The sequence below is a fragment of the Nicotiana tomentosiformis genome, chromosome 7 (assembly GCF_000390325.3).
Source record: "Nicotiana tomentosiformis chromosome 7, ASM39032v3, whole genome shotgun sequence".
NCBI lineage: Eukaryota > Viridiplantae > Streptophyta > Magnoliopsida > Solanales > Solanaceae > Nicotiana > Nicotiana tomentosiformis.
In genome coordinates this window covers 94,735,831-94,807,919 of record NC_090818.1, presented here as the reverse complement: position 1 = coordinate 94,807,919, position 72,089 = coordinate 94,735,831, and the positions used below count along the sequence as shown (strand labels likewise).

At 38.6% G+C, this 72,089-nt stretch overlaps 4 protein-coding genes across 6 annotated transcripts; 2 read left to right on the top strand and 2 right to left on the bottom strand.

The window, feature by feature from the left end:
- The first annotated feature begins 43,912 nt into the window (after positions 1-43,912).
- Positions 43,913-44,482, top strand: LOC138896041 (uncharacterized). The gene has a single exon (XM_070180816.1). It carries the CDS (start codon positions 43,913-43,915, stop codon positions 44,480-44,482), a length of 570 nt encoding a protein of 189 aa, XP_070036917.1.
- Positions 44,483-45,224: 742 nt separating this feature from the next.
- Positions 45,225-52,177, top strand: LOC104104961 (protein FATTY ACID EXPORT 3, chloroplastic). 3 transcript variants are annotated; one of them, XM_009613179.4, is made up of 7 exons: positions 45,225-45,806; positions 48,313-48,706; positions 48,867-49,034; positions 50,175-50,221; positions 50,335-50,372; positions 51,248-51,350; positions 51,667-52,177. In XM_009613179.4, exons 1-6 carry the CDS (start codon positions 45,552-45,554, stop codon positions 51,336-51,338), a joined length of 993 nt encoding a protein of 330 aa, XP_009611474.1. In that variant the 5' UTR covers positions 45,225-45,551; the 3' UTR covers positions 51,339-51,350; positions 51,667-52,177. The 3 variants fall into 3 exon arrangements, with proteins under 3 accessions (XP_009611474.1, XP_009611475.1, XP_033514259.1); XM_009613180.4 differs by having other exon boundaries at positions 45,423-45,806; positions 48,316-48,706; XM_033658368.2 differs by lacking the exon at positions 51,667-52,177 and having other exon boundaries at positions 45,424-45,806; positions 51,248-51,354.
- Positions 52,178-62,743: 10,566 nt separating this feature from the next.
- On the bottom strand, positions 62,744-63,412 carry LOC104104962 (uncharacterized). Its single transcript, XM_070180815.1, has one exon. It carries the CDS (start codon positions 63,410-63,412, stop codon positions 62,744-62,746), a length of 669 nt encoding a protein of 222 aa, XP_070036916.1.
- A 101-nt stretch (positions 63,413-63,513) lies between these two features.
- LOC138896040 (uncharacterized) lies at positions 63,514-64,641 on the bottom strand. Its single transcript, XM_070180812.1, has one exon. The coding sequence runs from the start codon at positions 64,639-64,641 to the stop codon at positions 63,514-63,516; it is 1,128 nt and encodes a 375-aa protein (XP_070036913.1).
- Between the last annotated feature and the right edge of the window lie 7,448 nt (positions 64,642-72,089).

Below are 72,089 nucleotides of genomic sequence, written 5' to 3'. Positions count from 1 at the left end.
TCCGAAGGTAACTCTGAGGCCTGCGAACGTCAAGTAGGTATACCTTAAAGTCTCCAGCCGCACAACACAACACTTAATAACCAACACGATCAGAAGTACCTAAAACTGCACAAAAATGTGCAGCGTAGCATGAGTACACCACAACAGTACCCAGTAAGTATCAAGACTAACCTTGTGGAGTAGTGACGAGGTAAGTCGAGACACTCACTAGATATAAAACTTGTGCAAGATATTAACATAAATCTAGCAATATAAAGAACGTTAATGTAAGGCTAACAACGTAAATATTATTAATATAAAACCAACAAAGGAATAATAGAAATACAGTTGGCAACAAGAAGTAAACGGGTAATAAACCAGTAACATAATCAGAACACATATGAAATATGAATGAACTCAAATTAGGAAAACATATGACAATTCAAGTAATCAAATTATTCCAAACGCATGACTTACAACAAAAATCACCCCGAGGCACCACGCCTTGTAAACACAAATCATAAACCACAATTTCAAATCTTACACGCATGGCACCTCGTGCCCACATTATCAATCACCTTCGCACGGCCAAGTCCACGTGCTACCATGTACATTGTATCCGTGTCAAATGCCAAATAAAATATTCGAGAGGTTTATTTAAATACAATAAGGCATAATAACAATCTTGAATAAAGTAAGGCGTCAAATGAGATAATGAGTTTATTTTAGAAAATAAATAAAATAAATAAAGTAAAGTACAATTTATACAAAATAGAGTATCAAATGAGTTTAGTTTAGAAATCAATAAGGTAAAGTAAAATAGTGTTTTTAAATTAAGAAAACATCATAATGTTAACAAATTAAATATAAAATTTGTTAAAGTAAGGCGTGATAATAATTTCACATAAAGTAAAACATCAAATAGGGTAATGAGTTTAATTTGAGAACCCTATTAAAGTAAAATATAATAATTATTTTAAAATAGCAAAGCACCGAGTGAGATAACGAGTTCTATCTTAAGAGTCACACAAAATAAAGCATGTTAATAATTCGTTTATTTAAAACTGTTATGTTACCAACAACTCAACAGAGATGAGATAATGACTCCACATAAGTAAATTCATCTTAAAACTCAAATCACCAAGTAACATGGAGGCACAACTTGGCACATTAAAGCAACACAGCAAATCACGTAGAATGCATGACTCACATAAGAAGTCACAATCGTTCCCACACAAAAATAACAACAAATAACCAAATACATTCAAAATACAAGTGATATGATTTTAAAAATAATAACCGTTCAAATCAACAAGCCTTTCAAATATAGAATGTACAACACTGAGGTACCACGCCTCATATCTACATTTCACAATTCAAAATCATAACCTTTCCTTATACCGCCGCGTGAGCTTTATATTTAGATATTTTTGAAAATAATTTTCCCAAAATAGCTACACGCACTTTAGCCCTCTTATGTCGTCGCGTGGCTTCAAGTAATTCCCTTACTAGCAACTCGCGCATAAATCTCACCTTGTATTGCCGCATGCACATTAACCCCTATTCTTATACCGTCGCATGCGCATCAATATCGCAATACAATAATCAACTCGCACCACATGCGCCCATATGCCACAACATTACCAAATCAACAATAACAAGGTTACCACAACACATAGCCCACGGCTAAACCACAATGTGTACAAGAATCTCAATAATAACAAAATGAATGAGAAACAACTCAACAAGATAAGATATACCAACAACCAACAATTTCAACCACAACCGTGTTAATAGCTTTCAACAACTACAACTTCAATAACTTAACAATGAAGGTATTTCCATAAAATATCAACTTCAAATCAAATGCATAACTTAGGCTTGACAAGGAAAGAGATAGCACGAACTAGCAACTACAAATAAATGCATGAGAATAACTCAACAATGGGTTTAATGGCATGTAATAACAACTACCACTAAATGCATATAAGAGTAACCTCGACAAATGAAATATAGAGCATATAATAGCAACTTTAGCTAAGTCATGTAAGAATAAACTTGACAACGAAAGATAGGACAAATAATAGCAACTTCAATTAAATGCCTATAAGTGACCTAAGAGTCTAAACCGGTAAATTGTTCACATATAAGCCCGTGTACACACTCCTCACCTCGTATACACGTCTTTCACATAATTCAAATAGTACAATTAAACTCAAATACTAAGAGGTAGTTCCCCCACACAAAGTTAGACAAAATACTTACCTCAAAAATCACCCAAAATCGAGATCTAAAATCTTGTGAGAAAAAGTAACTAAATTTTGAAACAAGAAAAATAATACAATAGTTGTCCCAGCTCGAATCAGGTCCTATATTATCCTGAAACTCACGTTTGACAAGCCCATCTTGAGTCTTGCGAGATTACACCCAAGATAGCCTCTTGAATCACCCAATTTTAGCCTTAAAATAAGGAAGATATGATCTTTTGAAGTTTTAAAAGCAATCTGAAAATTTCAGGGATCTAAATGGCATTTTCGTAATTACTTACACACAAAAAAAAAACCAGCAATATAAAAATCTTCGTTTTAGCACCCAAAACTCATTCGGAACCTCTCGGACACAAACGATATATACATTTCAATCATAAAATACGCTACGAACCTGCTGGCGTACTCAAAACACCGAAAGAGGTCATCTTGACCCGATATTGATCATGGTCAAACTTCAAATCTTTAACATAACTAGTTTGTCAAACAATGATCCGAAACACACTCGAACCCCTCGGGACCCCATCCAATCATACCAATAATAACAAATATATCATACAAACTTATCCAAAGCCTCAAAACACCTAGGGGAATATTACAACAAAGAATCGAGGCTCAAACCGAATAGAATTTCTCTTAAGTTGTTAAACGTTCATTCTTTCAAAAGAGTGCCCGAATCATACTTAAACACTTCGGATTACTTTCAAACTATGCACACAAGTTCAATTCAACTATATAGACCGATCCAAAGTCTCGGAATACCAATTGAAGTCCAATAACATCAAAGTCAACTCTTGGTCAAACTTATGAACTCTTAAGTTCTTCAAATTGCCAACTTTTGACAAATAGTATCGAATTCTTCTAGGAACCTCCGAAACTAAATCCGAACATACGTACAACTCTAAAATCATCTACAAACCTATCGAAACAATCAAAACTCGATTCCGAGTCCGTTTACCCAAAAGTCAAAGCTTGGTCAATTCTTCCAACTTAAACCTTCTAAAACGAGAAACATTCTTCCAAATCAATCCTAAACCGCTCAAAAATCGAAAGCAACTATACACGCAAGTCATAATACATAATATGAAGCTACTCACAGTCTCAAACCACCGAATGGAACGCTATAGCTCAAAACGACCGGTCGGGTCGTTACATTCTCCCCCACTTAAACATATGTTCGTCCTCGAACGTGCCAAGAGTCGTTCCAAAGCCATCAAATCATTGTATAAACTTGTCATACACATACTCATGAGTTATCCCACATCACCGCAACCTATATAAGTCCGAAAACACAATCTAACCGAAGATCTTTACCTCGACCTTAGCTCACAACCCTTAGAACCCAATCTCTAACTTCCGAAATTCATTATAATACCCGATTCTCGCATCTATATGTTGTATAAGTCCGAATCAAGCTGCATCAAGCCATTACCATATCCCAAGTATAATCACATGATATTCCACATAACCCAGATACATATAGCAATAGCTCCCGACCACAATAGCTGCTCAAATAGCAAACCCAGCACCAGTATCTAACCTCTTATCAATAAAAACCTTGTTCCAAATCTTTGTACAATGTCAATGATGAAAGAAAACTCAAAAACTCATAACCAGCCATCAAATCAACAAGTAATGGAGCCCTCTTGCCCATCCATAACATCACAAACTGTCGGTGCATGGCTGATACCGAGTGCACAATATCGTATATGAGTGGATGCAAGGGAATGTAAGATATGTGCTTCAAGCTGAATCCATGAAGCACAATAAAGACAGAAAGAAGTGGAGTTTCCTAATAGTTCTGTAGCCTCTCGAAGATAAGTATAGATGTCTATGTGCCAATCCGCAAGACTCTACTAAACTTTCTTATACTCGCAGTACCTATGAACCTAGAGCTCTGATACCAACTTGTCACGACCCAAAATCCCACCTTAGGAATTGTGATGTACCTAGTCTTTAAGACTAGGTAAACCTAACACATGAGGAGATCAAACAGAGATAACCATCTTAATTATATAAAACTTAAACTGATAAATGGGATAACGAAACCAAAACTGCACAAATGTTATATAATCCCCATAACCGATAGTACAGAGTCATAATCTCTACCGATATACACTAGAATTTCTAAATACAATATTGTTCTGAAATGAAGATAAACAACAGTAAAGATAATATTTTAAGGTTACACCGAAGCCTGCGAAAGCCAAGCAAGTATACCTTGAAGTCTCCAGCCGCGCAAACACAACTCTCAAGAACCAACATGATCAGAAGTACCTGCAACTGCACAAAAATATACAGAAGCGTAGCATGAGTACACCACAACGATATCCAGTAAGTATCAAGACTAACCTCAGTTGAGTAGTGACGAGGTAAGTAGAGACACCCACTAGAGATAAAACATATGCAAGATATTAACATAAAGCTAGCAATGGAAAGAACATTAATGTAAGGCTAACATCGTAAAGATTATTAATATAAAACCAACAAATGAATAATAGAAATACAATTGGAGACAACAAGTAAACGGGTAATAAACCAGCAACATAATCAGAACACAGATGAAATATGAATGAACTCAAATTAGAAAAACAGATGACAATTCAAGTAAACGCATGACTTACAAAAAGAATTACTTCGAGGCACCACGCCTCGTAACCACAAAAATCTTACACGCATGGCACTTCGTGCCCACAATATCAATCACCTTCGCACGGCAAAGTCCATGTGCTTCCATGTACATTGCATCCGTGTCAAATGCCAAATAAAATGTTCAAAAAGTTTATTTAAATAAAATAAGGCATAATAACAATCTTGAATAAAGTAAGGCGTCAAATGAGATAATGAGTTTATTTTAGAAAATAAATAAAGTAAAGTAAAGTACAATTTATACAAAATAGAGTATCAAATGAGCTTAGTTTATAAATCAATAAGGTAAAGTAAAATAGCATTTTTAAATTAAGAGAAACATCATATAAGTTAACGAATTAGATATAGAATTTGTTAAAGTAAGCCTCGATAACAATTTCACGTAAAGTAAAACATCAAATAGGGTAATTAGTTTAATCTGAGAACATTGAAAAATAGCAAAGCACTGAGTGAGATAACGAGTTCTATCTTAAGAGTCACAAAAAATAAAGCTTGTTAATAATTTTTTTATTTAAAACCATTATGTTACCAACAACTTAACAGAGTATGAGATAATGACTCAACGCAAGTAAATTCATCTTAAAACTCAATTCACCAAATAACATGGAGGTACAGGTTGGCACATTAAAGCAACACAGCAAATTACGTAGAACGCATGACTCGCATAAGAAGTTACAATCGTTCCCACACAAAAATTATAACAAATAACCAAATACAATAAAAATACAAGTGAGATAATTTAAGAAAAAAATAATAATCGTTCAAATCAACAAGCCTTTCAAATATAGAATGTACAACACTGAGGTACCACGCCTCATATCTACATTTCACAATTCAAAATCATAACCTTTCCTTATACCGCCGCGTGAGCTTTATATTTAGATATTTTTGAAAATAATTTTCCCAAAATAGCTACACGCACTTTAGCCCTCTTATGTCATCGCGTGGCTTCAAGTAATTCCCTTACTAGCAACTCGCGCATAAATCTCATCTTGTATTGCCGCATGCACATTAACCCCTATTCTTATACCGTCGCATGCGCATCAATATCGCAATACAATAATCAACTCGCACCACATGCGCCCATATGCCACAACATTACCAAATCAACAATAACAAGGTTACCACAACACATAGCCCACGGCTAAACCACAATGTGTACAAGAATCTCAATAATAACAAAATGAATGAGAAACAACTCAACAAGATAAGATATACCAACAACCAACAATTTCAACCACAACCGTGTTAATAGCTTTCAACAACTACAACTTCAATAACTTAACAATGAAGGTATTTCCATAAAATATCAACTTCAAATCAAATGCATAACTTAGGCTTGACAAGGAAAGAGATAGCACGAACTAGCAACTACAAATAAATGCATGAGAATAACTCAACAATGGGTTTAATGGCATGTAATAACAACTACCACTAAATGCATATAAGAGTAACCTCGACAAATGAAATATAGAGCATATAATAGCAACTTTAGCTAAGTCATGTAAGAATAAACTTGACAACGAAAGATAGGACAAATAATAGAAACTTCAATTAAATGCCTATAAGTGACCTAAGAGTCTAAACCGGTAAATTGTTCACATATAAGCCCGTGTACACACTCGTCACCTCGTATATACGTCTTTCACATAATTCAAATAGTACAATTAAACTCAAATACTAAGGGGTAGTTCCCCCACACAAAGTTAGACAAAATACTTACCTCGAAAATCACCCAAAATCGAGATCTAAAATCTTGTGAGAAAAAGTAACTAAATTTCGAAACAAGAAAAATAATACAATAGTTGTCCCAGCTCGAATCAGGTCCTATATTATCCTGAAACTCACGTTTGACAAGCCCATCTTGAGTCTTGCGAGATTACACCCAAGATAGCCTCTTGAATCACCCAATTTGGCCTTAAAATAAGGGAGATATGATCTTTTGAAATTTTAAAAGCAATCTGAAAATTTCGGGGATCTAAATGGCAGTTTCGTAATTACTTACACACACAAAAACCAGCAATATGAAAATATTCGTTTTAGCACCCAAAACTCATTCGGAACCTCTCAGACACAAACAATATATGCATTTCAATCATAAAATACGCTACGAACCTGCTGGCGCACTCAAAACACCGAAAAGAGATTATCTTTACCCGATATTGACCATGGTCAAACTTCAAATCTTTAACATAACTAGTTTCGCAACCAATGATCTGAAACACACTCGAGCCCCTCGTGACCCCATCCAATCATACCAAAGAGTACAAATACATCGTCCAAACTTATCCAAAGCCTCAAAACACCTACGGGAATATTACAACAAAGAATCGAGGCTCAAACCGAATAGAATTTCTTTTAAGTTGTTAAATCTTCATTATTTCAAAAGAGTGCCCGAATCTCACTTAAACACTTCGGATTACTTTCATACTTTGCATACAAGTTCAATTCAACTATATAGGCCTATCCAAAGTCTCAGAATACCAATTGGATTCCAATAACATCAAAGTCAACTCTTGGTCAAACTTATGAACTCTTAAGTTCTTCAAATTGCCAACTTTCGACAAATAGTGTCGAATTCTTCTAGGAACCTCCGAAACTATATCCAAAAATACGTAGACGTCCAAAATCATCATACGAACCTATCGGAATAATCAAAACTCGATTTCGAGTCCGTTTTACCCAAAAGTCAAACCTTGGTCAACTCTTCCAACTTAAAGCTTCTAAAACGAGAATCATTCTTCCAAATCAATCCCGAACCGCTCAAAAATCGAAACCAACCATACACGCAAGTCATAATTCATAATATGAAGCTACTCACAGTCTCAAACCACCGAATGGAACGCTATAGCTCAAAACGATCGGTCGGGTTGCTACATTCTCCCCCACTTAAACATACGTTCGTCCTCGAACGTTCCAAGAGTCGTTCCAAAGCCATCAAACCGTTGTATAAACTTGCCATACATATACCCATGAGTTATCCCACATCACCTCAACCTATATAAGTCCAACGCAATCTAATCGAAGATCTTTACCTCAACCTTAGCTCACAACCCTTAGAACCCAATCTCCAACTTCCGAAATTCATTATAATACCCGATTCTCGCATTTATATGATGTATAAGTCTGAATCAAGCTGCATCAAGCCGTAATCATATCCCAAGTATAATCACATGATATTCCACAAAACCCAGATACACATAGCAATATCTTCCGACCACAATAGCTGCTCAAATAGCAAATCCAGCACAGGTATCTAACCTCTTATCAATAAAAACTTTGTTCCAAATCTTCGTACACTGTCAATGATGAAAGAAACACTCAGAAACTCATAACCACCCATCACATCAACAAGTCATGGAGTTCTCTTACCCGACAAGAACTATAGCCAAAAATCTAAGTTGGCTAGTGTTACGGCCAAACACACTCACGCAAGTATACGTGGTCGTCAAGTAATAAAGTAGTGAATAAAGTATCGTTCCCACGAAGACTTATGATTAACTTTGACTAATTCAAACTCGAATAGCTTATTGATTCAAGATATTTCTAACAAAATATATAATTTTCTAACTTACTACCTACGGACGATCAAATAATGAATCGCTAAGAATTCAACACAACACTTAAATAGTTTTGTTCAACAATCAATAGGATATAATATTCCAGGGTCACGGGTCATCTAACATTCATGTTGCATTCGTATTTTAAAATAGCTAATTGATTTATCTGAATTGTTGATTCACAGGGTTAATTTCACTCGTAAGAATCTGTCGAGTTCTTACTCGCATGCTCAAGTTAACTTAATACCTATATGTCTATGGAATTAAGTTTAACAAGAACTCATTTACAATTCCTGTATTTTAACCGAGTAAGGCAATTAGGTATATGTCTATCCTAATCGCGAATCCTTTCCCCGATGCCCGGGTTTTGAAAACTTACTCTATTTACTTCTATATGCAATCTAGGGTTCCCACTTTCGAGTTCAACTCTAGATTCGTAGATAGTATTTCACTGTTAATTACTCAGCAAAATAATTAGAAACAGAATTAAATAAACAACCCAATATGATAAACCCAACGTCGTCAAATTAAACTTCAAACATCAACATTCATGTATACCCATGACCCTAGAATAATAGGGTTCTTAGCCACTCATATTCAGGCAATCATCCCAAATTTCATAAGATTGCATAAAAATCAATAAAAGAAAGAAAGGATAAAACTCCAGACGAATTCCGTGGTCTTTGAACTTGGTTATAGCCTTTTTTCTTCTCTTCCCCCGACTCTCTCCTCTACAAGAGGCGTTTTAAAGCTTATATATTGCGTCCAAAAGTTGTAATCTAGAGTTCTCCTAACTCTAGTCCAAATCGGCTTCAGGGGTTGATGCTAAGGCGGATGCGACGCATCCACCTCGTCCTCCATTTCTTAACTTTGCATGTGAGGGTAGACGCGACGCATCCAGCCTTCTCTTCTACTTCCCAGTTTCGCACGCGATGGCGAACGCTATGGCCCAACTTCACTGCTAAGGTTGCACGCAGGATGATGTTTTCCTAGGTTGGATGCGACGCATCCAACCCTTCTTCCTCTGGCTAAACCACCTTTTCTTCATATTTTGCACTCCGAACACCTTAAATCGTCACACATAACTTAATTAGTCATCAAACCAATAATTACACCATGTTGGGAGTTTTAAAGATTAAATAACATCAAGAAGTGGTTAAAACATGGGTAAAGTAACATCAACACATATCGAAATATGCCAAACATCACTACCCCACACTTAAACCTTTGTTCGTCCTCGAACAAACCATCACTATAGTAAACAAAATAAAATTAAGCTCTTATCATTCAAAGCACACTACATCTATGACCATGGTTATTTGCTACAATTAGGCTCTAGACTATGCATCAACACACTTCCCTTTTCTTATGCCCTTCTTTAAACATATTCGAACAAAGACAACATGCTCACAACAATCCTAACCTCAAAAACCGACTCAATGTCACAATGCACTCATGGCTTGAACAACCAACATCATAGAGAAGTCTAATAACGTTACCTATCCCTCGTGAAACCATGTGCCCTCACAACAAAAGCAGAGAGAGTAAAATCAATCCACACATTCGAATCTCATGCTCACAAAGAAAATTGCTCACTCTCACAAAAGAAGTCACATGCATGTAATTGGTACCATAGGCTTGCCCTTAATGTAAATCTCTACTAATGTAAGCTCGCTCGATCTAAAATCAATTAGGACTTTTTCATGGTTGTAATGTGGGCTAAGGGACGGGTAGGATATATTTAAGGAATAGTGACTCACCCTCCTAAGCACTTTAACACATCATCAAATAACTTAAGCGCGAATTCTTCAACACCCTTTCAATTTCACCAATAATATCACTCCAAACAATATTTCCTCTTTCTTTAAGCACTACTTTAATTCATACCCACTAGCAAGAACAAGACAACAATTTATTCATTTATATTTTTCTTTTTTTTTTTTCTTTTTTTTCTTTTTTTTTTTCTTTTTTTTTCGCTAGTGGCGTATTATTTTACAAAATAAGTGCACCCTTTTTTCTTTCATTGGTTCCACTCAAAAGTCACCCCACACTTAGTCCCTTCTTACTTCTTTTAGCGCTCATCTAACAATTAAAGTGCTTTAAGAGGTAAAAGGATCAAAACAATGTCAATTAAGAATAAAAAGGGTGTAGGCTTGTAATGCGGGTACCAAACAAAGTCAATAGGCTCAAAAGGGTTAACTAAGGATCAATTTTATTTGGGATAAGCAATTAAGCTCAAAAAAAAAAAAAATTCAAAGAAAGCCTAAAATCATTTTTCAAACTGAGCATCACCTCAAATTTCGCTTCAACTCACATACCGGGCAAGTTCTAGACACAAGTACACTACATGGACTACACAAAAACCTTACCACACATGGCACATGACTCATTAAGGACGGTCACATTCCGACTCTCAAACAATGCAAGTATTCACGGAGCAACGAGATATTAAGCATTAAGCGCAAAGTGAACACAAGTCAAGAAAATGAGAAATAGGCGCCACAAAACATGCTATCCATTTTAACAAGGCATCATCAATAATTTCAGAGTGAGAAGGGAAGATATTACATATGTAAAAGCCTAAATATGCCATTATCAACCAAGTCAAGGTCACCTAGGTTCATCATTCTTCCTCCTTTTATTCCCTACATTCCTACTCTACTCTAAAAAGAAAACAAAATTACCCGGTTCAAACTACATCCCATGGAAAAGAACCGAGGCACAAAGAAAAACCACAGGGGATTATTACTATCTACAAAGATACTATATATATATATATATATATATATATATATATATATATATATATATATATATATATATTTTTTTTTTTTTTTTTTTTTTTTTAATAATGATAAACTGATAGTTACTCCATATAGATGAATTTACTGCTATTTTATGCCATTAATCCAGTGAATATTTTAGTACATTCATCCATACATCAAAACATGAATCACCCCCCCACCCCACACTTAGGACTGTGCGTTGTCCCCAACGCACACAAACAAGGTAAAGTAGGGTGAGAAGAACTCCCTCAAGTCAAGGTGGAGGGCTCATCCGCAGTCTGTGGAGGAGCATCTGCATCCATAGCATTCCTATCATCAACAACTGGTGCTGATTCTGTAGCAGGTGTTACAGCGACCTCAGTAGGCCTGTTGAGTGGAGCCTCAGTGACTATGGGAGGAACAGGAGTGGATGGTCCGGCAGTGGATGATGCAATCAGCTGGGAGATGTCTGTACCTGCACATTGAACCAGAGCTCTGAGGAGTAATGATATCTCCTTCATCATCGTGGCCTGCTCGGTCTGAACTCGGCTTAGATCCGCACGAGTCTGTCTCAACTCATCCCTGGTGGCACTCAACTCGACACGAGTCGCTATCAGCTCAGCCCTGTTCTCTTGCATATCTGCTTGCATTTGCTCAAATAATTGTTGAATGGTGAGCTTAGAAGACCTTCCCTTGTTCGGCTCTAGAACATGAGTGACATCATATGGTCCTGGAGCTTTAGCCTCAATGTCGTCATTCTCCTTGTCCCATAGTACTCCCATCTCTGTCAAAAAAGCCGTTAGGGTATTAGCAAAGAACAGCCTCCACTTGTAATTCATCCTGGTTCGCTGCATTTGATCATGCATGATGGCTCCTAAGTTGAGTGGTATCCCCTCTAATAAAGCATATAATACGAGTGCGCGGTAACGAGGGACATCAGTTTTATGTTGGCATGGCATCAGGCGGTTACATATGAAATTTAGAGCCACACGTGCTAACGCACTCATGAATTCCTTGGCTATAGAGTGGTACTCCATACTCCCATGCTTCCATTCTGCATCCTTCCTGGTAGGGCATAGGACAGACTTAATGTGTGCATAATCTGGTGTTTTGCATATGGAGTCAAACCTATCTGTAAGTGTGTGTGGCACCCTTAAGAAGTTATTCAGAGCTTCAGCTGACACATTAATATCTACCCCTCTTACTCGCACAATGTTTCCCCTGGCGTGACGCCAATTGGCGTAGAGCTCTCTAACAATGGTGAGGTTGGCTTTGCCGTGACCTTTCAAGATGGGTCCCCATTTTTGCACCTCTCGAATTGACTTTAGAAACTCTGAGTACTTTGTCTTAAGTGGTCCGATGTTTATCGGCTTTTCCGGAATATACTTCTTTGAAACCAGTATCTTCTTATAGGCTCGGAATGCCTTCTCATTAACAAAGTATTTCTCCCAATCAACTCGGTCTATGGGTTCACCCTCGTCTTCATCACTCATGTTGACATGTAGGTGGTCATTGTCCGAATCGGAATCGGATTCAGATTCTGTAGTAATCTTCTCCTTCCCTTTATCAGTCGGATCACTCATTTTCGAAGCTTTTCTTTGGTATGTCACAGGCTCTCTTATCTCTATTCCTTTGCTTGGTGTAATACCCTTCTTCACTGTCCTCCTGACTAATGTTTCCTCCTCCTCTTGCTCTGAATCATCACTTAACTGCCTAGGCAGCAGTTCCATTTCCTTCTCCGTCCGCTTCCTTTTTTCTGTGGATTTGGACCGCCCGCTGCCCTTCCGGTAGGCTTTTTGGGCGGTTGCTTGTTACCATCTTTGTCTTGTTGCTTGGATGGTTTACTCACTGCTGTCATTTTACGAATCTAAGTACCTGCAATGCAAAGAATTCAACAATTAGCAGATGAAACAGCGAAGTTCAGCTTGAAAGCAATTGCAACAGCTTGCCCTTCCAATTATTCGTAAAGTCATGCCATTCACTACTTCATGGAATTGTAGCTCATGACTTTCAGCAAGTATGTGATAACTCTCTTCAAAAATTCAATTTCACATAGCCCCTCACTCGACCCCACACTTATTCTCAAGCATACACCAATGTTGCTCGGTTACTCAGACTTCACCGACGCCTAAATTTTCCTCAGGGACAATTCGTCGAACATGTGGTATGCAACAAGTGTGCCTAGTTCATTCTATCAGTTGAGCAATGCAACTACCCTCCCAAAGTTTGACGAGATGAAGGGAATTATAGTTTATCATCTCGCAACCATTACAACGACCAAGAACGACAGCCCTAAAAAATTTTGAAATTGCAAAACCTACTTGTTGCTACCATTGAGGGAGGGAAGAGAGAAGAATTAGGAGAGAAGCCAACGGAAGAACGAAGAGGATGATGCGTACCTGTCGCGTTTGTATGCGTTGCAATTTCGATTAAAGAAATCCGTTCTGCGTTCGTAGGCGTCGCAAAAAGAGACGAGTGGATGCGTCGCAAGAAGAGTTTTTAACGAATTCGTTATCTTAAGATGTGTTAAAATATATAGTACTTACCTGTGCGTGCGAGCTTTGACGCGACGCATCCCCTTGTCTTCCTTCAAAAAATTTTCGGACGCGACACGGACGCGATAGGCAGACTTCACTGCCTTGAGCAATTGGCCCGTCAAAAATTTTTTTGCTGAGGGGGATGCGACGCATCCGCCTCGTTTTCTCATATCTGGGGAACTTTTTTTTTTTTTTTTTTAAAGATCTACGTCCTACAAAAAAAAAAAATAAATAAATAAACTAACTAACTTGGGTGGCCTCCCAAGAAGCGCCTGATTTAACGTCGCGGCACGACGCAACATGTTCTTCATGCCTCCACTAAATCCATTGTGGTCTTGTGACGTGCAATGTCACCACCCCAATAGTGTTTTACTCTTTGGCCATTTACCAAGAATGTCGTATTGGACCCCTTATCACACAATTCTATCGCACCATGAGGTTTCACACTAACCACTTCAAACGGACCCGACCATCGAGATTTAAGCTTTCCTGGAAAAAGCTTTAGCCTTGAATTAAACAGTAGAATTTCTTGACCTGGTTCAAACTCACGATGTTGGATATGCTTATCATGCCATCTTTTGGTCTTCTCTTTATACAATTTGGCATTTTCATACGCATGCAATCGAAACTCATCAAGCTCGTTGAGTTGTAGCAATCTCTTCTCACCGGCCAAGTCCATCTCCATATTTAGCTTTTTAATCGCCCAATATGCTTTGTGTTCAAGCTCGACGGGCAGATGGCAGGCCTTCCCATAAACCAACCTGTACGGAGAAGTGCCTATTGGGGTCTTGTACGCAGTGCGATATGCCCATAATGCGTCATCCAGCTTCCCGGCCCAGTCCTTTCTATTCATACTTACTGTCTTTTCCAAAATCTGCTTGACCTCTCTGTTGGAAACTTCTACTTGACCACTCGTTTGGGGATGATAGGCAGTGGAAACTTTGTGCTTGACTCCGTATTTTGCAAGAATATTATTCAGCAGTTTGTTACAAAAGTGAGTTCCCCCGTCGCTTATCAACACTCTTGGAGTCCCAAAACGTGTGAAGATGTGCTTCTTTACAAAGCCTACCACAACCTTTGCGTCGTTAGTAGGAAGAGCAATGGCCTCTACCCACTTAGAAACATAGTCGACCGCCACCAAGATGTATCTGTGCCCGTTAGAATATGGGAATGGTCCCATAAAATCAATCCCCCAAACATCAAAAAGTTCTACCGCCAGAATATTTTGCAAGGGCATCTCGTGCTTCCTCGTGATAGTTCCAGTTCTTTGGCATCTATCACAATTTTTAACGAAGGCATGTGCATCCTTAAACAATTTTGGCCAATAAAAACCTGATTGTAGCACTTTTTGGGCGGTTCTATCCCCGCCGTGATGACCTCCATATGGTGACGCATGGCAGTCATGTAGTATAGCCTTCATCTCTTCCTCAGGAACACACCTTCTCACCAACTGATCTGCACACTGCCTATATAGGAATGGCTCATCCCACACGTAGAACCTTACATCATGTAGGAATCTTCTTCTATTGTCAGCTGTCCATTCTAGTGGCGTCACCCCACTTGCGATAAAATTCACATAATCTGCATACCATGGGGCTTCACCTGAGGTGACTGCTAATATTTGCTCATCCGGAAATGTTTCTTTAATTGACCCTCCTTCAGCTACATGGTCCCGACTTTCTAATCTGGACAAATGATCGGCCACTTGATTTTCTGTCCCTTTTCGATCTCGGATCTCTAAGTCAAATTCTTGCAAGAGGAGGACCCAACGAATCAGCCTCGGCTTGGCGTCTTTCTTTTCAAATAAGTATCTGATAGCTGAATGATCTGTGTAGACGATGACTTTGGTTCCCACTAGATAGGATCTGAACTTGTCAAACGCCCACACCACTGCAAGCAACTCCTTTTCAGTCATTGTATAATTCATCTGAGCTGGATTCATAGTTTTGCTTGCATAATAAATGGAGTGAAAGATTTTATCCCTCCTTTGCCCCAACACCGCTCCAATTGCTATGTCACTTGCATCGCACATCAACTCAAATGGTTGTGCCCAATCGGGGCCAATGATAATTGGTGCAGTCACCAATCTTCCCTTCAGCTCCTCAAATGCTTTCAGACATGCATTATCAAACTTGAAGGTAACATCTTTCTCTAGAAGCCTGCACAAAGGGGAAGAAATTTTCGAAAAATCTTTAATGAAACGACGATAAAAACCTGCATGACCCAAGAAACTGCGAATGCCTTTGATGGATGTCGGCGGGGGCAATTTTTCAATCATCTCCACCTTTGCTTTATCCACCTGTAGACCATCTTTTGAAACCTTGTGCCCCAAAACTATACCTTCACGTACCATGAAATGGCACTTTTCCCAGTTTAGCACCAAGTTCGTCTCTTCACACCTAGCTAGCACTTTATCAAGGTTCATCAAACAACTATCAAAAGAACATCCAAACACAGAAAAATCGTCCATGAATACTTCTACAAATCTTTCAACCATGTCAGTGAAAATAGCCATCATACACCTTTGAAAAGTCGCAGGTGCATTACAAAGACCGAAGGGCATTCTCTTGAACGCATACGTGCCATAAGGACATGTAAATGTAGTTTTCTCTTGGTCTTCTGGGGCTATAGCAATCTGATTATACCCCGAATAACCGTCCAGGAAACAGTAGTATTCCTGGCCAGCTAATCTATCAAGCATTTGGTCAATAAAAGGAAGGGGAAAGTGGTCTTTCCGGGTGGCATTGTTCAGTTTTCTGTAATCTATGCAAATTCTCCATCCAGTGACAGTTCTTGTAGGAATTAAGTCATTATTTTCATTAACTACTACGGTTATCCCCCTTTCTTCGGCACACATTGAACGGGGCTTACCCATTTACTATCAGAGATTGGAAATACAATACCTGCATCAAGCCACTTAATCACTTCTTTTCTTACCACTTCTTTCATGATTGGATTTAGTCGGCGTTGGTGTTCTACACTTGGCTTGTGTCCGTCCTCCATGAGGATTTTGTGCATGCAGAAAGCTGGACTAATGCCTTTAATGTCAGACATTGTCCACCCAATTGCTCGCTTGTGCTCACGTAGCACCCTTAATAGCTTTTCTTCCTGTAATTTAGACAAGTGAGCAGAAATAATAACAGGTAAAGTGTCAGAACTTCCCAAATAAGCATATTGAAGGTGAGGGGGTAGGGGTTTAAGTTCCAAATTTGGAGCTTTTTCAATTGACGGCTTTGGTGGGGGGCCACTTGGCCTATTCAGGGGCTCAAACGGGATTATTCCTTGCATGTAACCACATGATGTATCTAGGATATGCATCATCTCCTCAACCTCATCATCCATCTCCAAGCTATCAAACATCATGATTGCTTTTTCTAAACAGTCGTCTAGATATACACTCGTGTCAAGAAGTTTCTCATCCACCTCCACCACAGATATCATAGAGAGCTCCTCATAGTGGCGGGGAAGTTGGATTGCTTTGTAGACATTGAAGACTGCTTCCTCGTTGTCCACTCTCATAATCATTTTCCCTTCTCTCACTTTAATTATTGCATCGCCAGTAGCCAAGAGAGGTCGTCCCAATATGATTGGAACTTGTTCATCAGCCTCGAAGTCTAGAATAATGAAGTCAGCTGGGAAGATGAATTTTCCAATTTGCAGCAGCACATCTTCAATCACTCCTTCGGGGTAGGCTATGGACCTATCAGCTAATTGCAACATCACGGTGGTTGGTCTCGGAGCTCCCAGACCTAATTGCTTAAACAAGGATAAAGGCATCAGATTTATGCTTGCACCCAAATCACACAGAGCACGTCCCACGTCAATATTACCGATTTGTACTGGAATGGTGAAGCTGCCAGGATCCTTAAGCTTTTGGGGAAGCTTGTTTTGGACCCTTGATGTGCACTCCTCAGTAAGTGCAACCGTCTCGAACTCAGTCAATTTCCTCTTATGAGCCACTATGTCTTTTATGTACTTAGCGTACTTTGGAATTTCACGAAGTACATCCACTAATGGAATATTTAATTGAACCTGACTCAACATGGAGAGAAATTTGTTGAACATGCGATCGTCATTCCTTTTCTGCAATCTTTGGGGGAAAGGTGGTGGTGGCCTTGTAACCTCCATTCGCTCTGAACTTGCATCATCTTCCTTTGACTCTTGTGTTGCCTTAGGTGTCAACTCCCCCCAGGTATAGGTTTTTCTTTTATCTTCCTTGGCACTTCCTCTAGTTCCCTCCCGTTTCTAAGTGTAACTGCATTAACTTGAGGGTTCTTCTCTGTATCACTGGGAAGTGAGCCTGTAGGTCTAGTATTTTGGTTTGCTGCTAACTGCCCCATTTGCCTCTCAAGATTTCTGAAATCGGTCCTGAGCTGTTGATTGTCTAGCAACAACTTTTTCAGCAAGTCATTCGTACTTTCTTCCATTTGTTGGGGTGGCTTCTGAGGTTGAGTAAAATTCCCTTGAGGCCTATACTGATTCTGTTGACTTCCGCCCCATGAGAAATTAGGATGATTCCTCCAGTTTGGGTTGTAAGTGTTCCCATATTGCGCATGTTGATTCATAGGACCTCTGTTTTGTTGCCCCACATAGTATATAGATTCAGGATTCGTGGGGCACATGTCAATCATATGACTGTCTCCGCATAGTTCGCAACAAATAGACATCTGCTGTACATGTTGCATTTGTTGTGTTGTCATTCTATTCATCTGATTTGCCAGTTTTGCTATATCGGCTCTCATGGCGGAAAAGTCATCAAGCTCAATCAAACCGGCGGCCTTCTGTTTAATTCCCCTTCGTGAATCCCCCTCTCCTTGCCAATTATGGTCATTAGCAGTGAAATTATTTAGCAAGAGTTGTATTTCACTATACGGTCTTGCCATGCAACTACCCCCACAAGCTGAGTCAAGATTCATCTTTGATGCTTCATCTAACCCATCAACAAAAGTGTGACCCAATACCTCATCAGTTTGACAATGATGCGGGCAGTCTCTGAGTAGCTTCTTGTATCTTTCCCAAGCTTGACGAAGTGTCTCGCCATCCCGTTGTTGGAACCCAAGAATTTGGCTCCTCAGCGACTTTGTCTTCTTAGTTGGGAAAAACTTGATCAGGAATTTCCTTGCTAGATCATCCCAAGTGTGGATAGAGTTCGCGGGCTCCTTTTGCAACCATTCTTTAGCTTCCCCCAACAGTGAAAAAGGGAATAGTGTCAGCCTGACATAGTCCTTGGAGACGTTCGGATAATTGTAAGTGTCCGTGATTTCCAAGAAGTTCTGAATATGCCTCTGCGGGTCCTCATGAGATAGACCCACATATTGTCCTGTGGACTGAATCAGCTGTACCATGTACTGTTTGAGTTCAAAATGCCCAGTGATATCAGGCTTCACAATAGCCTGAGTCATATTCGCAAGATTGGGCCTTGCGGCTTCAATTACCGGACGCTCTTCATTGCCTGCCATATCTATTGGCTGTGGTTGGACTGCGATGTCCAACTCTCTTTCTATTCTCGTTCTAGCTTCGTGTTCCCTTCTCACTCTATGTAGTGTTCGTTCGATTTCTGGATCAAGAGGAATGAGGTTGTTTGCACTTCTACTCCTCTGCATTCGAGAGAAGACCCTGCGTTGACACAAACCAGGCAAACTGAAAATTAAAACTTGAAAACAAATATCTAATAAAAGCTTAACTTAGTCACGTAGCTAATTTCTAAGTCCCCGGCAACGGCGCCAAAAACTTGTTACGGCCAAACACACTCACGCAAGTATACGTGGTCGTCAAGTAATAAAGTAGTGAATAAAGTATCGTTCCCACGAAGACTTATGATTAACTTTGACTAATTCAAACTCGAATAGCTTATTGATTCAAGATATTTCTAACAAAATATATAATTTTCTAACTTACTACCTACGGACGATCAAATAATGAATCGCTAAGAATTCAACACAACACTTAAATAGTTTTGTTCAACAATCAATAGGATATAATATTCCAGGGTCACGGGTCATCTAACATTCATGTTGCATTCGTATTTTAAAATAGCTAATTGATTTATCTGAATTGTTGATTCACAGGGTTAATTTCACTCGTAAGAATCTGTCGAGTTCTTACTCGCATGCTCAAGTTAACTTAATACCTATATGTCTATGGAATTAAGTTTAACAAGAACTCATTTACAATTCCTGTATTTTAACCGAGTAAGGCAATTAGGTATATGTCTATCCTAATCGCGAATCCTTTCCCCGATGCCCGGGTTTTGAAAACTTACTCTATTTACTTCTATATGCAATCTAGGGTTCCCACTTTCGAGTTCAACTCTAGATTCGTAGATAGTATTTCACTGTTAATTACTCAGCAAAATAATTAGAAACAGAATTAAATAAACAACCCAATATGATAAACCCAACGTCGTCAAATTAAACTTCAAACATCAACATTCATGTATACCCATGACCCTAGAATAATAGGGTTCTTAGCCACTCATATTCAGGCAATCATCCCAAATTTCATAAGATTGCATAAAAATCAATAAAAGAAAGAAAGGATAAAACTCCAGACGAATTCCGTGGTCTTTGAACTTGTATATAGCCTTTTTTCTTCTCTTCCCCCAACTCTCTCCTCTACAAGAGGCGTTTTAAAGCTTATATATTGCGTCCAAAAGTTGTAATCTAGAGTTCTCCTAACGCTAGTCCAAATCGGTTTCAGGGGTTGATGCTAAGGCGGATGCGACGCATCCACCTCGTCCTCCATTTCTTAACTTTGCATGTGAGGGTAGACGCGACGCATCCAGCCTTCTCTTCTACTTCCCAGTTTCGCACGTGATGGCGAACGCTATGGCCCAACTTCACTGCTAAGGTTGCACGCAGGATGATGTTTTTCTAGGTTGGATGCGACGCATCCAACCCTTCTTCCTCTGGCTAAACCACCTTTTCTTCATATTTTACACTCTGAACACCTTAAATCGTCACACATAACTTAATTAGTCATCAAACCAATAATTATACCATGTTGGGAGTTTTAAAGATTAAATAACATCAAGAAGTGGTTAAAACATGGGTAAAGTAACATCAATACATGTCGAAATATGCCAAACATCAGCTAGTGACATTATCCTTCTAACATACCTTAATCTTGTACGATAACACTCATTCCAGGTCAAATAACCTCACCCCATCCAGTACAAACTGCTCTACCAACATGGCACATCGATCCTATTTAGAGCCGCATACCATGCAATTAGTGCACCAAATAAGCAACAACTCGGATGTACCCAAATGATGGAAAGAGAATCAAATGAGAGAACCGCCTCGCGGCTCAACAGATACCACCATGAAGCACAATGCTATGAACCCCTCTCACAAATGAGAGACAAAACGCACGAAATGAGCACAAAAGGTCATATCCCAACATAACCCCGCTTCGATGCGTGACCTGATCCAAACACCGGTCCACATGGAATACCTCGAGGCATGAGTCTCACAATCAATAACCATATACGTAATATTCAACAAACACGCAAGGCACATGACCATAGCCATGGAGAAATGGATATCACTATATATATATATATATATATATATATATATATATACCACAAATAAGAAGACCATAACCAAGGCGCAATGAACAATTCAAGACCCCAAGAGCTATCTCACTTGAATTTCGCCACAAAGCCCAAACAGTACCCCATCATGTGTGCAAATAGTCAACAGTCTCATAACTCACCGTAGCATAGGAGAGTAACACATGGAACACATTAGAAAACGAATAAGATCAACTCTAATTGATGACACAACCAATAACATCAGTTGTGCCGAGTAAATAAATCCGACCCGATTTAGAATACACATTCTCATTAGGCCTATCAGTGGGCTCCAAAACAATTCTGATCCTTCCAAAATAGGTAGATAGTCTCCGAAAAGCCCACAATAACATATCTATAGCACATACCATCAGTCACCGACCTCTTAGCATACCTTCACCGTCCGCAACCATGGAATAAGCTACCTCTGAGAATCTTCTTAGTCTTCAGATACTTAAGATACCATAATCTCTATATCTGATCCCTGCTACACTACTCAAATGACTAACACATTCATCATACATAACCAGTCCACCAAAAATGCTTCCATAATTCCTTCATGCCACATAGCAAAATCTGAACATCAGCGGTTGATCAACCAGGCGATTACCGTAATACCAGTCAGGCATCCGCAAGTCAAAACATAATGCGCTTTATGATGTGCGCACCCTCCTCAGGTGGTATCAAATAATGCTAGCATCCTTCTATGTACTTGAAATCGTCCCTACTATCTAGAACTCGTGTCCCTATATAGGAGAAAAGATCATAGCATGTAACATGTTCCTTACACCAGTAGTAGAATCTGACTCAAGCTGTGGTCGACACTATCAAGAACTCTTCGAAAGCCGTCCTCACATAACCAAGCCATCAGAACTGAATTTTCCCAACTCAACCAAGTCACGCAAGCCGTCAAACTCAAGAGTATTACCACAAAATACCGGTAATATATCACCACACCAAAGGAACCAATTACCTTTATTACTATGTTGTTCCCAACACCACCAAGCTGACCCATTTCTTCAAATCCTCCTTGACTTGCCTTCAAGTTAACACTTCTCCTTGCCGGTACACTACGATCCTAAAACAAAGCTCACCGCAAGAGATCCTAGCACGAACCACGTCATCTGAAAGCCTATAAACCACTGTATTTCCTCTGAAGCACCTAATAATGCCGCAACCGAGATACCCACTCTGAAGAGACCTTCTGTGAATCTGAAGTTGTTTCTCTAACCTCTCTGATACTGAAATGTAGAATTAATAATGGAATCGAAATGCCGCAAGTCTCAGCACTATCCCATGCAAATTTTAGATCTTATCTATATACAATTCTGAGGAACCCTTCAATACTATATATATATATATATATATATATACCTCAGACCAAAACTGATATGACACATGACCATGCAATCTAATCGTCGCTAGTAGACTCCCTCACTTAGCGTGAAGCCATAGGACCTAACATCCGATGATCCACAATACCAACCTTCATAAGCCCGTACAGCACCAACCAGATACCAAAACCCGCTGCACCCTACACGTGAAAAACTAAAAGATCCATCAATACATCCCCATCCTCAATTTGGACAACACGTTGAGATAATGATCGAGCATCTATGGCTCCCCTCGTAGCCCATCCATAGCATCACAAATTATTGGAGCATGGTTGATACCGAGTGCGCAATATCGTATACGAGTGGATGCAAGGGAATGTAAGATATGTGCTTCAAGCTGAATCCATGACACACAATAAAGACTGAAAGAAGTGGAATTTTCTAATAGTTCTATAGTCTCTCGAAGATAAGTACAGACATCTCTGTACTGATCTGCCAGACTCTACTAAACTTGCTTATGACTCGTAGTACCTATTAACCTAGAGCTCTGATACCAACTTATCACGACCCAAAATCTCAACTTAGGAATCGTGATGGTACCTAATCTTTAAGACTAGGTAAGCCTAACACATGAGGAGATCTAACAGAGAAAACCATCTTAATTATATAAAACTTAAACTGATAAATACGATAACGTAACAAAAACTGCACAAATGTTATATAATCCCTAAAACCGGTAGTACAGAGTCGTAAGTTCTACCGAGATACACTAGAATTTCTTAATATAATATTGTTCTGAAATGAAGATAAACAACAGTAAAGATAATATTCGAAGGTGACACCGAGGCCTGCGAACGTCAAGCAGGTATACTGTAACAACCCAACCCGCTAATGATATTATCCATCGAGGTTAGTCTTGATACTTACTGGGTACCGCCATGGTGTACTCATGCTATGCTTTCTGCACATTTTTGTGCCGATCCAGGTACTTCGGAGTTTGTTGATCATTAGCTAGTTGATCGGGCATTTGCTGTGGAGACTCAAGGTATACTTGATGTCGCGTTCGCAGGCCTCGGAGTCACCTTCTGAAAATTTACTTTGTACTATTTATTTTCATTTCGGAACAGTTGTACTTGGAGATTCTTCTAGTAAACTTAGTAGAGCTTATGACCTGTACTACCGGTTTTGGAATTGTTGGCTTTGTATAGAAAAATTTCTATTTCATATCTAATAGTTGTTTGTTGAGTTTGCCATTAATTTAGTAAGCATTAGGCTTACCTAGTCCCTAAGACTAGGTGTCATCACGACATCCTACGGAGAAAAATTGGGGTCGTGACAAGTTGGTATCAGATCCACTCTGCGTGCAACCTTGAACGGTGGTGGGGTAAATCTCAGCGAGGACGCTGAGTCCCAAGGTGGGTTGGGCTATTACAGATGGTATTAGAGCCACTCTTGTGTCAGCCTTGTCGATGGTGGGTCAGAGTTCAATTGAGTTTAGAGGAACAGAGTCCCACATCGGCAAAACACAAGAGGGATGCCGGGTATATAAGTTAACAAGCCTTAGACCCTAGTGACGCATTTTAAACCCGTGAGGTCCTAGGCCCAGAGCGGATAATATCACTAGCGGGCTGCGCTGTTATATATACCTTGAAGTCTCTAGCCGCGCAAACACAACTCTCAAGAACTGACACGATCAGAAGTACCTGCAACTACACAAAAATGTACAAAAGCGTAGCATGAGTACACCACAATGGTACCCAGTAAGTATCAAGACTAACCTCAGTGGAATAGTGATGAGGTAAGTCGAGACACTTACTAGACATAAAACCTGTGCAAGATATTAACATAAAGCTAGCAATGGAAAGAACGTTAATGTAAGGCTAACATCGTAAAGATTATTAATATAAAACCAACAAAGGAATAATAGAAACACAATTGGAAACAAGAAGTAACGGGTAATAAACCAGCAACATAATCAAAACACAGATGAAATATGAATGAACTCAAATTAGGAAAACATATGACAATTCAAGTAATCAAATTATTTCCAACGCATGACTTACAACAAGAATTACTCTGAGGCACCACCCCTCGTAACCACAAATCCTAAGCCACAATTCCAAATCTTACACGCATGGCACCTCGTGCCCTCATTATCAATCACCTTCGTACGGCAAATCCACGTGCTACCATGTACATTGCATCCGTATCAAATGCTAAATAAAATGTTCGAGAGGTTTTTATTTAAATACAATAAGGCATAATAACAATCTTGATTAAAGTAAGGCATCAAATGAGATAATGAGTTTATTTTAGAAAATAAATCAAGTAAAGTAAAGTACAATTTATACAAAATAGAGTATCAAATGAGTTTAGTTTAGAAATCAATAAGGTAAAGTAAAATAGCATTTTAAATTAAGAGAAACGCCATATAAGTTAACGAATTAAATATAGAATTTGTTAAAGTAAGCCTCGATAACAATTTCACGTAAAGTAAAACATCAAATAAAGTAATGAGTTTAATTTAAGAACATTTAAAAATAGCAAAGCACTGAGTGAGATAACGAGTTCTATCTTAAGAGTCATACAAAATAAAGCATGTTAATAATTCTTTTATTTAAAACCATTATGTTACCAACAACTTAACAGAGTATGAGATAATGACTCCACGCAAGTAAACTCATCTTAAAACTCAATTCACCAAGTAACATGGAGGCACAGGTTGGCACATTAAAGCAACATAGCAAATCATGTAGAATGCATGACTCGCATAAGAAATCACAATCGTTTCCACACAAAAATAATAACAAATAACCAAATACAATCAAAATACAAGTGAGATGGTTTAAGAAAAAAATAATAATTGTTCAAATCAACAAGCCTTTCAAATATAGAATGTACAACAAAATCATACTGAGGTACCACCCCTCATATCCTTATTTCACAATTCAAAATCACAACCTTTCTTTATATTGCCGCGTGAGCCTTACATTTAGATACTTTTGAAAATAATTTTTCCAAAATAGCAACACGCGCTTTAGCCCCCTTATGTCGTTGTGTGGCTTCAAGTAATTCCTTTACTAGCAACTCGCGCATAAATATCACCTTATATCGCCGCATGCACATTAACCCATATCCTTATACCTCCACATGCGCATCAATATCACAACACAATAATCAACTTGCACCACACGCGCCCATATGTCACAACATTATCAAATCAACAATAACAAGGTTGCCACAACATATAGCCCACGGCTCAACCACAATGTGTACAAGAATCTCAATAATAACAAAATAAATGAGAAACAACCCAATAAGGTAAGATATACAACCAACCAACAATTTCAATCACAGCCGTGTTAATATCTTTCAACAACTACAACTTCAATAACTTAACAATGAAGGTATTTCCATAAAATATCAACTTCAAATCAAATGCATAATTTAGGCTCGATAAGGAAAGAGATAACACGAACTAGCAACTACAAATAAATGCATAAGAATAACTCAACAAAGGGTTTAATAGCATGTAATAACAACTACCACTAAATGCATATAAGAGTAACCTCGACAAATGAAAAGTAGAACATATAATAGCAACTTTAGCTAAGTCATGTAAGAATAAACTTGACAACAAAAGATATGACAAATAATAGCAACTTCAATTAAATGCCTATAAGTGACCTAAGAGTCTAAATCGGTCATTTGTTCACATACAAGCCCGTATACACGCTCATCACCTCGTATACACGTCTTTCACATAATTCAGATAATAAAATTTAACCCAAATCCTAAGGGGTAGTTCCCCACACAAAGTTAGGCAAAATACTTACCTCAAAGAAGCTAAATCAACATTCTTAGAAGCCTTTCCCGAGTGGAACAACCTCCGGACGGATTGAATCTAGCCAAAATAACTTAATATCATAAATAAAAGCCATAAAAAATAATTCCGGATCATAAAGATTCGATCTTTAATGAAAACCAAAAAGTCAACCCAAAAGGTCAACCCCTGGCCTACACCTCGGAACCCGACAAAACTCACAAATTTTGAACAACCATTACGATACGATTCCAACCATATTAAATTCATTCAATTCCAACCTCAAATCGGCCTTCAAACCATCAATTTATGTTTTAGAAAGTTTTTACTTAAATTTCCAATTTTTCCAATTCAAATCATTAATCAAACACTAAAATTGAGGTTGAAATCATGAAATAATAATAAATCTGAGTCAAAATACTTACCCAATCCAAGTACTAAATATTTCCTCCAAAATCGCCCAAAACCGAGTTCCAAAACCTTGTGAGAAAAAGTAACTAAATTCCGAAACAAGAAAAAAAAATGCAACAGTTGTCCTAACTCGAATCAGGTCATATATTATTCCAAAACTCATGTTTGACAAGCCCACCATGATCCTTGTGAGATTACACTCAAGATAGCCTCTTGAATCACCCAATTTGACTTTAAAATGAGGGAGTTATGATATTTTGAAATATTAAAAGCAATTTGAAAATTTCAAGGATATAAATGGCATTTTCATAATTACTTACACACAAAAAAAAACCAACAATATGAAAATCTTCATTTTAGCACTCAAACTCATTCGGAACCTCCTAAACACAAACCATATATGTATTTTAATCATAAAACACGCTACAAACATGTTCGCGCACTTAAAACACAGAAAAAAGGTCATCTTGACCCGATATTGACCATAGTCAAACTTCAAATCTTTAACATAACTAGTTTCTCAGTCAATGATCCAAAACACACCCGAGCCCCTCGGGACCCCATCCAATCATACCAATAAGTACAAATACATCATACAAACTTATCCAAAGCCTCAAAACACCCACGAAAATATCACAACAAAGAATCGAGGCTCAAACTGAATAGAATTTCTCTTAAATTGTTAAATCTTCATTCTTTCAAAAGAGTGCCCGAATCACACTTAAACACTTCGGATTACTTTAAGACTTTTCACACAAGTTCAATTCAATTATATAGACCTATCTAATTTCTCGGAATACCAATTGGAATCCAATAACATCAAAGTCAACTCTTGGTCAAACTTATGAACTCTTAAATTCTTCAAATTGCCAACTTTCGACAAATAGTGTCGAATTCTTCTAGGGACCCCTGTAACTAAATTTGAACATATGTACCAGTCCAAAATTATCATATGAACCTATCAGAACAATCAAAATTCAATTCCGAGTCCGTTTACCTAAAAGTCAAACCTTGATCAACTCTTCCAACTTAAAACTTCTAAAACGAGAATCATTCTTCCAAATCAATCCTGAACCGCTCAAAAACCGAAACCAACCATACACGCAAGTTATAATACATAATATGAAGCTACTCACAGTCTCAAACCACCGAATGGAACACTAAAGCTCAAAATAACAGGTCGGGTCGTTACAAAAAATAACAAGAACAACATCAACAACAACACATCCAAGCTACTGCATCTAGAACCAGCCGAAACCTAGCCCAAAAACCTTCTAAAATAGTCTCATACGCACAACACCTCACACATACTTCCGACTTTAAATTTAACATGTTTGCCTTCAACATCTTGGCTTGCTATGGCCTAAAAACAATTCAACCCAAGAAAAGGGATGAAGAACATACCTTATAGCACACAAATATCCAATTTGCAGAACTTACTTTATTTCTATGCCTTCCTCAATCAACCACGAAGAGAGAGAAAGGCAAACTATCGACTAGTTCGGGTTCCTAAGGCTTGAATCCACTTATTTCGCCTTCTCCGCCTTTGATTTGGCTTCCAAACCCTAAGGATATGTTTAGGAGGTCTAGAGAGAGTTTTAGGTGAGTTGGGTCGAAAATGAGGCTTGAAGACGAAGGCCACCACTTTATATAATAATATAATCCTCAACCAATTTTGTGGGTCCCAAAGGGAGCTGCTTGCACAGTCTAGCAAACAATACGAATATCTCTCTATTCCAATATCGTATCGATGAACGGTTTAATGAGTTGAAAACTAGATTCGTAGATCTTCAATTTGGTGGGTGGATCACCCGTAAATCTAAGTACATCGAGAGAAAAGCTTAGTGACATTAGACCCAAAGTTTCAGTAAAATTATGAACGTAACTTGTGGCGTTTCACAACTCGCTTGACTTCAAAACTTAAAACACGACTATCCTACGACTAAAATACCTTATAAAATCACCTTCTTATCATGTTAAACACCATAGTCTCACCCCAAAAGTACGGGTTACAACATTCCCAACTTGCCGACTTTCGACAAAATTCAATTTCTTCGATTCGTTTAGCTTCTAAACCTTCCAACTTCACGATACTTCCTTAAAACTTGTTTTAACCCATCATTATCTTTGTAAATGTCCTTCAACTCTCCGGTTCATATTGATTCACTTAAGATGAATTCTAAAATGAAAGTACGGGGTGTAACATTTACATTAAGTTATATTTATATATCAAATTTGTATTAAAGATGTATTATAGTTGTACGAAAATTGTATTTAAGTTGTATGTTGTTATAATTGTATTTAAAATTGTATAAATATTCTATGAAATTTATAAATAAGTTATAAATAAGTTGTATATTGTATAATTAATTGGATAGATTTGTTTTTAAGATATATGTTGTTATAGATGTATTAAATTTGTATCAAATTTGTGTGAAAGTTATGCTATATGTGGACAAACTGCTGATATTATAAAATAAAAAAATTCCCAGTATTTAATTTCTAATGTGAATTTCCTTAAATATTATGTGTTTCTTTCATATTCGATAACAAAGCAAGATTTTGAAATATCCTTTGTATCTCCTATATCAGCAATAATGACTGATAACGGTAATCCACTTCCCTTTCATCCTAAAACTTAATACGATAATTTCTAAATAGTGAAGGATCGCATATAGGTGTTCGCAACACGCAGCAGAAGATAATAACAATTCTAGAAAGATCTTTTCGTGTTTAAAATTTATTTACATGTCAAAGATCGGATCTAAGATGTACATGGTGAAGAGTCTCGTTTCAAAATTTCTTCGATAGTGCGAAGACTTTATGCGTATCCACACTGAGACCAATCTTTGCTATCAACTCTTTATCAACTCTTTGATCAATGAAACTCGCAAATAAATTGAAAGAAAAAGTTGTGCTGAAATTTTTCTCAAAAATCTCAACTCAACAGTAGAAGAACAAGAAACACAATTTTCTTGTCAATGTATTTTTCTCTCTTGGCTTTGTATTGCACTTTCACTTTTACAAAATAATTTTTTTCTCAAGAATTAGTGCGACAACTTTTCTCCATCACCCTTTATATAGCATCACCTATAAACCCTTGTTCTATTTGGTTGAGGTGATGATTTACTTAGAGTAAAAGTTTATTTCAAAAATAAACTCTGTATAATTTTTCCATAAAATTTCGAATCACATTCAAATGGGTTTTGGCGAAGAGTACTGTCACGTGATTGTTCCAACTCAAAGTTGGAATTTGTTGCTTTCATATTTATAAAATAATAATCCCATTCCAAATGGGATGAATTGCACGTTAATTAATCCAATTCCAAATTGGAATTACTAACAAGCCATTTATTTATTAATATAATATTCTATATACATCTCTTATATAAAATAAATATTAATTATATATATCTCATATATATACTTCAACCAAGAGATAATTTAATTTTTCATTCCAAATAGAAAACTTCAATTTGTTCACAATATTAAGCTAGCAAAGAATATAGTAATATTTTATTTGGACTAATAACTAAATTTATTTGACTAATTAAATTCTTTACTTTAATTATCAAATAATAAAGTAATTAATTCTTAGCAAAGATCTGAACACTCGTTAGTGTGCGACCCCATAGGTTCAATACTAAACCGGTAGTAAATTAATTATATCAATATACTAATCAAGGGTGGCGTCTAGCAACACTCCTTAACGACTGGATAGAATGAAGTATACAATTTACTCTCAAGAACCAGTAGAAGAATAATGTAGTAATTTCTTCTATCCTTATAGCTCTGGATCACCTTAGGATATGGTTCAACTGTCAAATCCTAATAGATGACCAACTATGTGTTCATGTCAAATATAATCGACCATTGAATGACCTAAAAAACTCTTTTCTTCTTTCATTCAATTGCTCTGGCCAAGGTCTTAATTTGGTCATTTATAATTCATGACAACATGGAGCTTAAACTCATTACCAAGAGTTGACAGATTCCATCTTGATCAATCACTAATTCTACAAGTATTTAATCGTACCCAATATCCTTTCAACTATCGCCCTAGGGCCATAGGTGCCTAGTATCAAATCATAATAAATAACTTGTCAATTACTATGACGATCTCATGTCAAAAAAAATTCTTACACCACATTATTCAAGAGAATATCCTATTGACAATTTATGGTAATTCTAACCATTAGGAATTATCCAATGAGTCGGTTCAATAATCATATCTCTACAAGCATCATCTATCTATGTGATTTAGTTAATGAGATCAACTAATCTTTATCTCATAAAGACGATCACATAAATGTTGATCTAACCGGATTATTAATGTCCAAATTAATAATCTTATGATCAAGAACAAATTTAGATTAAATTATAAGATATTGTACTCTCATTATCATGATCTGCATCACAATGACAAGTCTCAAAATTTAATCAAGGACCTTATTAATTAATCAAGCAATTAATAATAACTATGATAAAAAGAATATCAAATGCCATATATATTTTATATTAAATAACGTTTCACAAAAATATGTTCAAATCATCAAATATGAGATTGGATCTAGGGCATATCTACTATATCCCTAACATAAACTTCATTAAATAATTTTTTTTCAATCCCAAACGACATAAACCCATCAATAGAACCATGTTCAACATATGAAATTAATGGGTAAAGTGTCACGATCAAAAATCCAACTAGTCGTGATGGCACCTAACCCAACTCGCTAGGTAAGCCAATTAACAACCATCCAATTTAATGAGATTTATTAAGAGAAGAAATGATAATACAACTGCTTTTATACAAATAATTTTTCAAGAACTGGTAGTACAAATCATGAGCTTCTAAGATTTAGATTTTACAAGACTAAACTGAAATAATTACAACATCTATTTGAAATGTAAATGAACAAAAATCGAATCTAATGCTACCAAGGACAAGTGATAGCCATAACTGGAACGCAGGTACATCTTCAGATCCAGCTCCCGCCGAACGCAGCAACATCAGCATCCAACATTTGCACGCAAGGTGCAGAAGTGTAATATGAGTACAACTGACCCCTTGTACTCAATAAGTAACAAATCTAACCTTAGGTTGAAAGTAGTGAACGACTGGAACAAGGGTCGGATTCCAACACCAATAGCCAACAATAGTTCATAACAACATAATAAAAATGATACAAGAAATAATTCAGAGGTACGATACTCAACTCGTTCACAGTTACGGGAAAATAGGCATTTTTTTTTTCAAAGATGTCAGTAAAACTCAGTTTTTTTCACCAAATCACCAGAGATATGAGTAAATCTGAAAACTGTAATTTTTCCCAAAAATGTTTCAACAATAATTAAGATATTTCATTTTCAGATAGCATGAGGAAAATACATCTCTATACCTACATGTCAACATGCAAGTGAAATCATTAATGTCACCAAAATCGGGTAGCATGAGGAAATGCATCTCTATGCTTATATCAAGTACGTGTGTCACATGCAATGCATCTCAGTTATGAACTCATGTACTCACACTCTCAAGTGCTCAATCTCACTGTCTCGTATTCTTACTCATCATGCTAAATACCCAGCACTCTCAGTCATTCAGTACTGTACAGGGCAGATCCAGCCCAAACATAAAGAAATCCAAGGCAGATCCAGCCCAATGCAAATGAATCCAGGGCAGATCCAACCTAAAAATCAATAGCAATTGCGCCCACTGTGGATGTGCAAACTCCGGAGGGGCCGATCCAACCCAAGCACTATAATAAGCCAAATCCTGGCATGAATCAATAAATCTTGTTGCGGCGTGCAGCTCGATCCCATAAATACCACTCACAACAGGCCCTCGGCCTTACTCAGTCATCAATCTCTCCAGCCTCTCGGGCTCACAACACTCATGCTAAGCAGCCCTAATCAATGATACGAGATGTGACAATATACGATAACAGAGACTGAGATATGATACGTAATGATGAATGCGACTGAGTACATAATTGCAATTAAGCAAATAACTCAACAGCAAAGAACGACCATTGTGGGTCCCAATAGTACCCGAATATAGCCTAAACATGATTTCTAGCATAAATTACAGCTCAAGTGCTCTAACACATAGAGCACAGTAGAAATATTCGGATAAGATAGCTACACAGTTCCATGGAATCGACTAAATAATAATTCACACGGTGCACGCCCACACGCCCGTCACCTAGCATGTGCGTTACCTCAACATCAATCACATAACACGTAATTCGGAGTTTCATACCCTCAGCACCAAGTTTAGAAGTGTTACTTACCTCGAACAAGTCAAATCCAATACCGAGCAAGCCAAACGATACACCAAAAATGCCATCCTGCGCGTACCGACCTCCGAACGGCTCGAAACTAGCCAAAAGCAACTCAAGTACATCAAATAATGCCTAAGGAAATAATTCCAAATGATAAAGGTTGAATCTTTAATCAAAAACCCAAAGTCAACCAAAAAGTCAAATCCGGGCCCGCGCCTCGGAACTCGATGAAACTCACAAAATCTGACAACCCATTCAATTACGAGTCCAACCATACTAGTTTCATTCAAATTCGACTCTAAATCAATGTTCAAAACTCGAAAATTCATTCTATGAAACTTTATACAAAACTCCCCAATTTCTCTCTTGAAATCCTCAATAAATGCCAAAAACAAAGATAGATTCATGAAATAAAATCAAAACCGAGTAGAGAACACTTACCCCAATCCATATGGTGAAAGTCGCCTCAAAAATCGCTTCAATCCGAGCTCTATAGCTCCAAATATGCAAAAATGGCTGAAACCTCCGAAATAGAGTACTTTATAATCACTGGGCGAATTAATGAATCGCGATCGCGGAAATACTATCGCGATCGCGAAGAAGAAAAATGCACTGCCCAGAATTACCCTCCGCGATAGCGGATCAACCTTCGCTAACGCGAAGAACAACCATCACTGCCTCCTAACAATTACCTTACGCGATCGCGTAACTATCCATGCGAACGCGATGACCACATGCATCTGAACTATGCGATCGCAACACAATCAGTGCTAACGCGAAAGAGAAACCAGCCTCTGCCCAGCTCAGCCCAAATCACTACGCGAACGCGTGCACACTTGCGCGAACGTGATACTCACTTTGCAGCAACCTACGCGAACGCGTCTGAGGACTTGCGAACGCGATGAACAACTTCTCCCCAGCCATCAAATAACTCTACGCGATCACGATTAACCATACGCGATCGTGAACAAGGAAACTAGATGCTCAGCAGAACCAGCAATGCCAAAATGAAGGAAAATGATTTGAATTCGATCCAAAACACGCCCGAGCCCCTCGGGACCACATTCGAACATCCCAACAAGTCCCATATCATAACACGGACTTACTCGAGTCCTCAAATCACGCATAACAACATCGAAATAACGAATCGCACCTCGAATCGAACTTAATGAACTTTAAACTTTTTCAATTTCCAAAACTCATGCCGAAACATATCAAATTAACTCGGAATGAACTCAAATTTTGCACACAAGTCCCAAATAACGTAACAAAGCTATTCCATTTTCTGGAACCACAATTCGAATCTGATATCCTCAAAGTCAACTCTCGGTTATACTTATGAACTTTTCAAACCTTTAAATTTTTAACTTTCGCCAATTAGTGCAGAAACTTTCTAGAAACATCCAAATGCAAATCCGGGCATACGCCCAAGTCTAAAATTACATCCAGACCTAACAAAATCGTCAAAACTCCAATCCAAGGTCAAATACTAAAAAGTCAAACTTGATCAACTCTTCCAACTTAAAGCTTCAATCATGAAATTCATTCTTCCAAATCGATTCTGAATAACTTGAAAACCAAAACCGACGATTCACACAAGTCATAATACATCATACAGAGCTACTCATTCCCTCAAACTACCGAGCGGAGTACAAATTCTCAAAACGACCGATCGGGTCGTTACATAAAGATGGCATGGTCTTTTTTTGGATAAAGACGAGGAGAAGGAGGAAAGATGGGGGTTGGTTATATGAAAGAGAGAGAGAGAGAGAGAGAGAGAGAGAGAGAGAGAGAGAGAGAGAGAGAGAGAGAGAGAGAGAGAGAGAGAGAGAGAGGAGTTGCGCCGATCATGGCTTAAAATAGGTTAGACATGGAATGTATATAACTTGTTAAAAAAACCTAATCAATTTTGGTAAACAACAAACTATAGATATTTTGGGGTAAATAAGTTTGAAATGTCATGTCTAAACAAAAAATTCCTTGAGAAATCAAGGATGCTGTCATGAAATTTTCCTTGAATTTCACATGTATTATTTTATTTTGGGCTTTTATTATGACACGCTGGATATGTTGTTGTTGTTGGCTTTTATCACGATCTTGTAGCAAATTTATATATATTGATTGTAGGTTAATGTAGCTATGTGAAAAATTATATATAAAAACGCTTTAATTCTTTAGTTTGCCACATGGATCTGTGTCTATCAATTCAAGTAAAGCATAAAGGTCTATTGTGCTAGGTAATGGCATCGTTGAAGTGCTGAAGAAATTAGTAGATAAAAGTGGCTAAGCAACCCAAGTTTTTCATACTTTATCCGTGCAATACCTTGGGCTTGTAGGTGATGGATCTTGGGCTTTTTCTCTTAAGTGGTCGGCCCGGCATTCATTTCTCCAGATTATGGACAGCACAAGTTTTATTCATGATGATTTCTACGGTCCATAATTAAAGTTTGCCTAAGCAATAAAAATAAGAAAACAAAAGGCGCAATTTTTTTTTTAAAAAGCATACATATTAGTTGTTGGTATCAAGACATGCCATGAATTGAGATGAAATATGAATAGATGATCATGGTTAAGCATGATCAATATCACGTGAGTTATTTCATTATTCTATAGAGTCGATTCATAATTGTAAGCATTGATAAAAGAGTACTTTAATTAGCCTTTTAAAGCGAGATGTAATAACTTTTTTATGACATTTTTATGATTCAATTACTAATTAACGACAAGAATTAGGCAAACTAGTCTTCTTGCTATTTCTCGTTCTTATCAAATTTCATCGGAACTTTAATAAATCATACATCTACTTTTAAGATTTCATTATTTTTTATAGTAAAACGGAAGATTATAAAGACAGATTTCTGAAATCATCAAACTTGATTACGTGCTCAAGATTATACAAAATAAGATTACATTACAAGTGGTAAATAAATTTGTAGATCTTACGGAGATTTATTGAATCAAAATCAACAAATTAAAATATAAAATATTGTTAGATTTGATACTATCCTCAAGTCACAAGCAAGAACCCCAAGCTTTGTCAGGTCACCGATTCGGTAGGGTCACATGCCAGAACACGTGGCGTATACCTTTATTCCCTTTCAACTCAACTCATGTGTATTTTAGAGAAAACGAACCTTCTCAGCTATTGGCAAACCCTCTCTTCTCTCACGTGAACCCTAAATTTGGGTTACTGTTCCGGCCACGTCCTCCTCCGATCAGTGGACCCAATGATCCCCCCGGAACCACCGCCTTTAATCCCCACCCAGATTCCGACAATATCACTTATCCCAAATCAAAAATCCTTTACACCCCAACCCACAAACATTAGTGGAATTTCTTTTTCTAATCAAAATTCCCCAAACCCCTGGACCCCTTTTTCTTTTTCAAATCAAAACCCCCAAATCACTTTGGACCTAGGAAATTTTGAAAGTACTATAGCTAATAAAGCTGCTAGCTCTCAAAGCAAAATCAATGGCGACAATTCTTATGTAGGTGCCATAGGAATTAAAACCCCAAAACCAAGGAGCAGAATCCGACTCCCTCCTAGATCTTACGAGCTGATTAACGGCAAACCAGTGGTAAGTTTCACTAAGGAGGAAAATGATATCTTAGCGCAGTCATGCAAATGGACTATAGTCGGTAAATTTTCTAAGATCCGTCCCTCGATCGACATTATTAGGAAGGAATTCGCGAAAGTGTTTCCTGGGAAAGGATGCATAACCATTGGAGCTTATGACATGAAACATGTATTTATTGATTTTGATAACTTAGATGATCACAATGCAGTAGCTACTAGAAGTTTTGTGAATTTGGGTAGATATTTTGTGACGAGTCTTGAGAAGTGGACCACAAAATTTAAACCAAAACCTAATACCACCAGAGCTCCGGTATGGATCACACTTCCTGATCTCCCATGGCATTTCTATGAGTGAGACGCAATATGTCATATAGTTGATGCTATAGGTTTTTCTTTGGTTTTGGACAACGCAACGACCACCAAAACAAGATTCACTACTGCAAAGTTTAGAATTGAAATTGACCTTGCAGGGCCAATTTTAAATGGGATTACTGTCGAGATCAGGAACCATGAGGGCAATATAGAAGAGTTTATTTAGAAAGTTGAATATGAATCACTACCTGCATTTTGCAATCATTGTATGAGGCAAGGACATTCAGACATAATGTGTAGAATTTTACATCTATAATTAAGAGTTCAGAATGGCAGCGAGGTTAATGAGCAAACCAAAAGGAATGATACTAATCAAAATGAAAATGTGAGAGAAAATAGGAGAAATGAGCAAATAAGAGAACAGGGCAGGCTTGAGAATGCTGGACAGACCAATGGCAATTCAAACGCTGCTGTAAAACCCACGGGTAATAGACTAGCTAACAACATCAGTGCTACCAATATTGATAAAGGAGCTGAAGATGGTTGGCATACTGTGAATAAAATAAAGAATAGAAACAATGCCAACAACAATCATGTTGTTATGACAACTCAAAAGGGAAATGATACTAACACCGCTAACATGATCAATGATGGACAAAGTACTATGGTTGTCACCCACAACAACAGTGAAGGTGAAGTAATCCCAGCTGCTGCTTTTTTGATCCCTCAAGCTCAGGCCAAACACACAATAAGGGACAAATACAACAGTAACAAACACAATAAGAAGAAGTCAAAATTACTTACTATCAACAAGGATGGTAAAAAGACATATCAGGGAAAGTGTCACGACCCAATTCTATTTTAGGTTGTGATGGCGCCCAACACCATTGCTAGGCAAGCCAACAGTGAATAATCTAGCCATTTTCCCATTTTAATAAGTTTTTTCCAAGTAAATAACTTTCCTTAATTTACTAAGTTTAGTAAGAAACAGATTTAAATAAATTAAATGAAAGCAACTGAATGTATTTATGGCCATGGGAATAAAACCAAAATCATAAGTCTATCAGTGTGTGCCAAGATCTGGTGTCACAAGTGTGTGAGCTACTAGTAGAATATACAAAAGATCTCTACTCTACTATCTGAAATAGAATAGACAGAAAATAAATCAAAAGAGAGACTCTGACTCCTGCTGAACGGCTCGAAAGGTCAACTCACCGTGTGGTCTCGGACCAGAAGTCAAGCGTGCGCGCCGGGCTGATAACCAGATGCACCTGTCTCAGATCCTGCACATCAAGTGCAGAAGTATAGCGTGAGTACATAAACAACATATACCCAATAAGTATCTAGTCTAACCTCGAAGAAGTAGTGACGAGGGGTCGACTTCGACACTTACTATGGGCCAAAAATATAACAGTATGAAGTTCTAATTAAACATGATATATAAACTGATAATAGAACTCAGAGCAGGAAAAATAAGTAAATAATCCTTCCATTTCAAGTAAGAATCAAGTCATTTCTCTCGTCTATTCCTTTCGCCTTTCAAGTCCATGGAACAATATTAAATAAAAAGGGGTTACAATATCTTTACGCACGAATTATGCCGAGGACGTACGACCCAATCTAAATATACATATAAATATAATGTGCACTGCCGAGGGTCAAATGGCCCAAACCATAAATACATCAATTAACCTGCCAAGGCGAACAGCCCGCTCCCATGAGAGTAGTGTAAATTTACCCCGTTTGCCGAATATACTTACGAAGTGGTTGAATATAGATTTTTCTCAAGTTATCATAATATTTCTCAATTCTTTTCAAAAATAAGATATTCAGCTAGGAATCTTTAAAATATTGAAATCCTCAACCTCCGCTTTAATCCAAACAATTAGTAAGCATAAACAAGCAACGGTATCAACAAAAATATGGTGTAAGCCTAAATATACCCGGACATAAGCATAAATAGTAGCTACGCACGGACTCTCGTCACTTCGTACGTACGTAGCCCCCACAAATAGTAGTACATAATGATTAAATTCACTTATGGGGTTAATTCCCCCTTACAAGGTTAGAAAAGAGACTTACCTCGTTTCAAGGCCTACTTCCCGGTCCAAGAATGTGCTCACACCCTTAATTCGGTGCTGAATCAACCCAAAACTAATCAAATAGTATATAAACTAATCAATACATGCTCAAAAGTTCGTATCCCAACTATCAAAATGATTTCCCAAACCTATTTTCAAAATTCCTAAAATTCACCCCCAGGCCCACGTGCCCGGATTCCGGAAATTTTTGAAGAAAGTTGTTACCCATAACCTCATGAACTCAAATATATGATTTTTACTAAATTCCATAACAAATTTCATGGTTAAATCTCATCTTTGTCAAAAACCTAGGTTTTCACCTAAACCCAAAATTTTCACTAATTTACATGTTATAATCTACCCATAAACTATATATTTAACACACATTGTATAGAAATTACTTACCTCAAAGTGCTAGGTAAAATCCCCTCTCTAAGAGCTCCAAGAATCGCCCAACAATGAAAGAAAAATGAGTCAAAATGACTAAGTCCCGTTTTAAAAGAGACCTCACTGCCTCTAGCGATCTCGCACCTGCGGTCGCAGGGCCGTACTTGCGTTGTCTCTTTTGCGGACAAAAGTCTGCTTCTATGGAAGTGCCCAGGCAGGCTGGCTCCGCTTCTGCGGACGGGGTCCCGTTTCTGCGGAGGTTGGGGCGCACCTGCGGATCCTGGGCTGCCCTTCCTTGGCCGCTTCTGCGAGCTTGCACCTGCGGCTGGCCAAGCGCAGGTGCGATTATGATAGCAGCTGGGAGCTTCAGTTGTTGCTCCCAATCTCCAACTTGGTCCGAGCCTCGTCCAATTGACACTCGGGGCCCGCCCCAAATATACCAATAAGTTTAGAATCATAAAACGGACTCGCTCGAACTTTCGGAACGCCCGAAACAATATTAAAACTAAGAATTACACCCCAAAACCAATTGAATCAAACTTATGAACTTCAAGTTCTTAAATTTACTCCCAATGCACCGAAACGTACTTAAACTACTCAGAATGACACCAAATTTTGCGTGCAAGTCTTAAATGACATTACAAACTATTCACGATCTCGAAATTCTATTTGGACCTCGATATCACCAAAAACCGCTCCAAACCAAATTTAAATAACTTCTAAAACCTTCAAGGATAAACTTTTACTATTAAGGGTCGAAACGCTCACGGGTCATCCAAAACCTGATCTGAACACACGCCCAAGTCCGAAATCATCATACAAACCTATTGGAATCGTCAAATCTTGATTCTGAGGTCGTTTACTCAAAACATTGACCGAAGTCAAACTTCACCTTTTTAGCCAACCTTAAGGAACCAAGTGTTCCGATTTCAACCCGAACTCTTTCAAATCCCGAACTAACCATCCTTGCAAGTTATAAAATAGTAAAAGCACGTACGAGAAGTCTTATTTAGGGGAACAAAGTTTTAGAAAGCAAAACGACCGATCGGGTCGTTATAGAAAGGAGGCTGATTACCCAGAGATTGAGTTGAGCAGTGATGTTTTCAATAATCAAAAGGACATCATGAATACTTCACTAGTGAATATGAAGCTAGAGGAAACAAAGAAGATGAACAAGAAAGGGAGAAAGTTTAAAGAAAAAATGACTATACCAAGTGATGTTGTTCTGACAAGTGACATGGATCAGGAAAATCATAGCTTGGTGTATAGACCACTCTTTGGCCTTGACCCCAACCTTGCTGAGAAATATACTAGTTGGAAGGATAGAGAAAGGGGGCTTGAATATCAACTGCTAGACGAGCCACCAAGAATCATTGATCCAGGAGAAAATAGCCAGATGGCCTAGGGTGGGGAAGAAAATGCTATCAGTGATCCCCAAGACCATGATATGACTATGGAAATACCATCTGAAGATAAGAAAAACTCTCTATCCGATGATGATCATATGACAGGGAGGTATCAAAGTGCCGAATGAAATCCTGTGATTACCTCCCAAGTCCACCAAAAAATTATTCAATTCAACAATCTCTCTTCAAGAGGACTTGATGATCAACTAGGTGAGATCAATTGGGCTCCTAATAGTAGGAATCCAGAAGAAATTTCAAAGGCTCAGGGGGAACAAAACTCAAATGTTTCAAATGATTAGTTGTTTATCATTGAACATTAAGGGCATAGGGTCCCAAGGTGCTGCGGAAAGGCTCAAAACCATTAAAAACCAGTACAACCTTCCTTTTATTTTCTTGCAGGAACCCATGGTGAGAGCAAGGAAGATTGAAAAGTATAAAAGGATGCTTGGATACCAAGAATGTTTTCACAATTGTTCTAACAAGATATGAGTCTTTTGGTCTGCTGATTACAAGATCAATGTCCTGGATGATAAGGAACAACAAGTTTTACTTCAAATCTCTCAAATTCATGGGAATATTTTATTTCACATTACCATTGTGTATGCCAAGTGCGATGAAAACCAAAGAATTATTCTATGGGATGAACTCAGAAGCACGTGCAATAACATTAACGGCCCTTGGGAGTGGTTGGTGACTTCAATGTAGCTATTAGCTCGGAGGAGAAGCTGGGTGGCTTACCCTATAGAATTCAAGAAGGAATTGATTTCCTCTCCTATCTGAATGATTGCAATTTACAAGATGGTGGATTTCATGGAATTATTTTCACTTGGAGTGACAATAGGGACCCTCCCAACACATTTTGGAATAGATTAGACAGATTAACATACAATGTTGAATGGTTTGATCTGTTTGGGGAGACCAAAGTTACACATCTCTCTAGGATATGCTCTGATCATGCCCCGTTGCTGATGGAATATGGGAATTATGATCCTACTCATACTAAATATTTTAAATTTTTGAATATATGGGTGGACCATGATGAATACTTGAATGTTATCCAACAATCATGGGTTGAAGAGGTTCATGGGAATCCCCTTTATATCCTTTACCAGAAGACTAAAAAAGTATGCAGTGCTCTGAGAAGATGGTCAAAGGCTACTTTTGGTGATATTTATGAAGAACCAAAGAAGTTGGAAAAGCTTATTAAGGAATTTGAAGAGGCATCTGTTACCAACAATACTCAAGATATCAGGACCAAGTTGGCTAGAACTAAAGCTGAATTCACCAGTTTCTTGATTCTTCAGGAGAAAGTTCTAAGGCAAAAAGCTAGGGTCAAATGGTTAGATGAAGGAGATGCCAACACAACTTACTTCCATAGAGTCATTAAGGATAGAAGAAGAAAGTTTTCCATCCTCAAAATAAAAAATGAGGAAGGAGAATGGATAGAGGGCACCAATGATGTAGCAAGTACAGTTGTCCAGTTCTTTCAAAAGATGTTTCAAGCTGATATTGTTGTAGAAGACTCTCAGATTCTAAATATAGTGAAGAAAGTGATTACTTAAGCTGATAATGCTTCTCTGACAGCTATGCCTTCCCTCCAGGAGGTTAAAGATTGTGTATTCTCGATTGATCCTGATAGTGCACCGGGCCCTGATGGCTTGAGTACTAAATTCTATCAAAGTGCATGGGAAGTGATTTCTTATGATATATATAAGGCAGTGGGTGCGTTCTTTAATGGTGCCACTCTACCTAGGTTTTTCTCTCACACTTGCCTGATAATGCTTCCTGGTCGATAAATGAGAATATCTTATTGACCCAAGATATTTTTAATAACATTTTCAAGCCTAAAAAAGGTCTAAGTCTTGTCATTAAGCTTGACATGGCTAAAGCTTATGACAGAGTGTCCTGGCCTTTCTTATGTTTCATGCTCAGACAACTTGGTTTTGCTGAAGTGTGGATATACATGATCTACAGACTCATATCCAACAACTGGTACTCTCTTATTGTCAATGGTAGCAGGCATGGATTCTTCAAGTCTGAAAGAGGACTCAGATAAGGAGATCCTCTTTCACCCTCACTTTTTATTCTCTGTGCGGAGCTGCTTTCCCTAATGCTCAATGAACTCCATAACAACAACAGATTCATAGGGTATTATATGGTTCGCAATGGACCACATATTTCTCATCTTTCCTTTGCTGATGACACAATTATTTTCTGTAGTGGTATTAAGCAAACTCTGAAATTGGTGCTAGCGACTTTAGAATCATATGAGAAGATTAGTGGTCAAATGATCAACAAAGCCAAAAGCTGTTATGCAATGGCACCTAAGACTGCTATAAGCACTATTACTAGAGTTGGTAGAATTCTTGGTATGAGACATGGTAATTTCCCTATGAAGTACCTAGGGTGTCCTATATATACATGGGAGGAAAACTCTTGCCACATTCTCATATAGGGTGAGCAAGGTAATTAACAAAATCAAAAGATGGCATTTGAAATTCTTATCAACAGGTGGAAGGGCAGTTCATCAAGCATGTTCTCATGGCTCTCAATATTCATACTACTGCTTCAGTGCATTCTCCCAAATGATCCTTTGAATTGATAAAGACATATTTGGCTAGGTTTTTTTGGTCAGGGCATGCAAATAGAGAGAAACACTATTGGGTGGTATGGAAGACTTTGTGTTTTTCTTTTGAGGAAGGAGGAACAGGATTCAGGAAATTAGAAGACATTTACAATGCCTCCAATGCCAAACAGTGGTGGAAATTCAGAACCACCCAATCCCTTTGGGCTCAATTCATGAAAGCAAAGTACTGTAATGGAAGCAATCCAGTTTGTACAAACTGGATGAAAGAAAATTCCTATAGTTGAAAAGCTATGTGTTCAATCAAAAACAAAGTGGAGCAAAACATACTTTGAAAAATTGGAAAAGGCAACATCAGCTTTTGGTTTGACAATTGGATGGACAACGGTCCTCTTTATGAAACTCTCTCTGATAATCCCATATTAAGTAATCTAAAGATTAATGAAGTACTCAAGGATGGCCAATGGGATTGGTCAGTTCTTCAGTACCAACCCCCTGGCCACATAAAAATTTACCTATCTTCTTTGTCTTCATTGCAAGTTCTCATCAACCAACAAAAGAAGGATTCAACAATCTGTACTAGCAATAACAATGGCAAATTTACTATATCAAGTGCATGGAATCTGTTAAGGCAAAGAAATAGAGTTTCTAGCTATAACGCTAACATTTGGCAGAAAGGTGTTCCTTTCAAAATGTCCTTTATGATATTGAGGGCTGTTCACAACAAGGTTGCCACTGATGAGAGAATTTCTAGCCTTGGGATTGTCGTCGACTCTAGGAGGAGTTGTTGTACTAGTTTCAGTGACATCCAGGGACCTGAAACTACAAATCATTTATTCTATAGTGATCAATATGCACAACAAGTGTGGAATTTCTTTATTGGCAGATTGGGCATTGAGTATAGAAACAACAATCCGAGGACTCTCATACTCAATTGCTGGAAATAGAAGGGAAAAAATCCCATGGCTAACTACATGCACAAAATCATGCCTCCTATCATCATTTGGAAGATATGGAGGTCTAGGTGTAGCTCTAGATTTGATATGGAAAAACCATCTTTTCACAGATCCAAAGAGATGATTGCTTTCAACATCACTCAGCTTATCAAATCTCATTTCAAGAAGATCAACGTTGGAAACAATTGGGAAGATGTATGTAGCATGTATGAAGTCCAGGTGGTGATGAACTGCTTTATTATGGTGAAATGGCTCAAACTACCACCTCTTTTTGTGAAGCTGAACATTGATGGATCTTGTCTAGATGGCAACTGTGGAGGAGGAGGTATAGTGAGAGGGAGTGATGGCTGTCTCATTATGGCATATTCATTACCATTGGGACAGGACACCAGTAACACTGCAGAAGCTAGTGCATTGCTCTATGGCCTTAAATGGTGCATCAACAATGGCTTTAAGTCAATCATAGGAGAAACTGACTCACTCATCCTTCAGAACTCAGTGATTGGAGAATGGGATACACCTTGGAGAATCAGTGATACAGTAGAAGAGATAAAGTTGTTGGTAAATACTCATGATATTAAACTCAGCACGGCTATAGAGAAGCAAATCGTGTTGTGGACAAATTGGCATCCCTTAGCCATAATCTAACAGATCTTTTTATATATAACACTTTTGATAGTTTACCTGGGTAGGTTAGAGGCTTGATAAATACCGATAGATTGCAACTTCTTTCATTTAGAGTCAAGAAGAAAAAAGCAAGCACCCTCACATATGAACCACCTTGAATTTTCAGCTTTATAGCCACTATGTAGCTATTTTTTGATGTTAGCTTTTTAGCTTTCTAAACTTGGTTTCCAAGGTCAAACTCTTGTAGTAGAGCAGGCAAAGCCCCCACTTTTACAAAGATTATTCTCAAAGTGGCTATAAAATCGTGACTCAGTTTGAAGGTAAAAAAAAAAAAAAAAGAAAAAAAAAAGAAAAAAAAGCCTTCTCTGCTACCTAGTACCTACCAACCACACTCCACTACTGTAACTCGACGAAAGAGCGCTGAACATTGAAAATGAATGTTGCAATATCAGCAAACCCTAACCCTAGTTCTTCTCTTTTCTTAAACCAAGCTCCTTCAATGGCGCTCTGTTATTCTCCTGCTTCTCTAGGGTTCACTTCTATTCAGGGACCTAAAGGAAAGGCTTTTGTTGCGGTTCGCTCTGTTTCTCCGTCTGGCTTTGGTTTCGGCTCTGGCTTAACTCCGTTGGCTCGGCGGAATTTAAGGAATAGATCGATTCTATCATTCGCTGCTTCACATGAGGAATCGGTGAGCCATGTTCAGTAACTTGCTTTCTAAATAGATATTTATTTATTCATTTATTTGTTGTGTTTTATTAGCTCGTTTAGTTAGTAAATTGAGGATTTGTAAGCGTTATTCGGATATGAATTGCAGTCAAAGGTAGAAGCTTTATTATGAGGGAAAACCTGTTTTTGGGACCATCAGTTGTTAAGATTTTCATTAGGTTTATGGTCATTTTATTGGTTGAAACAATTTAAAGATTTTCTAATTGAGCATCTATGGATTTGTGATATTTAGGGGGAAAGAGTGCAATTTTCCTTACTGCGTGGGTAGTGGATAAGGAGTTAGTTTAGTTGAAAAAAGATCACGCATATTAAATTTTGAATCCTTAAATGAGATTAAAATCTAGAAATTATGAAAGTGGTACAAAATAATATTATTGGTGGTGTGTCATTTAAAATAGGTCATATAAATTAGGACGGAAGGAGTACTATATAATTCAAACTCCTAGCGAAAGTCTTTACTGCTTATTCCCTTTGGATACACCTTGCATTTTACTTTTTTATGTGGTTGAATCAGTGTTGTTAAAGGCGCGCTTAAGCCCTGAAGCGAGGCTCAAAACATGTTGAGTGCTTCGCCTCGCTTTGTGGGCGCTTCAGTGTTGCATCAAGGCTCTAAACCATACTTTTCCTTGCCAAAGAGTGTAATCCTGAAAAGACGACACTAAATAATTGATTCTTCACTTTATCATAATTGTTTTCTAATTTCTTTGTCCAAATATTTGTTATTCATGCTTATAATTATTAGTATTAGACTACATATACATATTTTTACTCTTTCTCTAGTTGCGCATTTTTTTCATTAAAGCTCACGCTTTATTTGCGCTTTGCGCTTAAAGCCCCAACAGACCTTGGCGCTTTTTTTGCGCTTTTCGCCTTTGATAACACTGGGTTGAATATAATGTGAGGTCCAGGGCATGGACATCGATTGTTGTTTTCAGATTCCGTTAAGTACAAAGATTCTAAGACAAGCTTGTATAAAGGGAAATCCAAGTTGTTGTTCCCTTTGTAGCTTATACTCGCTTGTAGGTGGTTCAACATCAAGCTGAAAGAGTTAAACGTAATCCTCTTAATTTATAGTATCTTGTCATAGTTTTTAAATATGTAAATTTTATTTGAAAAAAGTTGAGGGATCAACAGCCGTGTCCACATCGAAGGTTAGATGCTTAGCCCCTGGTACCTCGAACCCTGTCATCTTCTTTGGACGAGGTAGCGTTATATTGTGTCATCAAACCTGATGTCTTAATTTTTAACTAACTCTTTCACATTTCGTACTATCATTTTAAATTTGAGTAGCCAGGTACATTATGCAAGAGGAGTTTTATTAGGGTATGAACATGTTGGCATCCACACTTCACGATCAAATTTTGATTGTGAAAGCTGGAATCTGATCTAGGTGTCTACTTTAATGGTTTCTGAAGGAAACTAAGAAGCTATAATGAAGATACATAATTGTATGAAATAGTGATGGGCAGCTTGGTGGGGTTTGTTGGATGCTTGCTTTTTTTGCTGTTATATTCTTTTTCTTGTGTTTCTTTGTCATGGCATTTGGCTAGCTAGCGCCCTGCTTATTTATGCTCCTTTTTGTGAAGGAAGGATTCCATTCCTTCCAACTTGTGATAGCTCTTATATTTCAACTTCGTATGAGACTGGCATTTCTTTTGTATTGTGTGGTATCAATCAGAAAAAATGGGTTAAGAGAATTGTGCAGAGCTCTATATAGTAATTTCCTTAAAAGATAAATGAATAGAAAGGAAACTCAGGCCTTTTTTCCTTAAAAGATAAATGAATAGAAAGGAGACTCAGGCCTTACTTTTTTGCTATACGCACTGTCATGGAAGTAACAAAACTTTAGAACAGCACGTTATAAAATACTAAAATTTTGATTGATGTGATATTGAGTGTGTTGAACCTGATGAAAGCATAATGTGATCAAGGTGTGGTAAGCTACGATTGGACCAAACTTTTCTTTCATATGTTAAGAATGGAATATTTAATCTCTCTATCTCTCTCTCTCTCTATATATATATATATAATGGAGTGTCTAATCTATTAAATGGTTTAGTATATTATTATGCTCTCCCCATCCTTATTAAGTTGAGCTTCTCTTCTTTATGGTCCACCCCAAAGAACATTGACTGCTTTCCTTAAATGGAAAATATTTTCCTCTCCAACAATTGAACTAGTATAAATTATTTATGTTTTTATTATATTGAACTTGATGTGGCATGCTTTTGTATAACTATTCCACATTCTTTATATTTCAAGCTATTATCCTAAACGCTTCCGGACAAACTCAAATATGATAATATATCCAAATATTTTACTCTTATATCCTAACAAGTCAAATTAGGTCTATATTATTAGGGTGGAGGGAGTAGTATGTTGATTGGTGTGTATAACTATGTTTTATTGATCTTTATGACGTTAGGCATAGTTCTTTCAATTTTATGAGTCAATTTGCATATCTTCAGAAGCCTTCAGATGTTGAATTGGAGAAGGACAAAAAAGATCTTAAGACGGAGGCTGAGGAGTCAGAAGAGGCCTGGAAGCAGACCCTAGCTTCCTTCAAAGAACAAGCGATGCAGGTAAAGGCTGTGTCACAAGAAGCATATGAGGTCTATTCCAAGAAAGCTATGATCATTTTGAAAGAAACTTCTGAGAAGTTAAAAATCCAAGCGGAGAAGGCAAGAGAAGATCTGACTGTAGTTGCAAAGGAAATTAGTGAGGAGAGTAAAGAATACTTGGCAACTGCTGCCAAGAATTCCCCTGAACCTGTAAAGGATATTGTAGAAACATTTGCTTCCTCTGCGGATGAACTAAGTGACGTTTCAAAAGTGCGAGACTTTTATGTGGGAGTACCTTATGGTATGTAGAACTTGTCTTTTCAAATGCAGTAGTAAGAGACTGTTCCACTTTATAAGTCGTTTTATTATTTTGTTTGGGTTACTATTAGTTTAAATTCTTTGTGAAGCATGCAATGGCTTGAAACGTATAGCTTTTTCATTGCCTTGGTCATGCTCTGCAGGAACTCTTCTTTCTGTTGGTGGCTTTTTGTACTTCATGCTAAGTGGAAGCATTGCTGCCCTTAGATTTGGTGTTATACTTGGTGGTACTCTTGTGGCCTTGAGCATCTCAAGTTTAAGATCGTGGAAAAGTGGAGAGTCGACTTCTCTAGCCTTAAAGGGACAAGCAGGTTAGCATACGAGAGACTACTCTCATTTACTCCCTACTCTACTTGTACTCTTTCTAACACCTATATGCAACTCTTACCTAAAGATTCTGGTTTATTTGGTACGCCTTTTTACGTATTAGTTTGCTATTACCAATTTCAGCAAAGGGTGTCGTGGGAGTTGCTTGTGAATCTGGCATATAATTGTCATATAGGGGACGACACCATTTAATAGGAATGATAAATAAACTTGCAATGTCAGTAAAAGAAGCAGAGATTCTCTAGTGTTGAAGATCCCTAATTTGTCTTAAAGATAAACTATTGAGTATTGAAATTAGTCGATTTCAAATTAAGTGGAGTATACTTTAAAAGGATTCATATGTTAGATTCCGACTAGTTCAGGATGTAGGCATGGTAGTTGTTGTATTGATATGCTAATTAGCCCTTAATTTTATTGGGTTTCTGAATAAAATGGGGTTGAATGGAGTTGACCCATATAGAGTATTCATATATTCCGATCCTAACTGGTTTTGGATTAAGGTTTAATCGATTGATTTCATATTTATGATTCTAGATAAAATTCACAGAATCTGGATGTTTTTTGTTTATTCACTTTAGAACAAGTTGTGGAAACAGAATTCTCACCATTTAGGAGGAACAGCGGTGGCAACTTCACCAATTTTCTTCTGAAATTTTTGCTAATTGAGAAGGCCCAAGTTTTGTTCAAAGCATGCCAGATGTTGCTTCTATGTGCACAATTGTTACCCTCAATTACAAACCCAAAAACATAAAAGAAAAATTATTTCCTTTTATCCCAACTAGACTTTCAAGTTTCTTTTCTTTTTCCATATGTGGTTGTGGGTTGCACCTTACTCCACTGCTACCTGCATGCTCAATACTTTCAAGGGTACAATGAGCTTCTGTAGGTTAGTTAGGGGTTTCCTACCTTCATGCACTCCAAAATTTTCAGTTTTACCCTCCTGGTTGGGGAAAATTGACTTTCAGGTAATTTTACAATTTTGAAAAAGACCTTATTTGTGATTGTAATGCTGGAATTTGTTTCTCATATTTTCTTTAATTGTTAAAAATTTGTTTCTCATATTTCAATTTCTGTATTAATCAGTGCAACATTGCTTTACCTGTTACTTGCTTTCTCTTTTTCAGCCATTGCTACCATCTTATTTGTCAGAGAATTTCGTGTGCTGTTGCAGGTAAGACTTCCTTTTCTTCCTCCTCCCTCTTTGCTTAGAGTTCTTATCCAGTTGTTCTTGGTCAATAATGTTTTTGACGATGGTTCTTACAACTTTTTTCTCTTGCTTTGCAGAGACCATTTATTTTCAATTTTATTACAGCCTTCATCAGGTTTCAATATTTCTAGTTCTCACATACTTTTTTAATTCTACACTCTATTTAATATTTTGCTGGTCTATTTTTGCTCGTCGTCTTTTTCAAAATGTTCTTTCTATCTTGTCCAAAATAAAAGGAAAAGAAGGATGTGGCAGTGGAGAGAGGGTGGGGGAGGATGCGAGAGGGTCAGAATGGGTGATGGGTTCACAGCAACATGGTTAGCTGTAATCCGTCCACCAAGGGTCTTGATGCCAGCTAGGTCTAAATGCAGTTATTTCAAAAAGGCTGGTGGGAGATCATATACTTGCTACTGATAGTAGGATGAACATGTTTCCTTAGAACAAGATAAACAAGTGCTCCGGAGTTCATCAAGTCCCTCATGAAATTTCTGCTCTCATGTTGTATTCGAGCCGTGAAAACAGCCTCTTGCAGAAATGCAGGGTAAGGTTGCGTACGATAGACCCTTGTGGTCCAGCCCATCCCCGGACCCCGCACATAGAGGGAGCTTAGTGCACCGAGCTGCCCTTATGTTGTATACTAAATGCTATTTTTTTAAAATGATTTAACGTTATTGAGAGTGAAATACTGGATTTTCATCTTAAGGAAAAAAAACACTCTTTTGCCATCGGTGTCCGTCTTCCTATGCTAAATTATTTAGCTACCTCTTAGTATATTTCGTATGTATGTCTTCTAGCATTGAGGTGTTGTTATTGTTGTATCCCCTCAAGAAAGTGATGTAACCCCCTACCCTCTACCCTCCGAAAAGGAAAAAAAGGGAGTATGTAGCTACATGAAGTTTTTGAAAAAGAGCATAATGAGCAGTGGCATAGTAGATTTTTGTATATCTGGTCCTCACTTTAGCATTGTCAATTGGCTTTTGCTGTGTGTAGTGGAGGAGTGGCAGCATTCTATGCTTATAGAATCTTAAGGGATGGTGAACAGACAAAGGGCTCAAACTCAGCAGCACAGACAGAAAACTAATCTTAATTCAGGGTAATGTTAATGTATATTGAGATTTTTAATTTTCTCCATGAGAATGTTTTCCTGAAGTGAGTTATCAAAATCATGTTTCTTTGAATCTATCTTCTTGGTCCTCCGCCTTCTCTTTCGATGTTCGCCAATCGGAGAGGACAGCCAATTGAACCTACTTCTCATGGAATGTGTGCTTACCCTAATTTTCATCATCATGGAAAATCCTTATCGAAAAAAGAAAAAAGGCACTTTGGCTGCCCTATCTAGTGTTGCAGTGAAATTATGTGGGCTGCTGATCTTTCTCTAATTGTTTATTCCTGCTGCTTGAATTGCCCAGGCAAGAAACATATCCTATACGAGTAGCGGGGAATTTCAAGTTTTCCTCAATTTCAACCTGGTAGATAATCGTCCAATATATGAGCTTCTTTGTGCTGCATCTCTTGTGCTCTGAACTCGCTGAAGGCCCAACAACTTGTTATTCTGAAAGAAATAAATCTGCTCATGCCAGTTGGGTAATATGCTGGACAAGGATATGTTTTTCCGTTTGCCCAAGTTAACGAGCCTCTAAAGTTGCAACTGCAGTGTTTGTGCATTATTTTCCCGTAGTTTATTATTAATACTAGTGAGTTCAGATCTTGAAGGCTAGAAATGAGCAGGGGGTTTATGCAATCCCTTGAACGTCTTAAGATGATTTTTAGGTTCTACTTGAGGAAGATATTTCTGTGTTGGGGGAATTGGTTCTCCGAGTAGGATGCTTGAATGATGTATTAAGGATATATCTTTCTTGCTCGAATGTAATGGACAATATGCATTAGTTACCATTTCGAAGAAACAGGTTGGTGTTCAAATTTCATGTTCCAAAGTCCAAACTGGTTTTCAAGCTTCATTTTTTTCCTGAACATGGGGGGCTGGCGACCATTTGTACAATAATATCTTATCGGCCAAATACATATGCGGTCCCTTGAACTTGTCCAGTTTTTTTATTTAGACACTTGAACTATTGCTTATTCCTATTGGACACCTAAACTCAAGTCCTATCATGCCAGTTAGACATACTCTGCTGACATGGCGGTGTGCGTGAATCTCACCTCCAAAAAGAGTGTGAATGGCCAAACTTTTTATTTTTAATCTCTTTTCTCTTTTCTCTTTTCTTTCATCTTCTCTCTTCCCTTGATAGCCATCTCTACCAACATAACCAGCAAATCTCCACCAGATGCAAAACGGGATGCATGCCATTAAGCAAATCTGCTGATTCAATAGCATAAAAAACCAAATCTCTACTTCATTTTTTTCTCTTTCTCTCTCATTGTCAATTCCGGACAAATTTGCTTACGGCCAGCATAAGCCCGGCAACATTACTGCCATTACAAAAAGTAGTAGTAGTTTGACATTCTTCTTTTGCTTATTTATATCTACATCGAATTTTTCCTTTTAGAGTTTTAAGGCACAAATCTTTTACTTCCATTACAAAATTCTCTGGCAACGCTAAGCTTAATTGACTGCGGATTTTGACTGAGAAAGTAGTATTTTCAAAGTTAAGATTTGTAGTTTGAATGGATTCCTCATCGTCTATGACAATAGCTACTAATAGAGAGGTTCCTTAGTTTGACTTGCTTTTTCAGTGGGGAGTATTCTCGATTGTTTTAGAGGGAAGACATCAGATAGTCTGAAGTGAGAAAGAGATCAACGGTGAGGTTTCCGGTGGTCTCGGGCGTGGGTAGATGGTGGCACAACAAGAAAACGTAATTGACGAAATTTTTAAAAATCCACGTGTCACATGTTGATTGGTGTTTATTTACATATCAGGCGTTTGAGATTCACTCTTTGTTCTTGTAAGAGGTTATCAATTAAGTGTTTAATAGGCATATTTTCAACAAATATTAGGTGTTCAATAGGAACATGATTTAGTTCAAATCGAACAAGATTAAGGGCTGCATATGTATTTGGCCTATATTATCTGCTTTGGCCTATATTATCTGCTTCCAATTAAAAAGAATATCGTTTGAACAAATACCAATGAGCTTTTATCAGACGCTCTTGTACTCAATGCAATCTTTGTTCTAAAAGATGACATTATTATTCCAATCCATGTAGTAACAGTCTAGATTATCCATTGGAATTCTGTTTTTCATGCAAAATCAAATTAAGACATTCGAAAAGCAGTACAACTCAATTATCAGTCTCATGCTTCATAATCACAATGGCACTAGTATCGTCCCCCCCCCCCCCCCCCAAAAAAAAAAAAAAACAATTGTTAGGTAAGAGAGATATTGTTACTTCTCTCAACAAAAAAAAGAAAAAAAGAGAGAGAAGTGATTCCAAGGTTAATCAATATGTTCTCGACTATGTTAACATTTGCAGTTCCTTGCAATTTGGCAACTTTCGTTTTTGAGAATTCTGTGGATCCCAGGTACCAATGTCGACATTTTCTGACTTAAATCTTAAACTGGTGAATGGTGACTGTCATCTTATTCTTTCTGGTTGTCTTATCGTTTTTCCTCAAAATCGGATAATAATTGAATTTATACGCGGTTTTAAGGATATGTGATCTAATTTGATACAAAGTGAGAAATCAGATTTAAAATGGAAGAATAAGTAGAAAAATAAATACAAACCATACAGATTGAACAACTTAAGTCTCGCAAGGTTAACTTTCTTCGAATTTAGATGTGATGTTATTGAAGCCAGAATAATATGAACAAAGCTGGAAAAAATAGTATCTTGTTCTTTGAACTATGTTACAATGTCCCCATGAATTACTCAGTTTCCTCTATATATTTAGGGAGATGAAGTTTTTAAGACATTATTTTATAATAAATTATGTAGATAGTTGGCTCCTTTTTTGACTTAATTCCGTGATTTCTGCCATAATGATTGGTTAATGGCGAGAATCACGGATCCTTGTCGGATGAGTTGGCGAAGCTTTTCTTCGAGGCCGTCAGAAGTACGATTGGTTGTGCCTTCGGTAAAATCGAGGGCAAATATGATGGTCTTGTCGAACTTCAGACCTCGATATTTCGGCCTTCTGTTATTTGGCTCGGCAAATTTCCCTCGATCTTGTTCGGTCTCAATCTCGTTCGGTCCCGGGGTCACGAGCTCAATGATGAATCTTCGCACCTTGGTTCGATATAACTCAAGATCAAGCTTTAACCTATTCGTATTTTAGTCTCGATTGGTCACATAAGGGTCGAACCCGGTTTCGACCGTATACATATAGTCCCATCATTTTTCGGAAAGAAGATGACGAGAAACGATGTGAACTTTCGAATCCCGCTTTGATGGATCATGACGTAAGCGACAAACAGTTACTGAAACGTCCCGTCGGTCCAGTTACCAAGGCAGTAAATGCCTGTCAGTTGTTGGTCGGCCATTACGGATTTTGAACCATCATTAGCATAGTATAAATATCCCAACTTTCATTCCTTCAAACCTTACGTTCAAAGCTCCTTCTATCCTTGTTCTTCAAAAATCTCTTCACTCTCCAATTTTTTTACTTAGATTTCTTGAACCTTTTGCAAACCACTAAGCGTACCTTCTTAATTTCCTCTTCTTCATCTCGGCTCTAAAATGGCGAAAACTTCTAAGACTGTCCCACAAAAGGAGGCAGCCTCTTCATCACGATCTGCAGGCGACGGGACTACGGCGGAATCCCACCCTGAAGAGTTTGTTCCTGCAGGGTGCCCGACCATTGCTGATTTCAAGATCGAAAAATTTTTCTCGGTACCGGGTCGGTGCAAGCCGGTCTCGAGATATATATGTTCGATCACCGAGGATCTCCTCTCCAAGGTAAAAAAGGATTGCAACTGGGCCAATAAGCATGTGGTGGTGCCTTCGCCTGAGGAAGAAATTACTACCCACGTGGAGGATTTTTTAAGTGTTTACACTTACCCCTTCACATTGGGTCCCTTAGATCAGGTCATTATCGCATTCTGCAAGAGGTACGAGGTGACCCTCATTCAAATTCACCCCTTCTTCTGGAGGATAGTGATTCTTCTCCGTTTCTTTGTAAACAAAATCGAGGGGTGTCCCTTCACCCTCGATCATTTTATGCGCCTGTACAATCCCCGACTCTATCGAGGGGGATTAATCAAACTTGATCGCCAGGATAGTAAGGCTCCGTTCTCGAGTATAGATGAGGCTCGGGACCGAGGCTGGATAGGCCGATTCGTTCGATTAAGGATTTCAGACTTGATCCCTGCCTAGGACATGCCATTTTCCGAGAAATGGAACATGAAGCGTAAATATAACTTTGCCTTAGAGATTTTATTTATTTTTTCTCCCCTTCCCTCCCTTCTTATCGGTGTTTTTGTGGTGCAGTTGTGGCTCGGATACTGGATGTCGTTCCTCAACTCAAGGAGTGGGTTGAGGACCTTATGTCATAAAGACCATATTCCGAGCACGCATGGATAGAATTATCGAAAGGTCGGTGGGAGGCCCGTAATCATGGTAAGTTTCCTTTTCTGATTCAATAATGTTTGACTTTCTCATTACACTGTTGAATTCTTATCGGTTCTGTTTTATTTTGTAGGTCTCCCCAAAGATGTTTCTATGAGGCCTCTATCTGGTGATGAGGATGTGCCTCTCGAGTCCCCTGCTCCGAGGCATGGTGATGAGAAGAAAAGGAAAGGGCCCCGAGCTCTCTGGACTTGGAAAAGAAAAAACCAAAGAGGAGGCTGGTGCGTAAACTTAAGGAAAGTACCGACGTCCTCTCATCGGACTCAATCCGCCAACTGAGGGATGAGTCCAAAGAAGAAGAAGAAGAAGAAGAATAAGATAATTCTGACCTAGTGGCTCGGGTGCGAACTGCTTTGCCTTAAGCCGGGGAGGATGCTGAGAAGGCATTGGCCGAGATCTTCGAGCCGAAATGGGGTGCGACTACTTTGCCTCAAGCCAGGGGAATCGAGAGGGAGGCCGGGGCCGACACATCTCGAGCAGAGGAAGGTGCCTCAAAAGATGCGCTTAGGGCGATTGACCTTACCGGGTCTCCTCAGGTCTCAGATGCCATGATCCACGAGGCCGATATGCTAGAAGGCCATTCTTACGAGGGGCCTCAAGGGGCGACAGATATCCACAACTTCTTGGATGGGTTAGAGTCTATTTCTTTAGAGGACGTTACTGGGCTCGGTGACTTGCCGGTGCCGAAGAAGGTACCACCATCGGAGGCTAGTGGGTCTTATTCGAGCCCAAAGTTGGTGAATTGGTTCCCGGCCCCGAGCGTTAACCCAGACCGAAGGCGATCAATAGTTTTCTCTGTCCCGGAAGATGCCTGGGTTTTCTCTGTCCCCGTGGGGGTTGCCAGCTACCTTCAGTGCTTGGTGACCGAAGAGGACCGGGCCGTGATGGATGCGGTGGAAGCGCCCTGCTTATTCAATGAAGCTCAGCAGGCTTTGAATCGGGTAATTTCGAGTGTCCCCCCATTATGTATTTTAAATTTGAAGTTGTAAATAATCCTAACACTTTTCTTTATGCTTGCAGGTCTCGGTACTGAACCATGATACTTTCCTCCGATTCCGGGAGGAATTAACCCAACACGAGGCCGAGGTTCAGGAGCTTACTGAGAAGAGGGACTCCTATAAGCTTCTGAGTGAAAACTTCAGGCCGAGTTAAAAGCGGCTTGGAATGAGCATGCCGAGTGGGCCGAACAGGTAAATCGAGTATTTGAAGATAGTGACGACGAACTGGATTCAGTGGCTAACGATCCGATCATGTAGGTTCAACAAAGGGTTGAACAAATCGGGCAGCCCCAGGCGCAGGTAGACACGATACAAGCTGAGGCCGAGGAGTTCAACAAAAATATAGATCTCTTAGCCTCGGAAAAAGGAAGCTGTCCAAACACAACTGGCATCAGCCGAGGCGCAGCTTCGGGCTGCAAAAGAGAAAAACTTGGTGCAGGTTAAGAAGATCGAGGAGCTCCAATCTCAGCTAAACTCGGCAATTTCTGGTCAAGAGAATCTGGCCAAGGAACTCGAGGTGGCCAAATCAGAGGTGGTTGTGGCCGAGACCAAGGCTGATGTAAAGTGGCCCAATTCAAGGTTGATGTCTAGGCGATTCATGCGCAGGCTAAAAGTATGGTGGATCATGCAAGGTGGCAAACTCGAAGGGAAGATCTCGAGGGAGTCAATGCTCAGAACTTCGACCTACTGGCTGAAATCGGGAACGCCAAAGTAGAAGAAGCCAGGGCCCAGAAGCTGGCTTTTCTCGAGGAAGATTCCGAGAGCTTATCTGAATCTGAAGGCGGGGAAGATCCCGAGGATGAAGACGCTGCCCCCGATGGGGACTAGGTCACTTAGGCGTTTAGAGATATTATTTGCTTTTTACATCTTTTTGAGGCCGTTTTGGCCATTGTAAAGTTCTGTATCGAGCCATTCTGGCCTTTGTAAAAAGATTGTATATATAAGGCTTTCTTTCAAATTTTCCCTTTGCTTTATTACTTGTATTCACGATGGCCGGAATGCCTTAGCATAAAATAACTTAGGTTATATTTGAAAGTCCAAACAAACCTTGCCTTTATTACTGTTTTGGGTTAAGGCATTGTAGGGGTTCGGTGTTGCCGATAATTTTTCCCGAAATATCTTAGGTTTATAACCTTGCTGAGGGAAACCTTTAGAACCGGTTATAAAGAAGAATTTTTTTGAAGACCTTGTTTTTGTTATGGGTCTCAGACGTCCCCGAACCGTATTAGTATGGCCTTATCCTTTTTAGTTCGGGCGCTGCCAAATAAGCTTTTATGCCCTCGAGTGTGTTTAACTCGGAATGGCCTTAGCCTTTAGATTCGGGCATGCCAAATAAGCTTCATGCCCTCGAGTGTTTTTAACTCGGAATGACCTAAGCCTTTAGATTTGGGCATGCCAAATAAGCTTCATGCCCTCGAGTATTTGTAACTCATAACGGCCTTAGCCTTTAGATTTGGGAATTCCAAATAAGCTTCATGCCCTCGAGTATTTTTAACTCGGAACGGCCTTAGCCTTTAGATTCGGGCATGCCAAATAAGCTTCATACCCTCGAGTGTTTTTAACTCGGAACAGCCTTAGCCTTTAGATTTGGGCATGCCAAAGAAGCTTCATGCCCTCGAGTATTTTTAATTCGGAACGGCCTTAGCCTTTAGATTCGGGCATGCCAAATAAGCTTCATGCCCTCGAGTGTTTTTAACTCGGAACGGCCTTAGCCTTTAGATTTGGGCTTGCCAAAGAAACTTCATGCCCTCGAGTGTTTTTAACTCGGAACGAACTTAGCCTTTAGATTCGGCCATGCCAAATAAGCTTCATGCCCTCGAGTGTTTTTAACTCGGAACGACCTTAGCCTTTAGATTCGGGCATGCCAAATAAGCTTCATGCCCTCGAGTATTTTTAACTCGGAACGGCCATAGCCTTTAGATTTGGGTATGCCAATGAAGCTTCATGCCCTCGAGTGTTTTTAACTCGGAACGACCTTAGCCTTTAGATTCAGGCATGCTAAATAAGCTTCATGCCCTCGAGTATTTTTAACTCATAACGGCCTTAGCCTTTATATTTGGGAATTCCAAAGAAGCTTCATGCCCTCGAGTGTTTTTAACTCGAAATGGCCTTAGCCTTTTAAGTTAGGCAATGCCTACAGTCCCCGAGTGAAGTGAATGTTCGAACTCAGATTAAGGTGGCCCTTGGGCCTGATATCTTTAAGGGATCAGGTGTAGGAAATTCCTTGAGAAATACAAGTAATGTTTTTGAGGATGAGATGTTTATATGCAAAGAAGAGTCTCCTTTTTCATTCATGTGCATAATAGTTGTATATGTATACACGTTTTGTGCCAGGGCTCGAGTGATTTGAGCGGGCACGGTTCATTTAACCGTCTGGCCCTTACAGTAAATCCTGTTGATCGAGGCCCTTCAATCACGAAGTCGAAATTCCTTGTTAAATCCGATATCCGAGGATATTCCCCCCCCCCAGTGTTCGAGGTTGACCGAAGAGAGGCCTCAAATACTGTCATAATCATTATCACCTATTCGTAGCCAGCCTTCGATTTTAAGTTAGCACGATTACTTGTTGCCTCGTTAAAAATCATGCCGGAAAACCCATTTGGGACAAAACCGGTTCAAGGAAAAAAAGTGCAACGCGTACTTTCAGACCTAGGACCTCGTATCATCCTTTGTAAGTTGCCTGCAAGTGTCAATTTGAAATGTAAAAAAAGAAAAGTAGAAGAAAGAATTGGGGTCGTACCTTAGCAATAATATCGTTTTAAGTGAGATATATTCCAGTTGTTTGGTAGTTGCTCGTCGTTCATTGTTCCAAGCTTGTAGGATCCTTTTCCGGTGATCTCGATAATTTGGTACGGTCCTTCCCAATTTGGGCCCAATTTCCCTTCGTTCGGGGTTCGGGTGCTTAGCGTGACTTTTCTTAGTACCAAGTCCCCGACATTGAAGTATCGAAGGTTAGCCCTTCGATTGTAATATCTCTCGATCCGCTGCTTCTGCCCAGCCAATCGAACAATGGTGGCTTCACGCCTTTCATCCAATAGCTCCAGGCTCGTATTCATAGCCTCGTCACTTGATTCCTTTGTTACATATCAGAATCTGATACTTGGCTCCCCGACTTCGACCGCTATTAAAGCTTCGGTGCCATAAACTAAAGAGAACGGGGTGGCCCCGGTACTGGATTTCGAGGTTGTGCGGTATGCCCATAGGACCTCAAATAGCATTTCCTTCCATTTTCCTTTTGAATCAGTTAACCTCTTTTTAAGGCTTTGGAGTATGGTTTTGTTGGTAGACTCAGCTTGTCCATTCCCACTAGGGTGATAGGGAGTGGATAATATCCTTTTGATCTTATGGTCTTTGAAAAACTTACTTACTTTGCTGCCAATAAATTATTTCTCGTTGTCGCACACAATCTCGACCGGTATCCCGAATCGGCATACGATGTGGTCCCAGATAAAATCAATGACTTCTTTTTCCCTGATCTTCTCATATGCAGCGGCTCCCTAGGTCGATGGATCAGAGGAGCGTGCCTTTGGCATTCATCACATTTTCGAACGAACTCCTTTGTATCTTTTTCCATGTCGATCAAGTAGTAACTAGCTCTGATTATTTTTTGAACTAGTGATTCGGCGCCCGAGTGATTTCCACAAGTACCCTCGTGGATTTCCCTCAGAACGTACTCAATATCCCCCGGCCCTAGACATTTTGCAAGTGGACCATCGAATGTTCTTCTGAATAAGGTTCCGTCTTTGGCCAGGCTAAATCGGGCTACTTTTGTACGCATGGCCCTCGATTCTTTTGGGTCTGATGTCAAATTTCTGGTCCTGAGATACTCCACATACTTGTTCCTCCAGTCCCAAGTTAGGCTCGTCGAGTTGATCTCGGCATGGCCTTCTTCCACCACCGATCTCATAAGCTGCACGACTTCTCCTGAATTGAACTCGTATCTTCGACCGACGATCCCAAGTTAGTGAGGGCATCGGCTTCGCTGTTTTGATCCCGAGGTACATGTTGCAAAGTCCATTCTTTGAACCGATGTAATATCACTTGTAACTTGTTTAAGTATCTCTGCATTCGTTCTTCTCTGACCTCGAATATTCCGTTAACTTGGTCTACCACAAGGAGGGAGTCGCACTTGGCTTCGATCACCTATGCTCCTAAGCTTTTGGCTAATTCAAGGCCTGCAATCATGGCCTCATATTCAGCCTCGTTGTTAGTTAATTTCACAGTCTTAATAGATTGTCTAATTATATTACCTGTTGGTGGCTTTAATACGATACCAAGTCCGGACCCTTTGGTGCTTGAGGTCCTGTCTGTAAAGAGGGTTTAGATTTTCGAAGATGTCCTTGAGTTAACCAATAACTCTCTTTCGACCTCAGATATCAGGGCCGGTGTAAAGTCGGCCATGAAGTCTGCCAATATTTGGGACTTAATGGCGGTCCGAGGTCGATATTCAATATCGTACCCACTTACTTCCACGACCCATTTGGCCAATCGGCCTGAGAGTTCGGGTTTATGCATAACGTTCCTTAACGGGTAAGTAGTTATGACACATATGAGGTGACATTGGAAGTATGGTTTTAGCTTCCTAGAGGCACTTAGCAAAGCGAGGGCCAATTTTTCTAGGTGGGGGTATCTAGTTTCGGATTCACCCAAGGTCCAACTAACATAATAAATCGGAAATTGCATACCATGTTCTTCCCGAACTAGGACTCCACTTACCGCTATCTCCGATACTGCCAAATACAAGTATAGTTGTTCGTTTGTCCTCGCTGTGTGAAGTAGTGGTGGGCTCGATAAATACCGCTTAAGTTCTTCCAAGGACCGTTGGCATTCTGGGGTCCATGTGAAGTTGTTTTTCTTCAGCAACGAGAAAAATCGACGACTCTTATCGGAGGACCTCGAGATGAATCGCCTGAGGGCGGCAATGTGCATGGTTAACCTTTGTACGGCCTTCACGTTGTTCACTACCGTGATATCTTCGATAGCTTTGATCTTGTCGGGGTTGATCTCGATTCCTCAGTTGGATACCATGAACCCGAGAAATTTACCCGATCCGACTCCGAACGCGCATTTTTCTGGATTAAGTTGCATGTTGTATTTCTTCAATATACTAAAGGTTTCCTACAAATATTTTAAATAGTCCACTACTCGCAGGGATTTAACCAACATATTGTCAATGTAAACTTTCATCGATTTTCCTATTTTTTCTTCGAATATCCGATTTACTAGGGGTTGGTATGTGGCATCGGTATTTTTTAATCCAAACGACATTACATTATAACAGTATGTGCCATTTTTAGTGATGAATGAGGTTTTTTCTTGATCACCCGGGTCCATCCGTATTTGGTTGTACCCGGAATAGGCATCGAGAAAACTGAGGATCTCGTGGCCGGCCATGGTATCGATCATGCGATCGATGTTGGGCAAAGGAAAAGAGTCTTTGGGGCATGCTTTATTCAAATCTTTGTAATCTACACACATTCTTAGTTTATTCCCCTTTTTAGGGACTACCACTACGTTTGATAATCAATCCGGGTATTTAACCTCTCGAATGGACCCTATTTTTAGGAGTTTAGATATCTCATCCTTGATGAAAGCATGTTTGACCTCGGACTGGGGCCTTCTCTTATGCTTGACCGGATTAATTTTTGGGTCCATGTTTAGTTTGTGAGTGGTTATTTCTGGTGGGATCCCTATCATATCAAGATGGGACCAAGCAAAACAATCTATGTTAACTATAAGAAATTGAATAATTTTTTTCCGGAGCTCAGGAGTTAGTCCCGTGCCCAGGTATACCTTTCGATCGGGCCAGTGCTCGATTAATACAACGTGTTCCAAATCTTCGACCATCGATTTGGTTGCGTCGGAGTCATCGGGGATTATAAAAGATCGGGGAACCCCATAATCATTGTCTTCGTAAGTCTTTTGCTTATCTGATTGGATCGTGATCGGAATCGGTAATTGCTATTTGGCCTCTAGGTCGGCGCCTGAATTTGGTTCCTTCGGTGTTGTGAGCGTTGATATCATAACCACTTCTTCGATGGCAAACATCTCTTTTACAGTCAGTTGTTCCCCGTAGATTGTCTTGATCCCCCCTGGGACTGGAAATTTTAGCACTTGGTGAAGAGTTGAGGGTACTGCTCTCATGTGGTGGATCAACGGTCTCCCGAGAAGGGCGTTGTACCTCATGTCCCCTTCGATTACATAAACCTTGACCTCTTGTATTATTCCGGCGGTATTGACAGGTAACGTTATCTCTCCCTTGGTGGTTTCACATGCCATGTTGAACTTGTTTAGGACTCGGACTGCTGGCACGATCCTGTCTTGTAGACCGAGCTGTTCTACGACCTTCGACCGAATAATGTTGGTCGAGCTACCTGGATCAATTAACACACATTTAATTCTAGTTTTATTTACGAGTATAGATATTACTAGCGCATCATTGTGAGGTTGTATGATCCCTTTCGCATCACCGTCGCTGAAGGATAAGACTCCTTTCGGTATGTAGTCTCGAGTTCGTTTCTCCCTGGTGATGGAGATTCTGGTGCGTTTCAACATTGACTCCTGTGGGATATCGACTCCATCGATGATCATATTAATTACGTATTGAGGTTCAGTATCTTCTTGTTCCATTTGTTGGTTAGAATCCCTGTTCCTGAAATGATTCTTGGCCTGGTTGCTCAAGAACTCTCGAAGGTGCCCATTGTTGAATAAACGGGCTACTCTTCTCTTAGCTATCGACAATCTTCCGTTCTATGACCGTAGGTGCCATGATATTTGCACATATGTTTAGGGTCCATTTGAGTTGGATCGGATTGTAAAGGTCGAGGCCATTTGGTATCACTAATGCCCCCGATAACAGATACGATGGCGACAACATCGATATTAAAGTTGTATTCTGATAGCCTCGATGCTTCTTTAGGCCCGATGGACCTGTCGAAGCTATTTTTGGTCATGAGCCCCCGGTTGCTTCGACCTTGATCACTTCTCCTGTCATTTTTTATGGGGTTTCGCCCCGACCCACTGCTCATTCGATCTCCATTATAGGGCCGATATCGATCCCCGTTTGATCCTGGTTCACGATCGATGTCCCTCTTGGCTCTATCGAGAGTCTTGGAAGGATATATAGACTTCGAAGGTTCCCCGAGTTGATCATTTCCGACTCTGATTTTTGATTGATACAGATTGTGTACATCGGTCCAGGTAATTACGGCAGGGTATTCTATCAGGCTTTGCTTTAATTGATGTGAAGCCACCGAGCTTCGAGTATTGAGTCCCTGAGTGAAAGCCTGAACTGCCCAATCATCAGCGACCGACGGCAGATCCATTCGTTCCATTTGAAAATGGGACACGAACTCCCTGAGCATCTCGTTCTCCTTCTGTTTGATTTTGAAAAGGTCTGATTTCCTGATTTTGACCTTGATGGCACCGGCATGTGCTTTTACGAAAGAGTCTGCAAGCATAGCAAATGAGTCAATAGAATTAGGAGGTAAGTTGTGATACCATATCATGGCTCCCTTAGACAGGGTTTTCCCAAATTGTTTCAGCAAAACAAACTCGATTTCGTCGTCTTCTAAGTCGTTCCTTTTAATGGCACATGTATAAGAGGTTACATGCTCGTTTGGATCAGTCGTTCCATTGTACTTAGGTATTTCGGGATTACGAAATTTCTTTGGGATCGGCTTTGGGGCCGCGCTTGGAGGAAAAGGTTTTTGCACGAACTTCTTGGAATCCAATCCCTTCAATATCGGGGGTGCTCCTGGGATTTGATCTACCCTGGAATTATAGGTTTCAACCTTTTTATCGTTCGCTTCGATCTTCTTTTCTCCTGACTTTATCCGCTTTGTCAGCTCCTCGAGCATTTTTATAATTTTGGGGTTAGTCCCCGACTCTTGTTCATTCGACCTTACCACGGCCGGTTCCGTTCTGCGGGTGACTACTTGGGGCGGATCGGGTTCAACCTTGCTCGGTGCCTGGGCTTGGCTCTACAACTGAGCTATCACGACCTGTTGAGCTTGCAGCATTTCGAAGATCATGCGTAGGCTAATCCCGTCTTCTTCAATGTTTTGTGTGTTTCGAGCTACAGATCGGGCTCCACCACGGACGTTATTTTCAGGGTCGGTACGCAAGGGCGCCATGTTGTTATTCTCACCTTGATGATTGGCCTCATTGTCGATATGCAGAGGTGCTAATTGAAAGTTTGTTATTTTTGGCCAGAAATCAAAAATACTTCAAAGAGCAAGTGTAAAGTAGTGTGCGTTATGAAGATTTGTATCAAATAACTACTATTATCCTTAGCCAAACGGTGGGCGCCAAAATATTTACCCCCAAAATCGGATAACAATTGAATTTATACGCGGTTTTAAGGATATGTGATCTAATTTGATACAAAGTGAGAAATTAGATTTAAGAAGGAAGAATAAGTAGAAAAATAAATGCAAACCATGCAGATTGAACAACTTAAGCCTCGCAAGGTTAACTTCCTTCGAATTTAGATGTGATGTTATTGAAGCCAGAATAATATGAACAAAGCTGGAAAAAATAGAATCTTGTTCTTTGAACTATGTTACAATGTCCCCATGAATTACTTAGTTTCCTCTATATATTTAGGGAGATGAAGCTTTTAAGACATTATTTTATAATAAATTATGTAGACCGTTGGCTCTTTTTTTGACTTAATTCCGTGATTTCTGCCATAATGATTGATTAATGGTGAGAATCATAGATCCTTGTCGGATGAGTTGGCGAAACTTTTCTTTGAGGCCGTCAAAAGTAGGATTGGTTGTGCCTTCGGTAAAATCGAGGGCAAATCTGATGGTCTTGTCGAACTTAGGACCTCGATATTTCGGCCTTCTATTATTTGGCTCGGCAAATTTCCCTCAATCTTGTTCGGTCTCAATCTCGTTTGGTCCCGGGGTCACGAGCTCAACGATGTATCTTCGCACCTTGGTTCGATATAACTCAAGATCGAGCTTTAACATGTTCGTATTTCAGTCTCGATTGGTCACACAAGAGACGAACCCGGTTTCGACCGTATACACTTAGTTTTATCAATATGAGTAATGCATCTTTCCTTGCATTTGGTCTCGCAGTTATTTGAGTTTCTATCAACTATTTTGCGCAGCCCCAATATGAGTGTTTAATTTTCTTTAATTGTCTGTGGCCTTCAAATTTTGTATAATGGTTGATGATGGTTTACAGTTAGAGCTATCATTGGAGATAGTTAGTTACCATGTAAGGAGTTGGTTTACTATACTATTGCCAATTGCCAATCAAATTTGCGTTTGCATTTTTTCTTATGTTATACATGGAACAAAGATTTTCTTTTTTCCTTTCAATTTTCAAGAAAATTTGACTATGTAATATTTTAGCATCTACCCTTTTACCCCTAGCCCCCTCGTGGTTATGAGTAATAAATAAATTCCCAATACTTCATAGGCTCAAAGTTCAAAAGCAACATCAAATTTGTCCTAAGGAGCAGAGGCTATCCTCATAACAATAGATACCAATAATCTTAAACTTATCTGCAAGCCCCAAGATTTCAGTTTCTCTCGAACTATTTATCTTCAAATCATAAAAGAATATCCAATTTGGCTTGATTCTGGAGTTAATTAATACGATCTCCCCATTAAGAGTAGTACAACAAAAACGAGAGTGCACTGAATATTTCTCTTCTGATGTGGTAAATGGTAATAAGCTTCACCCGTTCTTGATTCTTCCCTCTCAGGATCAGGACTTTGTAAAATCCAAATTTGCATTCCAGTACATACTCCATTTTGATTCAATGAATCCTAATTTTCCCTCAACTTGTACTAGGTTGTTGTTGGTTATATATCTTCCCACAATGAGATAGTTCTCATTTCTTCGGTTCTAACATTAAACTTCAGTACGTACTATCTTATTCTTCCGTCTGTTGTAGAAAGCACCGAATAAATATGCGACAGCTCCATCGAAGTGAATTCCTTCTAGCATTAATGGGTAAAAAAAAGTAAGATATGCCTTTAATCTCTCACCATGATTCACCTGTGCCTAGAGTATAATAACCCATTTTCGTGTTGACACCTTTGGACCATAAAAGTGTCTTTCAAAACTTTATGCCTCCTTTTACATATCTGGATCGTAACCCAATGAATAGTAACAACGATAAGTACTTAAATCATCAGTAACGTCTAGAAGAGGAAGAAATCGGAAGAAATCTTCCTTCTCTAGCTTCTCTTGTACTAGGATTGAAAATAATATATTAGCCCAATGAAAACCTGCACTCCATAAACAGAATAAAACTAATTTAGGATAGGTAACACAACACCGCCCATTTCTTTAACACGAAAAATAGATCGTCTGATCACCTTCTGGTCTATGGTGTAAAAGTTTTCTTTACCCATTATACGTACTAAGAAGTTGGTTCTATTATCAGAAAGAGATTTAGAGCGATTTTGATGGACATCCACAAAATAAGGATTTAATACAAGAGAATTATAATATTTGGAGACACACTAGAAAATAAGCTCTTCGGGTATTTCAGGTTTTCTTTTTGCAGTCTTCATCTTCTTCTTTTCCACGAGAAAAGCTTTGTAGCCAGTGTAGCTACACAAGGCCACAATTATACATATCTATCTATATGTGGTATTGGGGTGGGGGCCGGGGTCCAATCCTTTTCCTGAAAGAACTTGGTGTAGTTAATACCAGCACGCTTTTGCTTTTTTTCTTCTTTCCTTTTCCTAGTAGGATCTGTATCCGCTTTTGTTTATGTTATCCCAGTAATATACATATTCTGTAAGTATACTTTATTCGCAGAGATAACACAAAGTGGTGTGGTGATATAATTGTCTTTCCGCATTGCAAGGAGTTAAGGAAGTCATCAATGTAAAAGTTACACCAACATGTTAAAACATCGACACTTCATAGCCCCTTTTTTTATTTTTTAAATAAAGAAAAGGTGGACGTGAACTCATCACGATAACAACTAGACTAACGCATATATAGGAAACTTCACAGACTTTAGTGCTTTTGGTCTTCTTCAAAGATTCAAGTTTCGAAGTTCAATATTAGCATCAAATTTGTCCAAAGGAGTAGAGGTTATCCTCCATAAACAAAATAAACCTTTAGCGTATGAATACAATTTAGGATTGCTAACACGTTCAATTCCTCGACATGAAATATAGAGGCTTTAGGTTGTCCCAACTTCAGGTCTACGATCTAAAAGTTTTCTTGACCCCACGTGCGTAGGAATAATTTTGTTCTGTGATCAGGACGAGATATAGAGAGGCTTTTAATGAACATCCATGAAATAAGGATGTAATACAGAGACACTTACATATTTGGAAACGCACTTTGATACGATCCTAGATAGCCTCGGAAGAGCGGAGAATAATAAATTAAAGATGACCCCCAATTATCTAGTGGACTGTTGACTCGCTCCAAGTCCAAGAACGCCTGAGGGATGCATGTTAAGGAGCTGCATGATCTTCAAAATTGACTAGAAGATGTTTGGAGAGTCACTTGGAGGATTCATGCAAAGAATACCATTTTGGAGTCATGAGAATTGAAGAATCAAGACCCCAAGCCAAATCGTGTGACACGATTTCACCAGTCGTTGGCTACGGTTCAAGAGGGGCCTGAAAATCTGAAAAAAATAAACTTCTAAAATTCAACATGGTTCAACTGTGTGTTACGGTTGGGGTAACGGTTGAGGTTACGGTTTGGCCAAGCAAGTTTTTTTGGAAAATTAACTTAAGAACTTTTCTTATTTTACCTATTGGGTATTATAATAGCCTAGGGGTTATTTCATTAGCCACTTAGCATATTTTCAGGAAACTCTTATGCGAGATTTGGAACCTTTTGGTTCGAGTTCAACTTTGGATTACCTGTTTTCAAGAATTGGGTTTTTGAGGGTAATCTTCTTCTCCTTTCTTTATATCTAGGATTTTTAATTTGTCGTTCTTGGGAGGCGATCAGATAGTTTTTCGATTATTGCTTGAGACATTCACTTAGGGTTCTAGATTTTCTTCTATATTTCATTATTCAGACTACTTTTGATTATCTTAATCAAATATATCATTAGTTTTGCTTCAATTATTGTTGTTTTCATATTCCGCTATTTTGTTTTATCTTGGATCATATCAGTTGATATCAGAGCGAAGGTTCAGCTATTGTTCTAACAAACCTACGTTCCTCATTCTTAAAATCAAGATCTGAATTAGTCAAAAAAAGGAAAAAGAAAATTATAGCTTTTTTTCCGACTAAACCCTAGCCGAGTTGCGTACAAATAAATAAAAATAAAATTATTGAAGTTCTCTTCGTTGATTGTTGGGGGAAGATTACTTTTTGGGTAGAAGATTTATTGGGGATTCTTGTTAAGAACGAACTAGTGCTAGTTCGCATTAAATCATTCTTAATATTTGCAACTGACTATTTTTTTTGTGCCAATTCGTTCGTGCATTTCTCATTATTTTTGTAGAAATATGTTTTTGGCTCCCGTCCTTAGTCTTTAAAAGTCTGTTCTTGATTACATAAACTCTACTCTTAAATTACTTCTAAGAAAACTTATTCTTGGAAAGGTGATTTGCGGGTTGGACTCGAACTTTAAGGATTTTCAAGGAGTGAAGCAGAGATTATATATGAGTGAAAAGTGAGAATTCATAATTGTGAGAGAATGCATGCCGTTGAGGATAGTACCAGTGGAACTAAGGCACTAGCTCAGGCTGAAGGATCTAATGAAATATTACAAGCCATGATGCAACAAATACAACATTGACTTTGCAGGTAGAAACTTGCAAAGGGCTAATTGGGAAATACCAGTAGCTCCGACGCCCGCAATACATCAAGGTCACCTCAAGATGCGAGGAGGGATCCACAACAACTTAGGGTACCTCCACAATATAGCCATATGACGAATTTAAAGATGATGATTTTGATGACTATATTGATTATGGTCGTCAAGGCTTGAGAGGGGGTAGGAGAAGAGCTAGGCATGGTAGAAGACTTGGGATGCGACAATGAAATCAACACAACCGAGATGATGGGGTTGATAGAAACTTGGGTAGAATTAAGATGAAAATTCCTTCTTTTGAGGGAACGACTGACCCAGATGCATATTTGGAGTGGGAAGCAAAGGTAGAAATAATTTACAGAGTTCATAACTACTCTGAGGAGAAGAAATTTCAAATAGTAGTTACTGAATTCAAGGGATATGCCTCTTCTTGGCTTTAAAGAGCTGAGCTTGATCGTAGAAGGCTTGGAGACAGACCGATTGAGACTTGGGAAAACTTGAAGAGAGCAATGAGGGATGAATTTGTATCTTCACATTACCATAGAGAGATTATCAAGAATTTGCACAGCTTGGTGCAAGGTCACAAAAGTGTTGAAGAGTACTACAATACCATGGTTGTGCTTAAGATGAAGATCAACCTAGATAAAGCCGAGAAAACCATTATGACTGGATTTCACATTGGGTTAAACAATGACATTGCTAATCAGATTGAACTTTCTAGGGATTGCCATTCTGTAGTAGAGATATTGCACTTGGCTACTAGGTAGAGAGTATACTTAGAGACAAAATAAGTCATCCTCTGCTAGTTGGAATAAAGATAGAATTACTTGGAGATCTTCTTCGATTAAGAGTAGAGGGGTAAAAACTGAAGTCAAGCCATTTCAATCAGCTTAAAAGAGTAAAAATAAGGTAGAGGTTAAAGAGGGAGGGAACTCTATTCAACCTAAACCTTAAAGAAATTTGAGTGTTATTATTTGTCATAGATGTCAGGGGAGAGGACATCTGCAATATGAATGTCCTAACCGAAGAGCTATTTTGATTAAGGAGAATGGAGAATATGAATCTGATGATGGTGTGAAAGAATCTAATGGAGAGGGATCCACAAATGGTATTACTGGTTGTGAGGAGAAAGAGCCCATGAACACACAATTAGTTATTAGAAAATTAATGGGGATTCAAGTGAAAAGGGGTGATTTTGATCAAAGGAAAAATTTATTCCATGGTAGATATAACATTGGAGGAAGAATTTATTCCGATTGTAGATAGTGCAAGTTGCACTAATGTGGCTAGTGTGTCTCTTGTCGAGAAATTGGGTCTTAGGACTATAAGCATCCTCGCCCTACAAGCTTTAATGGTTGAATGATAGTGGGGAATTTAAAATAAACAAGCAGATTCTTCTTTGCTTCAAAATTTGGAAGTATATAGATGAAGTTTTGTGTGATGTTGTACCTATGCAGGCTTGTCATCTATTGCTTGGGAGACCATGATAATATGATATGAATGCACTGCATGAAGGGAGGAGTGATAGCTATACTCTTGAGTTGAAGGGTAAAAAGTATCTCTTGAAGCCTTGACTCCACTTTAAGTGTACGAAGATCATACAAGAGTTAAATAATTGGGTGGGAAGAAGGTGAGAGAAGAAAAAAGATAGAATGAGTGTAGGGGTAAAATTTCACTTGTTGAGATTGAGGAAAGTGAGGAGGCGGAAAAATTAGAGGGTAGCCGAAAGAGGAAGAAAGTAAAGAAACTGAGTGACGGTGAGAGGAAAGAGGCAAAAGGAAGAGAGTTGAACTTTTTTGTAAAAGCCAAGGAGTGTGAAAAGACCCTTAATGAAGGAATACCACTTTTACTATTTGTGTATATAGGAGTTTATTTGAACACTAACGAACTCTCTAACTCTTTGTCTAGTGATTTTATCTCTTTACTGCAGGAATAATGATGTCTTTTCTGAGTAGCTACCTAAAGGATTGTCACCACTTAGAGGGATTAACACCAGATTAACTTTGTGTCAGTATTTCAGATTCCGAATAAATCAGCTTATAAAAGCAATCTAAAGGAGGCTAATGAGCTTCAAAGGCAAGTGAAGGAGTTGCTAAATAAGGGTTCATGAGGGAGAGCATGAGTCCTTGTGATGTACCAACTATTTTGGTACCAAATAAGGATGGGTTTTGGCGTATGTGTGTTGACCGTAGAGCTATCAATAAAATCACAGTAAAGTATTGCTATCCCGTTCCTAGATTGGATGATATGTTGGATGAGTTGCATGGTGCAAAGGTTTTTTCAAAAATTAATTTGCAGAGTGGATATCATCAAATTAAATTGAATCCTGGTGATGAATGCAAAATAACCTTTAAAACTAAAAATGGTTTGTATGAATGGTTATTCATGTCTTTTGGTTAACTAATGCACCTAGCACATTTATACGCTTGATGGATTATGTTTTGAAGTCATTTAGAGATAAATTTGTTGTTGTCTATTTTGATGATATACTTATTTACTGTCAATTTTTGGATGACCATCTTTTTCATGCTAAAATTGTGC

What these genes read in the sequence shown, in the direction of transcription:
- LOC138896041 (XM_070180816.1), top strand. Translation starts at nt 43,913, where the DNA reads ATGGACAACGGTCCTCTTTATGAAACTCTCTCTGATAATCCCATATTA.
- LOC104104962 (XM_070180815.1), bottom strand. Translation starts at nt 63,412, where the DNA reads ATGGAACAAGAAGATACTGAACCTCAATACGTAATTAATATGATCATC.
- LOC104104961 (XM_009613179.4), top strand. Translation starts at nt 45,552, where the DNA reads ATGAATGTTGCAATATCAGCAAACCCTAACCCTAGTTCTTCTCTTTTC. An exon ending in AGCCTTAAAGGGACAAGCAG is followed by an intron (nt 49,035 to 50,174) that starts GTTAGCATACGA and finishes TCTCTTTTTCAG; the next exon opens with CCATTGCTACCATCTTATTT. An exon ending in AATTTCGTGTGCTGTTGCAG is followed by an intron (nt 50,222 to 50,334) that starts GTAAGACTTCCT and finishes CTTGCTTTGCAG; the next exon opens with AGACCATTTATTTTCAATTT.
- LOC138896040 (XM_070180812.1), bottom strand. Translation starts at nt 64,641, where the DNA reads ATGCTCGAGGAGCTGACAAAGCGGATAAAGTCAGGAGAAAAGAAGATC.